The sequence below is a fragment of the Arachis hypogaea genome, chromosome 3 (genome assembly GCF_003086295.3).
Source record: "Arachis hypogaea cultivar Tifrunner chromosome 3, arahy.Tifrunner.gnm2.J5K5, whole genome shotgun sequence".
Taxonomy (NCBI): domain Eukaryota; kingdom Viridiplantae; phylum Streptophyta; class Magnoliopsida; order Fabales; family Fabaceae; genus Arachis; species Arachis hypogaea.
Window position 1 is genome coordinate 132,435,636 of NC_092038.1, and position 71,030 is coordinate 132,506,665.

The 71,030-nt window shown below is 33.3% G+C and overlaps 8 protein-coding genes across 16 annotated transcripts in view; 4 read left to right on the forward strand and 4 right to left on the reverse strand.

Annotated features, from left to right (window-relative positions):
* The first annotated feature begins 7,717 nt into the window (after positions 1–7,717).
* LOC112771484 (uncharacterized) lies at positions 7,718–9,297 on the forward strand. The gene has a single exon (XM_025816252.3). It carries the CDS (start codon positions 7,747–7,749, stop codon positions 8,893–8,895), a length of 1,149 nt encoding a protein of 382 aa, XP_025672037.1. The 5' UTR covers positions 7,718–7,746; the 3' UTR covers positions 8,896–9,297.
* A 4,341-nt stretch (positions 9,298–13,638) lies between these two features.
* Positions 13,639–15,621, reverse strand: LOC112791745 (RAF-like serine/threonine-protein kinase PRAF). 2 transcript variants are annotated; one of them, XM_072227500.1, is made up of 4 exons: positions 15,296–15,621; positions 14,581–15,178; positions 14,215–14,257; positions 13,639–14,099 (listed from the first exon to the last, which is right to left on the reverse strand). In XM_072227500.1, exons 1-2 carry the CDS (start codon positions 15,426–15,428, stop codon positions 14,796–14,798), a joined length of 516 nt encoding a protein of 171 aa, XP_072083601.1. In that variant the 5' UTR covers positions 15,429–15,621; the 3' UTR covers positions 13,639–14,099; positions 14,215–14,257; positions 14,581–14,795. The 2 variants fall into 2 exon arrangements, with proteins under 2 accessions (XP_072083601.1, XP_025690482.1); XM_025834697.3 differs by having other exon boundaries at positions 13,639–14,257; positions 15,296–15,603.
* Positions 15,622–31,646: 16,025 nt separating this feature from the next.
* On the forward strand, positions 31,647–35,276 carry LOC112791746 (inorganic phosphate transporter 2-1, chloroplastic). Its single transcript, XM_025834698.3, has 3 exons — positions 31,647–32,682; positions 33,426–33,617; positions 33,992–35,276. The coding sequence occupies exons 1-3, from the start codon at positions 31,993–31,995 to the stop codon at positions 34,832–34,834; spliced, it is 1,725 nt and encodes a 574-aa protein (XP_025690483.1). The 5' UTR covers positions 31,647–31,992; the 3' UTR covers positions 34,835–35,276.
* A 220-nt stretch (positions 35,277–35,496) lies between these two features.
* Positions 35,497–39,693, reverse strand: LOC114927432 (beta-arabinofuranosyltransferase RAY1-like). Of its 2 annotated transcripts, XM_029297228.2 has the most exons (6): positions 39,503–39,693; positions 39,044–39,396; positions 38,660–38,912; positions 37,847–38,584; positions 37,497–37,743; positions 35,497–37,380 (listed from the first exon to the last, which is right to left on the reverse strand). In XM_029297228.2, exons 1-6 carry the CDS (start codon positions 39,506–39,508, stop codon positions 36,947–36,949), a joined length of 2,031 nt encoding a protein of 676 aa, XP_029153061.1. In that variant the 5' UTR covers positions 39,509–39,693; the 3' UTR covers positions 35,497–36,946. The 2 variants fall into 2 exon arrangements, with proteins under 2 accessions (XP_029153061.1, XP_072083603.1); XM_072227502.1 differs by lacking the exon at positions 39,503–39,693 and having other exon boundaries at positions 39,044–39,496.
* Positions 39,694–40,406: 713 nt separating this feature from the next.
* On the reverse strand, positions 40,407–47,272 carry LOC112782954 (uncharacterized). 6 transcript variants are annotated; one of them, XM_029297230.2, is made up of 12 exons: positions 46,596–47,272; positions 46,380–46,422; positions 45,443–45,868; positions 44,551–44,867; positions 44,275–44,457; positions 44,019–44,201; positions 43,824–43,898; positions 43,667–43,733; positions 42,441–43,548; positions 42,309–42,365; positions 41,063–41,137; positions 40,407–40,901 (listed from the first exon to the last, which is right to left on the reverse strand). In XM_029297230.2, exons 1-12 carry the CDS (start codon positions 47,001–47,003, stop codon positions 40,856–40,858), a joined length of 2,988 nt encoding a protein of 995 aa, XP_029153063.1. In that variant the 5' UTR covers positions 47,004–47,272; the 3' UTR covers positions 40,407–40,855. The 6 variants fall into 6 exon arrangements, 4 of the variants coding, with proteins under 4 accessions (XP_029153063.1, XP_072083627.1, XP_029153064.1 ...); XM_072227526.1 differs by having other exon boundaries at positions 46,389–46,422; positions 46,596–47,270; XR_011877515.1 differs by having other exon boundaries at positions 41,063–42,365.
* Positions 47,273–57,467: 10,195 nt separating this feature from the next.
* On the forward strand, positions 57,468–59,574 carry LOC112791747 (uncharacterized). Of its 2 annotated transcripts, none has more exons than XM_025834699.3 (4): positions 57,468–58,188; positions 58,280–58,432; positions 58,517–58,722; positions 59,176–59,574. In XM_025834699.3, exons 1-4 carry the CDS (start codon positions 57,736–57,738, stop codon positions 59,378–59,380), a joined length of 1,017 nt encoding a protein of 338 aa, XP_025690484.1. In that variant the 5' UTR covers positions 57,468–57,735; the 3' UTR covers positions 59,381–59,574. The 2 variants fall into 2 exon arrangements, with proteins under 2 accessions (XP_025690484.1, XP_072083634.1); XM_072227533.1 differs by having other exon boundaries at positions 57,529–58,188; positions 58,517–58,712.
* Positions 59,575–69,052: 9,478 nt separating this feature from the next.
* LOC112791748 (protein DETOXIFICATION 29) overlaps positions 69,053–71,030 on the reverse strand; it is a 10,476-nt gene continuing 8,498 nt past the window's right edge. The window contains exon 7 of the mRNA XM_025834701.3: positions 69,053–71,030. This exon is cut by the window's right edge and continues 780 nt beyond it. The gene's annotated coding sequence lies outside the window, so the exon portion shown is untranslated.
* LOC112791750 (large ribosomal subunit protein uL15x) lies at positions 69,098–69,721 on the forward strand. Its single transcript, XM_025834702.2, has one exon. It carries the CDS (start codon positions 69,098–69,100, stop codon positions 69,539–69,541), a length of 444 nt encoding a protein of 147 aa, XP_025690487.1. The 3' UTR covers positions 69,542–69,721.

Consider the following 71,030-nt stretch of genomic DNA (forward strand, 5'->3'; position numbering starts at 1 on the left):
ATCTATAAAGTCAAGAAAAAGTCGATGTGATTTCAACAGATTTAACTATAATATTATTACATGCAAAAGCACTAGTAACACTAAAAATAATAATATTTATAAATTGAATTTAATATATTAAAAGTGATGACAAATATAAAAACATAAACTTAAAAAATACTAGAGAAATATCAGAATTTATTGTTTTTGTCATGAGTTAGCCATCAATTTTAAAAGTATAGAATAAACTATGTTGTTGGACTATTAAACCAAATAAACTAAAGGTTTAATTACTCTGTTGGTCCCTATAGTTTCACTAAATTTTTAATTAGGTCCCTGTACTTTTTTTCTTTCAATTGAGTCGTCCATATACCAATTTTTTTTAATTTGGTCCCTATTTGAAGTAAACGTTAAATAAAACGTTTACATGTGTTTAATTGACCAAAATATCCATGTCTATAATTCTACATAATCGTTATAATCTCTTGAACCTTATTCTATTCACCCTTCTTTTTTTCTCCTTTTCTTGTTATTTATTTTTTAAATTATCTCATCTTGTATGAATTCCACCCAACTCTCTACAAAAATTGAGCTAAAAAAGCCTCAACAAGAGAAGATTTCTGTGTTATTGTGAGAAGACAGTTATTATTATGTCTTTTTCAAAAGTGTCAATACCTAGAAAGAGATATGTAGCTTATGAAAGAGTGCTAAAATATAATTTTTTTGAGTGGATTGATGATGAAGATAATATAAAAAGTGAGTGGTTGAAGCAAAAGAAGAGGATTCATTACTTCTGTAGAGACACTCTAATTCTCAGAAGTTCTGGTATACCCAAGAATCCAAATAGAAGATTTATTTTTTGCCCAAAAAGGAGATGCAAATTTTTTTAGTAGGTTGATAAAGAAAAGAAGATTGACAATGTTTGCTTGTTAGATTCACAGCATCATTTTGGTCGAGTGAAGGGTGAAATCAGGGATGCTAATGCATAAGAAAGAATGATAGATAGATCAGACTGAGTGTTGACACAGAAAAATTAAATGTGGAGATTATAGAAGTGGATACTTATTTAGGAAGAATCTGTGTTGAGTTGAAGTCGGTCCAAAAGTAACTTCAAAGATTGGGAGAAAATATGAAAAAGCGGACCAAGATGCAAATGATAATTTTCCTTTTCTTTGTAATCCTAATGTTTCAATACTTTGAGAAAAAGGTTTATTGATGAAGTGGTCACTATTAATTTTAAACGGAGTGCAATTATAAAAAGTATATTTTATGGTGTTTAAATTGAATGTAATAAAGTGTATTTTTTGCTTTTTACTATCAATATAATATTGTAATCTTTAATAACAATGTCTATAATGAAAAACAATTAATATAATGAAAAACAATTAATATAAGAGATTCATGCTTAAAATAATATAATGCATTAAAGTGGTCTTTAATATATTTCACACCTTACAAAAGATAAGTGGTCCAACTTATATAATCATAAAATAAATATTCCACCTAAAATGTACCACTAAAAGTGATCCACCACAAAGCAACATAAACAAAAAAAAAATTATCTTTTCAACACTAAAATATTTTCACAGTAGAATAAAATACACAAAAAATTTTACATAAATCTACAATATATAAACCTACATAATCCTACATATTTCAATCATTTGTAAGGTCTATGTGTTCAATAGATTTGGTTGTTGCCTTCTTTATCCCATCTTTAGTATTTTCTCTTCTCTCCTAAAAAATCTTAATCTTAGACAAAAATTATATTACTGATGTAATTGGTAAAGTTGATTGAGTAAGTGGTCCAATGGAGGAAGTTAGTTGAGTTGCTGGTGTATGAGGGTGAGCATGAGAAGTTGCTGGTTGTGCAGGACGAAAATTTAGTATAGTTAGAGTAGCAATGTTAATTCCAACAGCAATTGAGTCATTTGTAGTACTAGATCTAGCAACAGTAGTAGTTGGTTCAGGAGCTGATGCAATATCAACCAAAACTAAACAATATTTTATAAAACACAGTTGCAATCATCTATTATGAAACAACAAAAATTAAAAGTAACTGTCATAATAGGATTTGGGTGAGTTGGTTGGTGTGGTGGTATTGCTCTTCCTTTGTCCCTTTCTCTGTCTAGTCCCACACCTTTTTTTCTGTCTTTCTCCCTTGTAGTAACTCCAGTAGCAGGTGCACCAAATCTAGCACCAGATGATTCCTTTGTAGCACTAGATCCAGTAGCAGGTGAGCCATTTGTAGCATCAGATGCAGCAGCAGTAATAGTTGGTTCAAAAGCTAATGTAATATCAACTAAAACCAAAAAATATTTTATAAAACAATAGTGGCAATCATCTATTATGAAACAACAAAAATTAAAAGTATCTGTCATAATAGGATTTGGACAGTGTCTTCTTTTATGTCCATATTGGTCACAATTGTTGCAAGTCACAGAGATACTCGTCCTTCTATATTTGGTTTGATATCTATTTTTATCAGGTTTTCTAATCCTTACCATTCTTGGTCGACCAGGTTTAACCCTGTATATTGGAGGTGTAATGATATCACAGTTGATTTTAGACTACATGTTTTTTTCATTAATTGGAGCAATTGGCTTTCTATTTGTTGCATGGTATGCTGCTGGGCTATAGTAGTTGTTGCAATACTCTTTAGGGTTATCTCCTTTTTTAAAAATGGCACTGCATGCATGTGGTATGACATACCATTCAAGAGTCAAGCTCCAAAATCTACAGCTACAAGTTTCAGCTAGCATATCCACCATAAACCTCTCCATAATCACCTGTCCATCTAGTTTGCCATTCTATAGCTTTTGTTGTAATAATATCCAACTTTTTCTTTGATTTGGACAGAATTGATCCTTTATACTTCTCAGCCTTTTCCTTTTTTTCTGCAAATATTGACATTCAGTAGCATTTGATTTATTCAAATATAGTTAAAATGGGTTTGTCTCTTGTCTCAAGAATTCTGCCATTGAAAATCTCTAATATGTTTATTAACATATCACTCTTTGCCATAAAAGGGGAATGACTTTTTATCCACAACTCTGGGTCCAATTCCATCAGTTTATCATAGCAATTTCTATTTTTATCCTTCAGTAGATTCATTATTCTCTCCTATTCTTTCACATTGGTAGCTTTAACAATAGAGAGAATTAGATATCTCAAAATTGTCCCTCTTCCATTTGCCTTCTTACAGTTGGCATACAAATGCCTTAAATATAATCTATACTCAATAAAAGATACCATCTCTGCAAAAACTTGCATCAATTTCTATAGCAACGAAAATAACAGTTTTATGACTATCATCCAATCAACAAAAAGTATGCAACTACAATGAAATAGTTAAAATTATATGTCATGTAACTCTTACTTTTTGTTAATTCGACATAAAAATTGGTCTTTTTGATTTACCAATAATATCCATCAATGAATTAAGGAACCATCCCTAACTGTCCTTTGTTTCTGCCTCCACTGCTGCAACAACAATTGGACAATAGTTGTTATTAGGATCCCTCCCTACAACAATTAGCAACTGATAGCCATAGTCCCCTTTCAAGTGACATCCATCCACTATTATAATCAGCCTACAAACAGCTAATAAGCCTTGCTTAACCGAATCGAAATACGTGTACATCCTCTTAAATCTCAATTGGTGTGTTAAAAATGATCTATCCATAATAATATTCAACTTGAATCTCAGATTTGTCTTTAAAATCTCTGCATAATAATCTCTTAGCTTGGCATATTGTAGTATGGCCCTTCCATGTACTTCTTCTCTCGTTTTTCTCCTTGTCCAATAAACATTTTCTATACTAATGTTTGCCATGTACTTATCCTAAATGGTTTGAATAACAGTTGTCAACCGCATATCTTTTCCACAACTAATGTTGTTGGCAATCTTTTTTGATATCCAGTCGCTTGATGCAAGTCTACCATTGTAATTTCTCCCACATGTATGCTTGCCATTCAAGGTCTTTATCTGAAAATAGTTAGATCCTCCTACCTTACTTGCAAAGCACATTCACTTACACTTTTTTTTGTCCATTACAAATCACTCTGCACCTTAACTTGTCATTCTTCTTGTACCTGATGTCTTTCCCATTCAATAAGAAAAGCTCCTTAATTGCATCTTTAAATTGAAAAAGTGATTTGAACTCCAAACCCACCTTAAACTCATATTCTCTACACATTTCTACTCCATTATACTTAGAAAAATTCTTTTCTTAATCATGTCATCAGAATATCCCTTATAATTATCAATATCTTCATTTTGTAACCATCAGAAATGTCTGTAACTTGTTCATCCGTCTCTCCAAAAGCGTGATTATCCTCGGCAACCTTCTCTGTAGTCCTTTCTTGATAAAGCGGGCATTGAAACCATCAAACACATTTGATTCTCCCCCATCAACACCATCCTCTACATCAAATCCAAAATAATTTTCATGTTCACCATCATCAGTATTATCCTCAAATCTATCCTCCTCGGTAGAGGGTTCTGACTCAACATCCACTTTTTCTTTTATCAACCCACTATCTTTACCTTCATATGGGACGTAATCTAGATCAATTGATGTGATTTTAACCCCATTACATTCTTTGTAACCATCAACAGCAAATACTACACCATGTTTCACATAATCCATTACTAAAGCCCTAGCCATTTTAGTGGCATTTCCGTCTGACTTTAACTCTTTGAGACCTAACTTCAAGTCAACTCCAGGTTCGTTTCACCATAACTTTGCACATCCCTTGTAGCCTAAACCCTTCAACAAACTCACTATCTCTTGCCGAGACCATTATTCTATTTCATAATGCAAGTCTTTTACAACCACCTCAATTAAATATTCTAACTCGTGTCCCGTGTCAAAGAATTTTTTACCGTGATAGACTTCCATTGTGAACTCTGATTCTTCCATTATTACACCGCAAGAAACAAAAAATGCAAAATAATAAACACCTAATCAAACATCACTAACAAAGCCAATCATGTAAAAGACACAACGTTCAACAAATAATGAAAGAGTGAAGAGTAAAAAAAAGTTTAACTCGTACCTAAACAAGATATTCACAACAGCTTCTAAACATGACGGCAACAATAGCTCCTCCAATATTGAAGGCCACAATAGAGAATAACCAGCTTCAATCACACAATATCGGGTGAAAACACATTACTGGATCCACACAATCTGAAATGGAAAAAGAATGAAGAGCAATGGTTTTTTTAGCTTAAGTGAAAAAGGAAGAAGAGGAGTAAGCGTTATTTTGTCAACATAGAATAACTAGAGTCACTGAAGATTACACTAAATATTTTTTCCTTGATATATCCTATTTGGAAATGAAATATTCCGTTAGTTCAAATGTTTTTTGTCATTGTAGGAACCAAATTTAAAAAAAAAATTGGTATATGAATTCAATTGAAAAAAAATATAAGAATTTAATTAAAAATTTAGTGAAATTATAGAGACCAACAAAATAATTAAATTAAAACTAAATTAAAAAAAATTAAATTAATGACTAAATAATAATAACCAAAAAATAATAAATTCCGATACCTTTAATATTTCTCCACTTCAAATATACAAAGACTTTACCAAAATAACTTTCACATCAACCATGGAAACACACTCTACAAGCAAACTACTTGTACAAAATTATACTACTACTACTACAACATTGATCGGATACCTGTGGTAACTTAATAGTGATGTGCTAGTATAATTATTACAAGAAACGTATACTTTACTTGTTTAACATACATAGCAGTAGTATAGTAGTAGTTTTTAACATACATAGTAGTATAGCAGTAGTTTTTGATTGTCTGGTTAATTTTGGCATATATTTAATTAACAGTATAGGTGTTAATTATTAGACCTCAGAGGAAAACTGTATTAAGAGAGAAGCATAGGTGTAGTATAGTGTAGTAGTACTAGTATGGGAACACTCTATCTAAAATTATAAAAGAAGCATAAAGGTTCATGGTCATCATCATGGACTCATGGGGCATAAAGGCGAGTAATGTTGTAAAGGTAGAAAAAAGAAATAAAAGAAAAAGATCAAAACAGTGGATTTTGTAATGTTGACATCTTTAAAAGGTACGTCTAAGAAAAAATAAACTGAAAATATTATATATACCGGCAATGTCCATGCATGCCAGCTCCATAGGAACACTGAAGAAGAAAATATAAACAGAAAGAAGAGGAGGAAGAGGAAGGAATTATGATCATGCCATGCATGCACAGTGATGCGTGCAGCAAGTTAAACATAACATAACATAGTGATATATATAGCATTGCCCTAGCTACTACTACATAGTAATTACCCCCAAAAAAAATATCAAATCAAAGTAGTATTAATAATGAGACATAACCACGTGACTTAATTTTCCAGATCAGAAGCTGGTATTACTAGAAAATAAATGAAAGGAAAAAAGTAGTAATAGGAATGAGTAAGATGAGGAGTGAGTGAGTAATCACTAGTGACTAGTAACAAACCAATAGAGTGGCAAAACAAAAAGTGAAAAAAAACCTGCTTGCTTAATCAGTTTTGTCCGTTTCCCATTGTTTGTGTATGACATGCACTTTAAATCAATCACTTTCCCAAAATCCCCTTCTCAGAAGGAAGAAAGAAGAAAACATCTCACTCACATCATAAGGTGTATTTGGCAACCATGTTTAAAGAGAAGAAATACATTTCGATATCTTAAAAATTACAATTTTTGGTTTGGCAAAATTTTGATTTATAAACGCAGAAGTGATTTTGCATTCAAAACCATGTTTTCAAGAAGCAACAATTTTAAGTTTCTGCGTTTCACCAACGGACTTTTAGCCATCAATACTCAATCTTTATTTATCTTTTACCAAATTTATCCTTTATCCATACTATTGTATTATTTATATTATTTTTATTTATATGAATTATCTTTTTCTATTATTTACTATTTTTATTTAATTATTTATTTGATATTATAACTTTTATAATTATAATTTTTTTGTATTATTTTTATTTTTTATAATATAATATATTGATCCTATTAAAAAAATAAATTAAACAAAAAATTAATTGTAAATAATAATAATAAAAAATTATAACATACTAAAAAAAAGTACTAAGAGTACTAAAAATATATTATATAAAAAATATCATAAATTTTTTTTGATTCATTTCAATTACTACCAAGATAAATATTTAATTTTTTTTATTATTCTTAGTACTCTCTAAAATTTATATTTTGTTAGTTTTAATTAAAAGTATATTTTGTCAATTTTTATATATTATTTTTATTTTAGTGTATAAATATTAATTTTATTATAGAATTAATTAATAAGATCTATTCAAATATCTAAATTAAAATAATATACAAAAATTATTAAAGTTGATGTCTATTTTAGTAATTTTGTTTTTAAGAGTGATTTTGAATAGTGTAATCCAAACAACATTTATTTTACTATAATCCATTTTGATATAAATATTGCCAAACATAAATCACTTAACACAAACTTACTTTTCATCAAAATTAAGTTTGTAAAATCAATTTTATTCAAACTCTCGTTTACAAACTGTAATCCAAACACACACATAGTATCATATCTTCATGCATGAATTCTACATGTACCTCTGCAACTATTAATTATTAAATTATTAATTATTTAATTAATAATAAACTCCAGCCAGCCTCCTTAAATATAAAGAAACCAAGGCAGTGGCGGTGAGTGCACACCTCTAAAACAATTCATTTCTCTCTCTCTTTCTCTCTCAACAATGGAAGAAGCGTTTAGGCGTCTCAACGGCATGCCTCTGATCCAAGAACCCGACCCGATACAAGACTCAACCATCGCCGACCACCAGAAGAAAGCCAACAACAAGAGGATGGCCAAGGACGGCGGCGGCGGCTCTGCCGCGGGGCCAATGAGGTACCGCGGCGTCAGGCGGAGGCCGTGGGGGCGTTACGCGGCGGAGATAAGGGACCCGCAGTCGAAGGAGCGGCGGTGGCTGGGGACGTTCGACACGGCGGAGGAAGCTGCCTGCGCCTACGACTGTGCCGCCAGAGCGATGCGAGGCGCGAAGGCGAGGACGAACTTCGTGTACCCTGATTCTCCTCCTCATCCTCATCCACACCATCACCATCACAATTTTCGTCACTCTGAACTGTTCCAAGCGTTCAACTTCCCGAAGCAGCAGTGCCACGTCAGCAAGTTAGTTCAGAGCGGCCGCCATGGCTTAACTGCTCCATTATCGACTCAGCAGCAGCACCGAAACGTCGCTAACAATTCTCATCATTCCCTGAACATGCTTCTGTTCCGCGAGTTTCTGAATTCGAATCCGTGTTTGGTTTCTTCTTCTTCTGCTGCTGCTGCTGGTGGTGTTGGTTCTAGTGGTGCTAATAATAGTCCTTATCAGTATTGCATGAAGGAGGGTGGTTCCGCTTGCTGCTTCAATGGTAACTGTTGCGGTGGTGGTTCCAACAACGGCACGACGGAGGTTATTGCTGAAGGTGTCGAGGAAGAAGATCAGTCGTTATTGGAGTTGTTCCCTAGAGAGTCTTCAGACTCTGGTCTGTTGGAAGAGATAGTTCAACGCTTCTTGCCGAAATCCAAAACCGTTCCAAACAAGAATTGCGACAGCACTTTGAAGCTGAAACCCGAGGCGGCGGCAGTTTCGTTTCCTCATCATCAACAACAACAACAACAGGGGTATGATGATGACAGCAGGATGATGAGGGGTTTTGATCATCAAAATTTTCCTGTTCAGCAATTTGATTATGGCTTTAACCCTATTCATGAGGCCTCATCGATGACCATGCCTGTGGGGAACGAACAGTTGATGATGAACCCTACTGCTATGCTGGAAGATGCTGTTCAGTATCAACAATTTCTCAATGCCTTCGCGGCCAGAATGCAGAATGCTTAACTAATTAATACTAGTTTAGTTAACCTCTTTCGTATATCATATATTTACAGCGGTTACTTATACGAGGATACCTTCGTATAAAGATGATAGGCGTTTGCAATACCATCTTCACACGAAGTCGTCTTTGTACAAGTAACCACCATATTTATATGTATGTAGTTCTTGCTAGCTACCTTAATCATATATATGTGTGTTTAATCTGGTGTATTAGGGTTTGTTATTTTTCCGTAGTTAGTTAAGCGTGTTATGTTTGAGAATTGTGATAGTTTTGAATGAAAGCAATGAAGAATATGATGTGTAGTTTCCGTAGGAGCACAAATGGCATGCGTTGACCTTGGGAATAGTTGTAATGTGAGCGTGTCTGTTATTGTTCGTTTTGTTCGGAGTGGAGAAGATGGAGTAATGGCCGGATGTGCTGTCATTTTCTTCTTGCATTGGTGTTTGTTCTTCTCATTATTTAATTTAAAGTGGAAATAGAAAAGGGAAAAAGGAAACCCTAGCTAGGTCCAAAGTTTTTCATTCACCTCATTCATCCTAAAACGAAAACCCAACAAGGTTCCAGGGTGAAGATTTATCAAGGTAACCACGTTTGAACAAGAAAAATATGTTAAAACTTCTTGAAACTTCACTTTTTTTTGTTTAGCTAATTTTCTTCTTTACAAACGCATAAATAATTTTGTTTATAAAATTATGTTTACAAGAAACAATAATTTTTAGTTTTCCATTGCACTACCATGTTTTTAGCCAATACTTTTTATATTTATTTTTCTTTTATCAACTTTATTTTTTATACATGTTATTGTATTATTTATATAATTCTTATTGTTCCTTTCTATACGAACTATTTTTTTATTATTTATTATTTATATTTTATTAATTTTTTTATTTGATATTATATATTTTTATAGTTATAATTTTTGTGTATTATATTTATTATTATCTTTTTATAATAGAATTTATTGATCCCATTAAGTAAAATAAATTAATCATAAATAATAATAATAGTTAAAAATTATAATGTACTAAAAAAGAGTACTAAGAGTATTAAAAATATATTAATATTATATAAAAAACATATAAGAAAAAAGTATAAAAAAATAAATATCTATAAAAAATAATATTATAATTTAATGTAATGTCTTTTAAAGTAATTATGTATTTAAAAGTGATTTTAACTAATATTATCCAAATAATATTTATTTTATCAAAATTAATTTTGATAAAAAGTTATCAAACATAAATCTGACACAAACTTACTTATATCCAAAATTAATTCTATAAAATAACTTTATTTAAATTTCAGTTTGACCAACCACAATCCAAACACACACCATATCAAATCAGTAACAAAACAAAATCCAAATAAAGAGAATATATATATGTCATAGTAGATTGTAGAAGCTAATATACTCACCTTTCAATTGGATGCACGTTCATGAATCATATGCCGCTAATATATTCATGATTTTGTTATTGTAAGCACCATTTTATTCTAGTTGTTTACAAGTTGTGTATGTGTCATTTGAGATGTATTTAAAGTTAGGATTTTAGTTCATTTTGATACACTAAAGATTTTTATCCAAGTACGAATCGCTGCATAAACAAATCAAATATAATAGTTGTCTTTCATTCTTACCGTTGGATAGTTATGAGAATAGATTGAATAAAAATATTGTATCAAAATTAAAACTCAAAGTTATATTAGCATGATATTAAAACAAAATTATATATAATTTAACACGATATATAATACATTTAGTTGATTGGCGGAAAATTGGCTATTACTACGTATTTGGGAATTAACTCTCTATATATGACTTAATTAACGTATACACGAGGTTTGCATAGATGGAGACCAAATTTGGCTTAGAGACAAAAAAAGGTACAGTTGTGAAGTTAAAGGCATGGACTTTGATTCATTAGAAAAATTGAAAAACACTACAGCATAATTTATTATTTTTAAGCAACAATTAATCATCAATATTTAAAAGTAAAAACTGTGGATTAAAAATATTTATTAAATTATTAGAATAAAAGAATTAGATTAATAATTAAAAACTGAGAAAAAATAATAAATTTTTTTAACGGGCGAGCTTTTCTCAAATTATTTATAGGTGGTCATAAATCCATAATTACTGCTAGTTATTAGTAGTAGTACTTATTATTGTCTATACTAATAAGTACTATTAAATAGAAAATAAATACGACAAAATTAATTAATTAATAACTATCATACACTTACAGAAAAATGCAACATTTTTTCAAAGGCCTAATACGGTCCACAGTGAGTGGAGGCACGTTGTTGTTCTTTGTCGTTCATATATTAGCCTGGTAGGGTTACTTAGCCTGTACTGTGTATTTATATATATTTGACCGATTTTAGTGATGAAAACCATAAATCATTTGAACTTGAAGAAGTTGGTCCCCATCATGGGGTGGTTACAAGAAATTTGGACGGTAATAAAAAGTAAGGGATTAACAATAATTACATTTGGCTAATGAGCAATCTTTAAAAGGTAAAAATAGGAAAATAGATTGGAAAGTTTCAAAATTTTCCACATGTAGCTTCTTCAAGAAAGTCTTTAGAATATTAATTGGTACTGCCCTTTTTTTGGGGGGCAAAGTGGGTGATTAAAGATTTTGTAACATCATAGATAGTACGAATAAAGACAAGTATATGAACCAACTCAAAATCAGATAAAAATAAAATTATTTAGTTAATTATAAATATAGTAATTAGTTTATCTATTTATGATTTAAAATATTAGTTATTAAATATTTTATCACATTTAAATTAGGAAGAGATACGTTCAGTATCATTGCAATGTGAATCACGAAAACTGATTCGATTAGCTTCCGTCTCTTCACCCTCTTTTCTTCTCTAAATGTCTAAAACATGATAAATAAAAAAACAGATTCAAAACTATCCAATTTACAAAGAAAAGAAACATCCTAATACCTAGTATAAACACCATCTACGTAAAAATTTTAAATTTATCCAGAGATATTTAGCTGGTTTTTTGCTGGAACCACCTTAGTTTCTTAGCATTATTGAGCGAATAAACAACATAACCACTCAAAAAAGTGATAATTAAAGTGGTTAGTGATAAATTCCATTTGGAGCAAAGATATAGGATTAGATCTCGTCGGGACTAATTAATTTGTAGACGCGGGTGGAGCTTTGTTTGGTGTAGTGAAGACAAAGCATTCAGATATGAGCGTTGTGGGTTGTTTTGGATATATTTTGTGGGATTATTGTATAATTAGAGTTATTTTTTAGGAATTTCAGTAATTTTCAAATTTTAGGGTCTTTTTGCAAAAAATAAAATTTCAGGAATCAGTTTAAAATTAGACCAAAATTTATTATGTCAGTGTGAATGTCTCATTTTTGGTTTTGTTAATGCATTGACGTACAATAGTGTTTGGGCCTATCAAACATGGAAAGCCCAATCACAAAGTTCACAATAAATTCGTAACAAAGTTATTAATGAATGGAACCGATAAAAAACACGTAACTAGTACCTCGTCTATATGGGCCTCTAGCACCCATAAGTACCAAAATCAAAGAAAAATGCTTTGCTTCCCAAAATCAAGAGTTTTAAAAACATTAAAAGTCTTCATTCCAAGTATCAATTTACGTGTTTTCTTCCTTTGTTTTTCACTTTTATGATATATTACGTGGTTGACTATTTACCTGCTTAAAAGTTGGATTTTCTTTTCTAAATTATATTTCCCTAGAACGTAATAAAAAGATATCAAGAAATGAAGATAAAATATTTGGACTAGTTGGTACCTCATCTAGTAATGTACATACAGATAAACAATATCACACCAAAATCGAAATAATTAAAAGACAAGAAGAAATTAGTAATGACAGGCGGCGAAATCTTGCATGTTGTGTAACATTGCTAAACTTCCGTTGACTTCTATACACAAATATAGCCATCAAAAACAAGGAGATAGTAGTAGAATACTTGTTTCACATTATTTATGGGAATTAGTTCAATTGAAAGTGCCCTATATCGAATAAAAAGGCAACCCATAAACTCTCCATCAAACAATATCATTTGTTCATAACAAATGTGTGAATTCCATAAATAAGCCTTACAATAAAATTTCTACCTTTACCGTCATCAGAATGAATAAACAATGGTCACTATAGCGTTGTCATATATGTATTCATAAAAATATCAAATAATGTTATATACTTCAGAAGAAAATTTTGGTATCCCTTTCAATTATATTATTTAACAACCGTATTACGTGTTTATCAAAATTCAGTGACAAAAATCAATATTAGTATAAAAATATATATTTAAAAATAAATTAAATTATATATATTTATTCACGAATATATAATAATTACTTTTAATAATTAATTTTATTGTATAAATAATATTTTTGGTTATTTAATTAATATATATGGCATATCTCTCCTAACTAAGGCACACAAAAGGAATCTCCCTTTCGATATTTCGCCAAGTGAGGTCGTTTTTCTTACAACCAGAATCCATGATCTTTTGACGCGTTTTTGAGAAGAGAGTATATATATGAGCATATATTTTTAAATGATGTTTGTAGTATTTATTTTTTTGTATATTCTTTTAAATACGTATAAAAAAAATTTTTAGTTAATTAATTTTAGTTAGTTTTTATTATAAAATTAATTTTTTTTATTATTCTTAGAATTTAAAATATAAAATTTATGATAAAAATATAATTCAAAAATAAAAATAACAAATATTGATGAAAAATAATTAATTTCCTTATTAAATTCAGCTTATATATATATATATATATATGTAAAAGACAAAATTTTATTTTGTCTAAATTTTTATCAATTATTTCTAATATTAAAAGTAAAAAAATGAGATATACAAGTGATATATTCTCAACCTTTTTTTTTTGGACTTTTGGTTCTTTTTATGTTGCTTTTCTAGTGCCCTTTTTCCCTCTTTTTGTTTGTAGTTGAATGAGTGGGTATTAAATGTGTTCAAGTTATTCCGGTGAACATTCATTCATGTTCCAGCTGTCGTCCTTAGATAGTTTCCATTTGAGCCACTTGATGAGTCATCTCTTTGCATTGCATAGCCTATGAATGGGTTTTCAACTTGCATTGCCATCCCTGTTTTTGTTGCTATTCATAGTATAGCACGAACCCAACATGTCCAGTGTTCATAGTTCACTTGAGCAGAGGAAGACGCCTATGCTCATATATACCGGAGAAATTGAACCATAGAAAAGTTAGACTGGCAAGTGATTAGGCAAAAAGTAATGGAAAAACTCAGTGGAAGGGCTCCCCTAGAATGCATCTTATACCAGTATGTAAGAATGTTTCTTGTATCCTTCAGATCTCGCAAACCTGAAACCCAAATGTCAAAATGTTAATCAATTATACAACTAGAACGCAATAAAATAAATAAATAAAAGCCAAATAATTTCAAGTTGTGAAAATTAGAGAAATTAAAAAGGGTCCCTCAAGGAAAGATAGGATAAGGCCATACCGGCCGAAAGAAAGGAAAAAGGCAACGCATTAAAGAAAAATGCGAAACAGGACAACTCATACAGCCAGAACAAGATTAAAATAAATAAATAAAACAAAATTAAACGTCAATGAAGCATCTTCTCATCTTCGATATGATATTCTCAAGAAAAAAAAAATCCAAAAAGGACGAACTCACTCACCATCACTAATTTGGATCGAAACGAAATCTGACTGGAATTCATTAATGGTCAAAGCAAGGATCACAATCTAAAACTCCAATCCTTCCCAGCGATTTATATCACATATGTACACATTTATATAATTATCTTTAAATTCACATCCTTTTCTTAATTAGTAAAATAGTTTCTTAATTGTTGTTCTGTTCCATCATCCGTGGATCGAAGCTAAGCTGGCACTAGTGCCAGTGGTTGCAGTTGTTTACGAGGTAAACAACACCACCGGCGTTTCCCGGGACACGGTAACCATAGCAGGGGAAAGCGGAATTTCTCGCAGTGACAGCGGATTTCTTGGTTCCGGTACACATTTGGGCGCGAAACGACGACGTCGAGGAGGAGGAAGAAGAAGAGGAAGAGGAGGATGGCGTAGTTTTGGCAGTGGATGAATAGGAAAGGAAGAGCCTGATCTTGGAAGATGAAACGCGGTCGTATTCCTCGAGAAGGTTAGCGAGATCCTCATCGGAAGTGATGGAGACCAAGGCGTCGAGGTCCTCGGTAGGTAGTTGGCAGCGGAGGTGGGTGACGGGGGAACCGCACAGGTCTCCCAGCTTCACAAGCAGCTCTGTAACGGAATTCAGTTATTATGCCTCGAAACTTGTAAGTTGTAAGTTGTAACTGACAAAGCAAACTAAAAAAGGACAGTAGTGGTAGTTGGTTGGTAAATAACGAACTAACTAACCGGAGAAGGCAGTGGAGCGAGGGAGGGAGAGGAGGCGGGTGTGGCCGCCCAGGTAGCGGAGCTTGCCGTCGGGATAGCGGGGGAGGATTTTACCGTCGTAGCTGCAGAGGAACTTGAGGTTGTCGCCGCCCATCTTGGTGGTGTGGCCGCGCTTTCTCTTCAAGCCTAACAATAGAACCACTCCTCCCTTATTTATATAGGGATTTAATAATTATAGTTGCGTCACTTGTGTAAATTGGATTCCCCTCTCTCTTTTTTCTTTTTTTTTTAAAAATAAATTATTCCAATGGCGTATAAGTGCAAGAAAATGATAGATGAAAATCCAGAAGAACCTTCAAATATTATCTGAATTTCTTATTTTTAATTATTAATTAATCGTTAATATTTAAAATATAAAATAAAATATATTATTAAATTATTAAACTAAATAAATTAAAATAATTAAATTAATAGTTAAATAATAATTAAAAATAATAATTTTTGATAGTTTTTAATATTTTAAAAAAATTAAATTGCAAATATAGGCGGAAATAAAAAGCGCAGCTTTGGTTAAAAAATAATACGCTATTAAAAATAATAAGCTATAAATTTAACTTGTTTAAAAAAATATATGTAGTTCGTTTGAAAATTAAAAAAGAATGATTAATCTAATTTGTAGATTGTCTTTTAAATTTCAACTCCTTATATAACATAACAAAAGTGAGACATAAGATATGTTTAGTTAATAACAAGTGAAATACTCAGTTATTTAACAAGGGAATTTAGGGTACTTATTAGCAAAAATTTTATATTCTTTGGGTGATATTTTGAACAAGTAGAACTTTGGCATGTGTGAAATGTGGAATTTATGCCGTCAATAAACAATTTTATTCTTTATTAATATCCAAATATATTTAGTCAACACTTTATTAGATTTTGACAAATCGTTAATAAATTAAGAAATAAATTAATTTAAAATTAAAATTTATATTAAAATTAATTGATAAAAATATATATTATTTTAATAAAAAACTAATAAAATTTTATTGTTCATATAATTATGTTGATGAAATAATTAAAAATAATATAAAATTTTAATTAAACTAAGATTAAGAATTAGAAAGACAAATTTTATTTTTAATTTCAAATCATTATTTATAACATATGATCCCATAAATATTTATGTATCATTTTTGTAGGATTCAAAATAAAATTGAAATTAAATCTAGCATTAAAGATACTCTAACAAAATGAAAAAAAATATAGAATAAAAAAATTAATGAGATTAAAGAAAAATAGAAAAAGAATTAATTAAATCAAAAGAGAATTAGGAAGGATATAATTTTATGAGAATAGAATTCAAAACAAAATATCAATTACTAATTTTTACTTGATTAATTACATTTTTATTATTTATATTTATAATAAATTATATTAACTAATAAAATTATCCTCATTGGATTTTAGATTTATTTTCACTCGTTACATTTCATGTGCAAATTTGAGTTAGAGAATAATAATTTGTGCTAAAAAAAATTGTATGTAATATGTAGATTCATTTATCTAATAAAGTAAACTGTTGTAAATTTAATTAATAATTAAAGTTTGTCCGAAACTTTCAAAATTGATTTACGGCACCATCTTTTTCTTTCCTTTTATTTCAAGAAAAGATATAGGGACGTTTACTCAAGTGTAAATAAATCACATGAAACTATGAAAGGGCATCGCAGGAGTTAGTTATATATATATATGGCTAAAAGGTGCCCCAAGATTTGTGGTGAATCATATTGAAATGCAGTGTTATTCACATTGGCAACTTGGATGCTACTTCATACAAGCTAGCATCCACATCTACATTTATATATGATTTTAGTTGGTATCATCAAGACTTGGACTATACATGGACACCAATCTTCTACATTCTCTAATAATGATGAAAAAGGGCTACTTTTCCTTGATACAAATAATGAGAATTTTGCCTTAACCAAAGAATTATTCTCTAAACTAAACTCTCTTCTCATTGGTGGACTAACCATGTTGTCCTAATATGACTCGTCTATGGCTTCCACGATCAATCCCCCTCTCATAATTGCATTTAATTTGGGATTGCCATATCCTCTTATCCTATGTATCTCACCAATGGCCACCAAATTAATCATATAAGAATAATATCCCATTCTATCTATGACGTCACCAAGCTAATTGAGTACCGTATTTCATGCTTTTATCCATCATATGTCATGTCATCTTAATCTCTATCATTAATCTAAGGTTATCCTATTAATTAATATAATCTGAATTAAGCATGTGTATGTCATCCAAATGTTAGAGAGGAGCAAGAGTAAATATTATTGGCAGTTAACAATAAGTAAAGCGTAATATTTTAAATAAATTAGTCCTAAAATAGTTCAATAATAGTTTAATTCTCAATAAATTTTAATTATTAAATCGATTTTTAATTTTTAATTTTGTTAAATCTATTAATTGTCAAATTAAATTTTGACTAAAAAAATTAGATAAATTAATCTCTTTTTTTATTTAATAAAAAATAAAATATTTTTAAACAAACCAGTTTCTGTTATTATTTAATAAAAAATAGAATAATTTTTAGATTAGTTTCTATATATATGAATGATTTGATATAGGGATTGATTTGTTTAACGAAATAAAAGTTTAAAAACTAATTTGATGATTAAAATTTGTTAACTATTAAAATATTTGACTAACAAATTTTTAAATATTAATTTGAAGTATTACTTATAAATAAATTATCTAGATTATGAAAAATGTGATAATAACGAACATAGACAAAGAATAGCTAGAATTAGAATGATTCTCATGTAGATGTAGACAGATATATCCCTATCTATGAAATTAAGCAGGGGTGATGATACAGGTAACCCTAATTAATTTGGTATAGATGTGACAATGATTGAACTGGTCATATACTGAACCTGACATACGTGAATAACAAATTAACAATAACCATAATAATAACATTATAATGAAACAGCAGCTATAACTATTCAAGTCATCGATGCAATTCTGTCTGAATCAAATACATCCAAATAATAATGTATGGAAATCATTTAATTGAATTTTTTTTTTTAAGAGATAGAAGAAAGGCATTTTAATATCATTGGTGCATATATATAGCGGATAGGGTTGCAGGCCTCAACACGTCATGCAAAATCTCTTCATTCAGAAAGAAATAGAATGAAAATAAATAGAAAAAAAAAGGAGTTGAGTGGATTTTTATTTTTTTTAGATGTGTTTAGATGAAAAGAAAATAAGAAAGAAAAAATATTATAAAAGGATAATTTTATTTTTATATTATAAAATATATTAAAAAAAGCGAAAGGGTAACATTAAAAGTGGTGAGACAAAATAATTTTTTTTTCTAATATTAAAAAGAAAAAAATTGATGAATTCAACCAGTTTTTTTATCTCTTTTCTTTTTTTTCCTATTTTTCTCGCAATTAAACAATAAAAAATAATTATTTTTCTTTTTTTTTTCATTTTTTTCAAACAAACATAGCTTCAGAAGTGTTTAATTATTAAAAAATACGCCTTACCACTTGACAGGTTCGAGTTTTCAATTCTAATTATTTCAATTCTAATTAATAAGCAATCCCATCTTGTATTATAAAAAAAATAATGATATTAGGTGTAGAACAAAATTAGTCACTGTATAAAATATATATTAAAAATAAAATAAGTTATATTATTATTTTTAATATTTTTATATCGACTTGTCTTAGAATTAGATCTTTTATTTAAAAATTCTTAGACCAGATCTTTACATTATATCTCTTGGCTACTCGTTATTTTAGAACTTGTTCTGCTAATTAGCTATATCCCTAACTTCGTCAATTAAGTCCAAACTTTCGTAAATTGTCGATGCTTTCAAAAGTATTTTTGGGTTTGGCTCTCTAAATTCTACTGGAATTACTACATCTTCACTATGAGTAAGTTCGAATTGAGTCTTGTTAGTAGTGAAGTGCACTATAATTCAGTATGACCATAACACTGACCATATCTCGTCAGCCCAGAAGTCTAGGTGTTCATCCAATCTTTTCTTCAACTCATTCAAAATTATCTTTCACAGTTTTAATTTGTCCATTTGTCTGCAGATATTCCACCGAGGCAAATATTTGTCAGATTCCCAATCCAAACAATAATTCTCAAAATTTTCAGTAAATCGGATCCATTATCTATGATAATAGATTCAGAAATCCCAAATCTCGCTATAATTGTTTTCCAAACGTACTTTTGACATTAAGCGGAGCTGATGCTAAACAGTGGCGTATCTTCAGTCCGCTTGGTAAAATAGTCTATAACAACTATAAGATATTTTACTTGGCGGGATCCTTGTGAAAAATATCCCAATAGGTCCAATCCCACTTAGCAAATGGTCTTATTGGGATAACAGACCCAAGCTCATCGGGAGGCGCTTGGTGGAGGTTGCCGTGTTTATGACATTTATCACATTTTTTTCACATACTCCATGGCAGTTTTGATGAGAGTGAGCAAGTAGTATCCAGCTCGGATGACTTCTCTTAAGTGATGTCCACAGCAATCCTCATGAACTTTCTGTAATACATACATCGTTTGTTAGTTATTTAAGCATTTGAACAGTGGTTAGGACACATCCCTTTTGTACAACTGCCCATTTATCATAGTATATTTGACCTCTTTAAACCGTAATTTCTTTGCTTTCTTAGGATCATTGGGCAAAGTCCTGTGTTCTAAGTATTCGCAAATTGGATCCATCCAAGTGTTGATCGTGGATGAACAGAAAGTCAGAACATCAGGTTTTGTCATAGTAGATTATGTAAGCACCTCCTGTATCAAACTACAATTTCTAGTTCTGGGCTTAGTGCTTGCGAGTTTGAACAATACATCAGCTCGTATATTTTATTCTCTAGGTACATGCTTGAGTAAAAAAGGAATCGAAGGACTGTACCTCTTATTGTACTTCTTTCAAATACTATTACAGTAATAGGTCTCGCACCTCGTATTTCCCATTAATGTGAGAGGTCACTAGCTGTGAATCACTAAATACAGTTACCTCTACTGCGTTGACATCCCGAGCTAATGCCAATCCTGCAAGCAAGGTTTCATACTCAACTTAATTATTTGAGATAGAAAAATCAAATTTAACAGAGACCTCGATCACCACGTCTACTTCTTTGGTTAGGATGAGACTCGCTCTCCCATATCAGACATTGAAAGCTCCATCCATATGAAGCTCCCAAAGCGGTATGTTGGAATCTGGGTGTATCATCTCAGTCAGAAAATTAACCATCGCTTGAGTCTTGATGGCTAAGTGTGGTTCATAGTGCACATCAAATTGGAATAATTCAATAGACCAATTCATCATTTGACCTGCTAAGTCGGATTTCTATTAAATCCTTTTGATCGGTTGATCGGTTCGCACAATTATTTAATAGTTTTTTTTTTTTGAAAGAAAGAAGCTCAACACATCAAGTGGAGCGAACAATAACAAAAAGAACCAGAGTAAACCATAAAGCAAGCTATCAAACTCTAAGTAACACTAATGTTTATCCCATTGTCATTTCTGGCATTGCCATCAACAACAAAAAGAATCCACACCTAACCACTCCTTATAGTTCATGAAAGACATATGGATAACCTCAACAACCCCTTTTTCTTTATTCTGAAAAATTCTTTTATTCCTTTCTAGTCAGATGTTCCAGATAATCGCACAAAAACCCATCAACCACCTTTTGCGCTCCTCCTTACTAGCTGATATCTCAATTCAACTTATAAAATGTTCCTTCAACGTTCCCAAGTATGATCATTGCTTTCCAACAAATGATAACCAAGCACACTAAACCTGCCAAGAAAAATCACAGCCAAAAAACAAGTGGTGAACATATTCAATACTCTTGTTACAAAACATACATACAACATCTTCCTGGTGGATAACTCTTAACCGACTCAGCTTCTCCTTCGTATTGATTCTATCAGTCAATACAAATCAAACAAACAGTTTAACTCTTGATAGAACTAAACCTTTTTAAATTATCTTTGTAAAATTGTTACTTGTTATATCCTCCAGAATGATGTCTTTCTATAGTATCTGCATAAAAAAATTAATAAAAAAGACCCATTATTTATTAAATTTTTATACAACTCTATCCTTTAAATATTAAAGTAACTGACAGATTGACGTAAGTAACGCAAAAGCATATTTTTCAATTTTTAAATATTATAGTTCAGGTCATTAAAAAATTTTGCTAACAAAGTATAATGAACATTGATATTTATCCTGATTCTCTAAAATTAAAGCTAAAACCAAAATTTTTTCGACTACAGATAGATACAGAAATAGAAATTGGTCGTATTTAGATTTTGCCAAAATTAAAAGAAATAAAAGCAAATTTTTAAAATATTAAAAAACAGCCTCACATTTCTCTATCCAAACAAAATTAACGTCTTTTTTCATCAACTATATTTATATATAAATATATCATAATAAATTTGTTAATTAATTTTGTATGTATATAATATTTTAATTAAAAAATAATAATTAATTCTAATAACCACTTAATCAAAACAACAACCTTAATTAATTCTTTTATCAAGATTCGCATACAAGCAGTGCATGTGCTGATCATACATGAAAGTGCGGTTTTCTACATTCTTATCCCCACACATCCAACTTGTATTAATGGCTAGAAATGCTATGCTTACAAACCATGAAATAATTTTTTGTTCTAAGTTTCGTCCATTATTGATTTTTGGACACAAGAAGATAAAGGGAATAGCCAAATTAATGTGAGCGAGCCAATTTTAGGAGCTATTCGAAAACATTCATCAAAGCCGACTTTTATGGCGTTAATAAACAATTACTATAAAATATTAATTTTTTAAAACAAAAACTCATCTGCATAAACTTCACATGAAGTTATTTCTGGATAATTAATACGTATTATCATTTGGTTTAAAAAAAATCGATTTATTTTATACAAATAATTTAATTAAAAAATTAAGTTAAATTGAACGACCAAAAAATTATTTTTATTCACTTCTTTTTTGTTACGCTCTCAAAATTCATTATCTTTTAATTTTTTAGAACTAATAACAAACTTCTAATTAGATATGTTCGTTTTATTTGTATTTTTTAATCAAATTTATTATTTTAAATATATTTTTTAATTTATATTTTTATCACTTCTCTATAAATGATGAAAATCATTTAACAAATACATAACTGTTCATATCTTCATACCATTTAAAGTTTAGAATAAAATTAATTGAATGTTGAATAATATTTTTGAGAATTTTATTGTTCACATCTTTGTTTAGAATTAACACATAAATTGATTAGGTTACCATTACTTTCCATATTCAAATCATTATAGCTAAAGTTAGTAAAAATGAAAAAGAATTACGTATCAAATTTATTGTTTAGAAATTTAGAAATAACAGACAAAAAAATAAAAATTTTTTAGAAATAATTATTTAATTTATTTAAATTATTTTTTTAATTAAACTATTTATATAAAATAAACGAATTTTTCTACTAAATAATAATACACCATCTAAAAACAACTCTGTATAAAATCGACTGCAGTTAAGTTCTAACTAATTTTAATTAGCTCTTGCTTTTCTAATAATGAGTTTCATATTGCAAAGTTTATCTACTAACTCATTAAAAATAAAAAAAGTTAAAGGTTCTGAATTATCTCATATATATAAATAACATCTTTTTTAAATGTGGTTCTAACAAGTTCACTTCAAATTAAAGTCAGAATGAATATTATAATTTTCTTCAATTATTGTCCTTTTCGGTGGAGAATGATGATGACGTCACCAGAATTATCCGATCCTAACAAAAATAAAAAATTAAAGATAGGTTCTGAAATGGGACCTACAGTTACGTTGGAAGGCTCTGTAATTTTCAAAAGATAGCAAGCATATCCACCTCCATATCCTTCGTCCTAGAACACTTGCGGCTTATGACAAATCATGTAACTTACATTGATTACTATATATACTAAATGCTATAAAAAGACAATTCATTACCATGAGCCCGATTATTAATCATTTGCCAAATGAATGAAATGCTTATTGTTACCAAGAAAGAAAGATAAATACAAGCCTCACGATCAAGTCTGGAAATAATAATTTATAAATATGAAATATTTTTTATTTTATAAATTCATTTTTAAAATTAAGTTAGACGACCCATTAAATTTCAATTTTAATGTAATAAACAATTTTTTTTTGTCGTAAATTAATTTCACGATAGTAATACTAGATAAATAATGACTCAACCAAGTTGGGTTGATTTAGTGGTTAGCTCACTAGTCCGCTTAAGCAAGTGTCGGGGGTTCGAATTCTGCCTTGTGCATGCAGCAACCCATTGGCCAGCGGCAAACCCTTAAATGGAGCTCAGTACCGCGGCGGATTAGTCCTTGGCCTGCCGGGCTGGGGGATACCGTGGGAAACCAAAAAAAAAAGATAAATAATGACTCAAAGTTACGTTATTTAATTTAATATTTATAATTTTATATATGTAATATTTATTATATTAAAATTATTTATTTATTTTAGTAATAATTACAAAATATGAAATAAAAAATTACTTTAAACTATTTTAGATTAATTTTTTTATTGTTTTTAAAATATTTTATGATTCACATCTATTAAGTATAAAATCTAATTGAGTTAGATCCATTCAATGTTGATTCTAATAAAAAAAATAGAAAAATACTTTAACCAATTAGTTTCATTTTCAAAACGCTCATAGTAGTAATATTTAGCTCCAAGAGGTTGAAATATCTCCCCTTTTCATTCAATTAAATATTTGGCTTTTTGTGGAACAAACTACTTTTAGTATAGCTAAAGATCATATAGATACTTATATTTCACTTGGGTGTCTATTTGTCACACTTATTGAGTATAAAGATATAGACAAAAATTAAGAAAGCAAAAATATATAAAAATCATAATATACTCAATAATAGCTATAAATTAAAACTGTAAAATTTGTATAAGAATATAATTTGAGTGTTTTGCATGCTTTTATGTGTGATTTAAAATATGGTTTGATTCTGTGGGAATTTTAGTGAATGTGCTGACCATGCATACACACTACTTTTACACGCAAGACATTAATAAATGAACTCTGCATGCACGTGACATACAGTATGTGTATATATATAGTTGAAGAGGAAGGTTTTAACTTTGGTAAAACAACTATTAAAATTAAGATTTTAAACTATAAACAATAATTACAAGATATTATTAGTTTGTGCAACCAACCTTACTCTAGTATGTGAAATAATGCAATTCATATTTATTAAAAGAATGTATCAGTCTAAATGGTGGAGAGTGGAGACACGATAATACAAACGTGTGGTGGTGGGAAATGATAGCTAGGATATGTGTCCTGTTTAGAAAAACTCCTCTAAAATGAGAATGATAATAAAATAATATTTTAATTATTTATTGTAATATTTATTATTTATAATTTTTAATTAAAAAATAATTAAAAGAAGTTTGGATGAAGATGGGCCCTTGAGCCCATGAATAGAGTACGCTGTAAGCAAAGTGTATTTATGTATCTCAAATTCTCTAACACGCCCCCCTGACCCCCTCCCCTCCCCTCCCACATATAATAGATTTAACATAGAAATTATCTGGTGAGGACGTCGAAAATAAGTATGTGGTGTTAATGCTACTTGTCAAATTGAGACCGTAACACGTAAATTTTATTGATTGTGAAACAATTTTGATTTTTTATTTTCTATTCCTGACAAGTGATATTAATGATATTGATTTGTGATTAAGTGTTTATATATGGAGTATATATGGACCAGTTAAAAATATTTAAATAATAAACTAAAGTGAAAGGAATATTTTTTTTTTAAATGTGAACTTTAGTAATAATATTGTTTAGAATAAAAGAGAGGGGAGATAGTCAAAAGATAAAATTTGTTTTTGTTGGACAACATAACTTTTTATCGTACAAGATATAATAGGCATAAAAATATAGATAAAAAAAATAAAGATCAGAATTTTAAGTTTAAAAAAAATTAAAAAGAATAAATCATAAACATAACTATCTTTTTTAATGTTATTTTTTGTAATATCACGTACATATAAGTTGATATAAGTTGATGCAGTTTATGTTAAGTAAAATAAGAATATTTTGCTTTTTTAACTTATTATAAATGTATTTAAGAAAATGCACAAAACATGTATTTTATCATATATATATATATATATATGTTATAATATTATATTTATATTGTCTATTATATACAATTATTGAGGTGAGAATTGTTCACACCTTATGGTCAATAAACAATATTTAATATAACCATAAAAAAAGGTTAATATTAATATTCATATACTTTGTACATAAATTTATGACACAAATAATTTTTATAACGATATAATTTAATTTTAATTTATCTAAATATCTCAAAATTTGATATTTTTTTCTAAGTATATATTTTTTGTGATTAAAAAATATATACTCAACGAAAAATTATCAAATTTTAAGGATACTAATATCTCATTTTTTAATCATTCTTGTAAAAAATCACATCAAAATTCAATCTCTAATATATTTTTTGAAAAATACATATTTAATGTTAGATAATCTTGTAAAAAAACTAACATTAAATATGTATTTCTCAAAAAATATATTAGAAATTGAATTTTGATACAATTTTTTGCAAGCATAATTAAAAAAATGAGATATTATTATTCTTAAAATTTGGTGATTTTTTGTTAAGTATATATTATTTTGTGATTTTTTTAAAATTATTATTGGTTGTTAACAAAAACAATTATAAAAAAATTATATACTTAACAAAAAGTCACCAATTTTTATGTATAATAATATATTATTTTTATAATCATTCTTGCAAAAATTTACATCAAAATTCAATCTCTAAGATATTTTTTAAAAATATATATTTACTGGTGAATATTGTTGTTGTGTTTTTAAATTATTTGAAAATATTTTTGTTCGATAGTAAAATTCGGTGTATTTTTTTTAGCGTTTAAATATTCCGAAGCGTTTTTTGTGGTTAACCCTTAAAATGATTATTATTATTTTGTAATATTTTATAATGATGGTTGGTTTAACCTATTATATATTATTAAAATTAAATTTTTATACTTAATAATGAAGCTATCATGTCATATTTGTGAGAGTGTTTTTAAATTTATTCTTTTAATTATTAAATCAAATCAATTATAATGAATAAATTATAAAACTAATTGATTTAATAAATTCATATGATTGAATAATTTTTTGATAATATTCATTTTTGTAACTTTAGTTAAAATAATAGAAAAGTTTTTTTTGATTAGAAGTCAAATCTAACAATACTAATTGCCTTATAATCATAGTTAATTAATTTATCATATTGAGTTAGATTTTAGTAACATTAATTTTTTAATAATTATAAATAGTCAATAACAACAATAAGTATTATGAGATATTTCGAAGTACTCCAAAATACTCCGTTGTTAGTTTTCTATTTTAAATTTTATATTTATTAGTATAACAAATCTATTTTCTCTAAGTCTTCTTCCATATCAATCTTATTTTTTTCACTAAAATCAGACAACAATTTTATGAGAAAGCTGCAAAATAACTTTATTCAAAACTAGGCAGGCAGCTGAAATTGTAATTCAAGATGACAGAAATCTACAAAAGAAAATTATCTTCTACCGCAGTCCAAACATATATATTAGGCATTTTGGAGTGGTTCCAATGACATTAAAAAAAATCATTTTTAACGATTATTTATTTTTTTAGTGGCAATAAAAATAACTGCTAATACATTTATCGACAATTAGATATTAATCGTCTTATATTTTGTTATTAAAAAGTTATTTAGTTTTAGTAGCTATTACTATTATCGCAAAAATCCATTTTACTGGCAATTTACATGACAACTCAAAATAATTCTAAAATAATGTTGTTCACTTTTAATTATACTCACTTTTTTAAAAATAACAATCTATAAATTTTCTAAAATTTCAAATTATTTTTACCAATAATTATTATTATTATACGTAACATAAATATACTAAAATTAATTACTATAAAATAAAATATTCTATTCAATTTAAAATATTTTATTCACTCTCATACTTGCGTTGTTGGATCCGCATGACAATGACTTTTAATTTCAGATATTTTTTCTTGTTAATTTCTACTGTCTTGCATCTTGAACTACACATTCGTCTGGCTGGTGTTGTACGTTTGGATTCGAGATACAGCTGTAGTGAAAATAAGATTAAGGTGAAAAAAATTCAGACAGAATAAATTTGTAATATTAACGAATACAAAATCTAAAATTAAAAATCAACAGCAGAATACCTCGAAGTACCTACTACTATTATTATTATTATTATTATTATTATTATTATTATTATTATTATTATAACTAAAGTTAAAAAAATGAATAATATCCAAAAATTATTTAACAATATGAATGGATTAAATCAATTAATTTTATAATTTATTATAATTAATTTAGTTTAATGATCGAAAAAAATAAATTTAAAAATACTTTAACAAACAGGACGTGCTAACTTTATTATTAAGTACAAACAATTGAATTTAATAATATATAATAAATTAAAGCAATCACGATTATAAAATATTACAAAATAATAATAATAGTAATATTAATCATTTTAATATAATTAGGTTTAAAATATTCACTAATTAAAAGGCTAAATTTTCAACTTCTTAAATTTAAATTTATCAATATACAAAATATATGAATATTAATATTAATATTTTTTTATGGTCGTATTAAATATTGTTTGTTGACAGTAAGGTGTGAATAATTCTCACGTCAACGATTATATATAATAGATAATATAAATATAATATTATAACATGTTTATATATAATAAAATACAAATTTTACACATTTTTTTTAAATACATTTATAATAAATTAAAAAAGTAAAATATTTTCATTTTAGTTAACATAAATTGCATCAGTTTGTATGCGCGTGATATTAGAAAAAAATAACATTAAAAAAAGTAGTTAAGTTTATGGTTTACTCTTTTTAATTATTTTTTAAATTTAAAATTCTGAACTTCGTTATTTTTTTTTTTATTCATCATCTATATTTTTATGGCTATTATATCTTGTATAATAAAAATTATGTTGTCTAATCAAAACAAATTTTATTTTTTTATTATCTCCCTTTCCTTTTATTCTAAATAATGACTGCTACTAAAATCCACACTATAAAAAAACATTTTTTTATGGGTTCAAATATGCTCCAGACATAAACACTTAATAATAAATCAATATCATTAATCTTGTTTGTCAAAAACAGAAAATAAAAATTTAAAATTACTCCACAATGGCACAATCAATAAAATTTACATACGTAATACATTACTGTCTAAACTTAACAATTAAAGCATCTAATACTTATTTTCGACATTCTTACAAAAAAATTTTCCTTCAATATAACCATTTCTTAATTATAATTTAAAAAGATTTTTAAGTGTACTGTTATATTGGTGTATCAGTGACTTTTAACCTTTAATCTTAATTATATATATTATATATTTTTTTATAATTAAGATTAACGATTAAAAATTACTGATACAATATTATGACGGCACATTTAAAAATTTTTCTATAATTTATCGGTAGCATATGGAATTTTCAACAAGACATACATAGATTGGAGTGCGAGTCTTGGGATTTGATTTTGGTCTTCATGAAACGACTCACCGTAGTTGTTCTTCCAACCATATAAGGGGACACGGGGAGGGATGATGCTACTTTTCATTAACGTACCACAATATACATGGCCACTGCTTTGCTGCTCGTATACATAACTTATGTACGTAATCTTAAGAGTTAACACCTATTAAATGTGAGATAAATCACCTATAATTACTCAATATTTTTAAGTTATAATAAAATCAAAAGGACGCTTTTATGGTGTTGAATGCCTAAAATTTCAGCAGCTGCTAAAATGAGTTGTCATGATGGAGAGAAGGACGCATGTAGTGTTAGGTGTAATACGCGCAGACAAGAATTGATTTCTGTGCAGGAGTGACAGAATACTGCTGAAATTAGATGAATGATTGTGTTAATTATAAGTTATGATTAATTATGATTAGATGTTTGGGCTGGACTTTTTTGTGAATATGGCCATTTAGTGGGATTATGGCTGGACTTTGAGTTCATTGTAAAGGAAAAAAAAAAATAAAACAACTTTTAGAGGAGGTTGGGCTGTTTAGTGATTGTAATGGGTTAGGCTGAAAAGATAGAACAACACGCTTTTGAATGATATTTCATCAATATTAATTCAAATTCAAATAGTAATGCAATAGCATGAGTCTCAAAAAAAAAAAAATGCATAAACATTAAGAGTAATAATATCATGGGCTCAAACAGTATTCTCTATAATAATATATTATTTTTGATAATATTAAATAATAATAAATCTAATATAATACAACTGAAATAAATTCTTTATAATTATCTAACAATTAAGACAGTCAAAACGATACTAACCCTAAAAAATATAATAATACAAATATGTCATATTTTATTTGTTATTTGGGCTTATTATAGTAGTTTTATTATTATTTATTACCAACATAAAGTACTATAATATTAAATATAAAAAATTAAATATTTTATTTACTATTGATACAGTAGCATAACAAATTCTTTATTATTTATTATTAAGATAAAAAATATATCATATGCTATTTATCTTTTGTACAGTGTCATATTAGTTTTATTATTTATTATTTTTAATATTAATAAAAAATATAACATTTTTTTATGATATTATTGATATGTAAACCGTATTACAGTAGATTTATTATTATTTAATATTATACAAAACAATATACTACTAGAGAGGATGTCGTTTGGACCCATGATATTATTACTCTTAATGTTTATGTATTTTCATTTTCTTTCAAGATCCATACTATTGCATTATTTTTTGAATTTGAATTAATGTTGATGAAATATCATTCAAAAGCATGTTGTTCTATTTTTTCGGTCTAATTCATTACAATGACTAAACATTACGGTCCAACTTCCTCCAAAAGTTGTTCTATTTTTTTTTTCATTTACAATGAACCCGAAGTTCATCAGTAACCCCACAAATAGCCATATTCACAAAAGTGTCCAACCCAAACATCTAATCATAATTAATCATAGCTTATAGTTAATACAATCATCCATCTAATTTCAGCAGCATCCTATCACTCCTGCACAGAAATCAGTTCTTGTCTATGCGTGTTACACCCAACACCACACACGTCCTTCTCTCCATCATGACAATTCATTTTAACAGCTGCTGAAATTTTAGACATTCAACACCATAGAAACGTACAAATCAAAATAGTTATTATTGTTTGTGGGACTTGATTCATGCGAATTGGGGATTCTTGCTCACCAAATATAGCCACAAGTTCACAACTCAGCACATTCTCTCTATTTCTTTTTTGTGAAAAAAATTTCTTTTTTTTTTTCAAATTTTTTTTTTGGTCTACAAATTCTTAGGTGTGACGTTGGAGCTTCCTTTAATTTTTGGTCCTCAGTGTATAAGCTTGCTCAATGTAAGCATATTGGATCTACAGAGGGCTAAGCCCATTTACAATGGGGCAAAAGTGAAGAAGAGGCCCATTTATTAGAAAAATCATGTCTAATTTTTTTACCAAGTAATAAATATCATTAATTAACAAAAAAAAAAACCTTAAAACCAACTTAAATGGACGAACTCACTCGTCCGCTTAAACAAGTGTCGAGAGTTTATACATGTAATAGCTCATTGGCCAACAACAAACCTAAATTAATAAGAAAAAAAGGTATATATGTAAAAAGTTTTAACATTTTGAATGGTAAAAAAAACTAATTGGAGAATAAGCTCATGTAAATTTAATACACCTATATGTTGATATGTATGTAATAAGAATTAATTATGTTGCGTGTATATTAAAATTAACTATTAAAATTAGTCAATAATATAAAATGTATATTTAAATACAAAATATACATTAAAAATAAGTTAAACAATACATATATTTAACATAAATATATAGCCAGTGATTTTAATAACTGATGTGAATGTACAAACAATATTTTTAAATAGAAACCAAAATAGATTGTTACTATAAGAAAAATAGCAGCATTAATATGAACAAACTGAACGCATTAATAAGGAATGTTAGACAATGATTACTAGACATATATGTATTTAACAAAAATGGCGATTCTTGATTGTATAGTGACAGTGATTTGTCACATGATCTGTGAACGTACGTAACCCATGGATAAACATATAGCTTATCTCCCCTTATACTAACTTACAAATTTGATTTATTTAGAACTTGAAAGAATTGTCAATGCAAGTTCATGCGTAGACGTGTAACTCACTCGGACACACTTGCACTATTTGAGAGAGGATAATGGTTCCTTTTTCTAATTTCAAGTTTCAACCATAAACATTGATTTTTTTGTTGCTATATGGTCTAAGGATATATGGTTGCTGAGGAACAATCAACAATCACCACTCATTTCTTCCATTAACCAAACCAACATTATTCCCATCTTTCTTTCTTTCTTTCTTTCTTTTTTTCCTTCTCTCTTTCTTCAATCATGGCCAAGCTTCCTGAATAATCCAATTCAGATTATACTAGTTACTTACAAAGAAGACATGAATCTCTCAGCTTATCGCCTCTCTTCAACAAAATCTCCTTCTTTTCTTCCAAGAACTTGTTATCATACCAAAATAATCAACCCAACCAGTACCAACACTCTCCAACAAAAGCCTTCTTTCGCCATTCTCAGGTTCAAAGGAGCTTCAAATAATAGTAAACTGTGGGTGAACCCTTTCGCTACCTTATCATCTTTCGCAGAAGGGGAAGAAGAAGAAGAACTGAATGGTCAGCATTCAACAGCAACAGAGAACAAGGAAGAAAAAGTAACAGGTTTTGCACAAGCCTTCAACATTACTTCACGTACAGCTTCAGCTATCACAATATGCATGGCAATGGCTGCACTCACACTCCCACTCTTCATGGGATCTTTGGGACAAGCTTTGACCTTCAAGACCAAGCTTCTCTCTTACGCCTCTCTCCTCTTCGGATTCTACATGGCTTGGAACATTGGCGCCAATGATGTTGCCAATGCCATGGGCACTTCCGTCGGCTCTGGTGCCTTGACTCTCCGCCAGGCCGTGCTCACGGCCGCCGTCTTGGAATTCTCCGGGGCCCTCTTTATGGGGGCTCATGTCACAAGCACAATGCAGAAGGGAATTCTTGTCGCTAATGTATTCCATGGAAAGGATACTCTTCTCTTTGCTGGCTTGCTTTCTTCTCTTGCTGCTGCTGGTACTTGGTTACAGGTAAAAACTATAAATTTCATGCGCTTTCTTATCTCAATTCCAGTAATTAATTAAATATACTATTATTTTCCTACTTGCAATTTGCAATACACAATGTAAATTGCAAACAAGTCCTTTTTTCTTTATTCAGTGTGATTGATAATGTGAATTTTTCCTAACATAGTACACTGTTTCTCCAGTTGTTTTACTTCAGCAACTAGAGTATTAAAGAATTATAAGTAGACAAAAGGGAAAGCTAATAACAAGATGCCTAGTGAAATTGTAGTTATCGAAACATCTGTTATTTGAATAACTCAGCTGGATTCAAACACCAAAGTCAATGAATCACTTTTAATAATCTTTTTGCTATTGGAAAGACATTGGTATAATGTCCCTTGAGTATAATTTGGTACCAACATATAAAATGTGCGGCTACTTGATTATTTGTCTAGATTTTTTAGTGTAACATGTATGATATGTTCAATGCATGTTCAATGCAGTTTGTCTCCTTTTTCTTTCCCCCCCCGCCCCCCTCAAGATTCACAATAGTGTTGCTGTAATCAGAAAGTTAACAAAGGATGAACAAAAAAAAAATCAACATTAAAATTGATGATGATGTACTTTTAAACATAGTTTTGTTTATATTTACAACTATAAAATGACCCTTTTTGACAGTTACTAAGGAAAAGAACAGAACAGAATGATGTATGCAAAGAAGCAATGCATTTGAATAGGTATTTATGTTATGGTTTTGTGCAATGCAGATTGCATCATACTATGGTTGGCCAGTATCTACTACACATTGCATAGTGGGAGCAATGGTGGGGTTTGGTCTAGCCTATGGAGGTGCTGGAGCGGTTTTTTGGGGTTCGCTGGCGAGGGTGATTTCTTCTTGGGTTATCTCACCACTAGTGGGAGCAGCTGCGTCATTTCTTGTCTACAAATGCATCCGGAGGGTATGCTCTTTAATGCAACTTGCAAAACATTCAAGGTTTTAACTTCTGCTGATTTGGTTTCTATGATAGATGATACTTCAGTAAAATTAATAATCAAAGTGTTAAGAAAAAAAAGCAGTAAAACATAAGGCTTTTATAGAGTAAGACAGATAATTTACAACTAAGTTTAGACTACTCTATCTGTTTTACAATTATGACATGGGAAATAGATTTGATAGTCACTAGTCAGCACAGATTTATAAAACAATCTTAATATTTGTGATTTGTGATCTCATGCTTCTACCAATTACAGAAACTTTTTAATTACAAAAAGGAGATCATGAAAACTGCTATTTAAGGTTTCCAGAATCTTATGAAGTTATTTTGGCCTACAGTTTGTGTACAGTGCACCAAACCCAGGACAAGCAGCAGCAGCTGCAGCACCAATTGCTGTATTTCTTGGAGTAACTGCCATTTCCTTTATGGCATTCCCTCTTAGCCAGAGCATTCCTTTGGCTCTGGCACAGGCCTTAGCTTCCGGAGCGGCCGGTGCTTTTCTTGTCTACAGAATCATCAGAAGACAACTTGGACATCTTCTTGCCAAGTCAAACACTCAAGAAGAACATCCTGAGACCACAGAAGACACTACTGTCCACCAAAACATAGGAGGATTACTATCTGATGTTGCAGGTCCAAAGGGTACTCAACTGGAAATAGTTTATGGTGTATTCGGCTATATGCAGGTCCTCTCAGCATGCTTCATGTCGTTTGCTCATGGTGGCAATGATGTCTCCAATGCCATAGGTCCATTGGCAGGTGCACTAGCTATCCTTCAAGGTGCTGCCAAAGGAGGCACTGCTACTGAGATTGTTATTCCAATCGATGTTCTTGCTTGGGGAGGATTTGGAATCGTCGCGGGGCTAATGATGTGGGGTTATAGAGTTATAGCAACAATTGGGAAGAAGATAACAGAACTCACACCAACAAGAGGTTTTGCTGCTGAGTTTGCTGCAGCTTCTGTTGTTCTGTTTGCTTCAAGGTTGGGGCTACCAATCTCAGCAACACACACTCTTGTAGGTGCAGTTATGGGGGTTGGGTTCGCCAGGGGTCTCAACAATGTGAGAGCAGAAACTGTGAAGGAGATTGTGGCTTCTTGGGCAGTTACTATTCCGGTTGGTGCTGCGCTATCTGTGTTATACACATGGATCTTGACTAAGATTTTGGCCTATATTTTATGAGTTGAGTTCAAAGATGTGAAGAGTAGCTTGTGTTTTTGAGATCAATAAATTCATCTTAGTTGTGCCGACTTTCACATGATTTTTTTTGTGGTATGGATTGGAGATGAGGATTGATGTGGCAGCACAGGCACATTGGGATAGGTTCTTAACTAAGTTGGTGAGGGATGAATCTTTTATGTTTGGATCCTAAGCCAAGCCTGTGATTAGTTATGCTGATTTCCCATCAGAGATGAACTTACCAAGATAATGTGTGACAAGTTGTCTTAGTAGGTTCATGTTACAACTACAGGTTAAAATCCAAGCTTCAGCACAAGTATTGGAAAATACATTATATCTGTACTTAATAGATTCACATTAACATTTTTTTCTTCAGTCTATTTCTGTTTATTCGATTGTGTTTCTAGACTTCTTGATGTTATGAAAATTTTGCAAGAGTAGTAAATCAGGCAAGTAGAGCTGAAGTATGAGATGAGCTTTTTTAAGAAGAAAGAAAATTTGTTGAAGATAAACAATGCAGCTAATACCAAAGTAGTAACCAGTAACATCTAAAGTGGTGTAAAAAATTGTCCGGTTCAAATTTGGCATTATAATCCATATTCCATGCAGGAAAATAAAGAAGATAAATTTGAATATTAACATTGAGTGTGATAGAGATATCTGAATTCAAAAAGTAGCAGCTGAGGCATTGTTATTCCAAAATTGATTCTACATTTTTACCAGTATTTTCATGTAAATTGCACTACACATCTCCCTCATTTCTAATAAAGTTTCTATCTTATGCATAAGTAAACAGTTTTATCAAATACAAGGGTGGAGATGAGTTTTAATTTTATTAAGAAGATGTAGCAGGACCTATTAGAAATCAGATCCGTGAGATGAAATCAGTAATGAGTGGCAGGCAAGGCATAATACCATACCAGAATAGGGAGTTACACAAAAGAAAAAGTAAAACCTTAGCAAAATATCATGGTGATAGCTCTTTCACACTTGGGAGGCTTGGTTGCCATCCCATACTTCTATATGATCTTCCCCTTGGGAGAGGTGGCACAAAAGGACTCCTCCCCTTTAGCCCTTTTCGTCTCGAACAAGGTCTCGCAGATCTCTTCTCCTTAGGGACATAGAAGTCCCTTGCAGAGGAAAAAAGAGACTGTTCTTCCTCATCTCCACCTTGAGAACCATCCTCCATTGTGTCCACTATCTCTTCCTCGTCATCAACTAGTCCATTTGCCACTTTGGCTTGCCCTTTGTTGCATTTTCCACTTGGAGACAAAATTGTCTTTGTTTCCAACTTCTTTTGGCCTGCAAATCCATTTGGCATTTTCATGTTGCCATTCTCCTTGGTGAATGTGATCTCATCATGTGTCTTTCGGCCGGCTACTCCATTCTGAGCTTTGAGTTTGTGTCCACTTGGAGACCCGGCCTTTTTGTCCATCTTTTCAACCGCCACCACCCCATTCGCCCTACTGGTTTTGCCTTGCGCCGGAAACTTGCGTTTGAGCTTGTCCACATCCTTGAAGGAGATTAAGATGTACTTGTGACCAGGCTGCAAAACCTCTCCTTCATTGAGCACTGCATTGTGAGGATCTTTGAAGACTTGTGGCAGTGCAATACACATCCCATGATGCTTTCTCATCAACTTTGACACCGGAACTGCATGTTTGTACAGATCCTTTTGTCCACCTACATGCTTTATCTTCACAAATAACTCACTTGATCTTGAGGTTAGCTCTGAGGAAGCCTTGCTTCCTTTGGCCTTGTTTTTTTTCTTGTAATCTTTCTTAGTCTCCTCTACCAGGCCTAACTTGTGAACAACACGCTTCAGCATAGCCTGCAACCGAAAGTTTTGCAGCCTATCTGATCCAACATGGTAATTTGGGAGATGATGTTAGGTAGCGGAAGAGCGAAAGCAAAGAAAATGACATTTATAGTATGATTTACCACCAAATATCATCTTGTTTTCAACGGCCGGCTATGAAGCAGTGATGAAACCAAGACATTCAAAATTCACAAAAAAAATTGAGGCATGGCTTTTAGCTCTGTCTTCTTGGATGAGAACAAAAATTGTCTCTAGATTAGATAAGAAGGAATTGAATTGGTTCATCAAAATTAACTTCATGGTTTTATAGTGTGCCAGCTCTGCAGGCACATCCTTGTGCCAGAGTCATACTCCCACAAACCTGACATGACTTGGCGCTCAAGCTTCTTCAACCTCCCACTGATCCAGTTGTTGTGGATAATGAAGCATCCTTTCTTCAAACATGCTGCACTCACATTCTTCTTCTGCCACAGATCTTGGTATGCACCATTTGGAAAAAGGTCTCTATCTAAGAAATATACTGTCATGTTTGTTTCGGATTCAACACATCGATTATCATCGACACGGTTGGATCCTCCTGTTCCACACAGCATGTCATAGAAGCTTGGCTGCTCAGATAAGCTTGAAGTTTGTGCATGCCTCACCACTTTCTCCATTGCAGCAATGGTTTGACCATCAGAGTGAGCATAATAGAAGCCAGAGTTCAAGCGTCTCGGAAGGTTTATTGGTCCTGCATAAGCAAAAACAGAATATCATTTTTAAATCATATTAGAAAAATTGAAAAAATCTTTATGCATTCTTGTTACTTGACTCTTTTATTTTCGAGTGAGATTGAAGAATAAGCACCTTTTTTATTGAATTCATCAGACTGTGCAGCAAGAACAGCAGGACCAAAAGATTGAAGCAAGGGAAGTGGGTTTTTGAACCAATATGTATCCACATCACTAAGAAGAACATTGTAACCTAGCTTGAGTATCTTTAAGACCATTCTTGACTTCACTTTTGTCACCCTCTGGAAGCACTTTGTTCCAAAGTGACAGTCATCAAAACTAATATTACTTGGTGCTAATGGATCTTTGAAAACTGGAATTCCCTATGGTAACCAAAAGCATGGCAAGGGAAAGAGAAAATTTGCATTCAGATACAAAGGTACTACTTTGAAATATAAATTTTTCAGGCAGAAAATCAACACACACCTGCAAGATGGAGAATTGATAAGTTTCCTGATCTAGAGCACAAACAATGAAGTTTTTAATGGACAGTTTTCGCAATCTGCAAACCCAACTCATCAGCATATCCTTATAGCTAAATCCAGCAGTTGTGAGAACAATGGTTTTGGTTTCGTCCGCCGAGATAGAAAGGAGTGATTCTAAAGAGAAAGGAATCTCCAGAGGCTCTGAAGTTTTCATTTGACCCTTTAGAGAGCAATCCAATATTCTGATGATCTGTGATTTCAGACAAGCAATGCAATGCATGGTGTTTTTCTCTAACCAAGAAGAGAAAATATTTTCCTTCCACAAGTTCAGTTTTCTATTGTGTCCAATCGGATAAACAATGTTCTTATCAGTGTCAAGAATAATGTATTGTTTATAAGACTTGAAAAGTTTGGGAATGCTAGAATAATTGGCTTCACTGAAGAAGAATGAGCCATAATGTGCACCTAAATGAGAATTTCCAATGTACTCCCATTCCCTATTTTCAATATCCTGGTCACCATTCAGATGGAAACTTGTGATGGTCAAAGTAGCATCAAACACAAATCTGAACTCAGATGACATTGCTTCATGAATAAGCCAATTGTTGTGTATACCCTTATTGTACAAGAAAGGAGGAAGAACTCCATTATGTAGAGGCGCATCATTGTTGTTCCATGCAATGATCATGCTTGTGTAGCATTGATTCCCCTGCCAATTCTGCTGAAGCATTTTCTGAATCTGAAAGACCAAGCAAAATTCAATATAGTATGTTCAACGAGTTTGTTGATCAATCATTGAGTTAACTTTTGTTACCTCATGGATCTTCACATGTTCCCCATTGTCTAGTAGCCAATGTTTCCCAGAATTGTCCAAATGAAATGGGAAGTGAGACACATTTTGTGATGAAGCAACTAGAAGCCAATCATGGTCAAGTTCATAAGCATGGTTTAAGGTGGAGATGAATCCGGAAAGGATAACAGTTTCAGGATCAACAATGACATATATGTCTGATGTGAATGAGTGTGATCTTGCAATCATGGAATGAAGAAAAGGTGTACCAAGGAAGCTGGAAACATAAATGAACAAACATGGATTAGAGGCCAAAATGAAGGAATGTGCTCCAAGAGTATGCAAATATTTCGCCTAAGCAATCAATATCAATTCATAAATACTATAGTTCAAAGTTAACAAACATACGTGAAATCAATGTTGGTATCAACCAAAACCCGGGAGCCAAAAGCTCCAGAAAAAGAAGCAACAGAAGGATCCTTGCTGAACAAAACAACACCAACATTTGGAGATAGAGCAAGCCATGATTGAATAGCCAGTGACTGCTTTGTCCCAGTGGAGCCCTTAAAAGGCTTAGGAGCAGTGAATATGGTAATCCTCAAACCTGTTGAATCCGATGCGACGTTGTTGTTGAGGTTGGAGATAGTGATTCTGCTGTGATCCTTATTGTGCAAAGGTAGCCTCTGAGTAGCATAGAGAGAAAGACCAATCAAGACTAACCCAGATAGCCAAATTGACCAGAGCTCCACCTTAAAAGATTCCTGCCAAGTCAAAAAAAAATAACACAACATTGACATGTTAGAAAGTAAAATGAAGGACATGCTATGACATAGAAGAATGCAATTCAAGTAACAGAAGAAAAAGAACCTTCATGGTTTGTGTTGTGTTAGGAAGAAACTTTGTGATGGTTGTGTTCTGCCAAGTCTTATTGAAAAAGAGAGAGTGGTGCTTTAACTGAAGGAAACAAAGAAAGAAATTGCAAGCGTAACAAACCCACTAATAACACATGTGAAGTTTGACGTGACAAGCACGTTAATTCGGATGATAACAAATGAATTAATATATTGAATTTGGATACAAGAGTTTAAGCTACTAGCTGGTCAAAGGTCAAAGCCGATATTATTTATATGTGAACAAGTTTCAAGAGTTACGAAATCACGATAGTAGGGGGCATGGCATGTGAATTCTTAAAATTCACTTCAAATTAGCTCATCACCTAGGCAATTTAGGTCTTAAGAAATATATAACCGTACAAGCAACCTTTATTTTAGTGATGGTGACACTTTCATTTCATGCGAAGGAAAATATGAAAAAAACGGTCTGTTTATTTTATTCTTGACTTTTGAAATTAATTTCTGAGGCTACACTTACAAAATAGTTCCATTTTAAATTTGTCAAGCGTCTATTATTTTGTAATTTCCTTTTAATGATTTGTTACTGTTTAGAAAAATGAAAGCTTAAATTTCATTCTGACAAACAAGAAGGCCTTCTAGTTACATTTTTTTTAAACATATGCTAAGCAAAGCTTATTAATTATTATGCTTTTTTTCTTATTAATTCGCAAGAAAAGTATAGTCTAATTTTGATATGGAAATAGTATCTTCCAAATCGTATTTCACTTTTTATATGACAGAACACTAGCAAGAATAAACATTTCAATGACATAATAAAGCATCACTGTCATTTTAAACCGATTAAATGAAATAGAATAAAAATAATTTGACACAAAATAATTAGAATAACAATTTGCAGGAATATAAAGTAAGAAAACTAACATCAAGAGCAAATCAAATTAATGAATAAATTATCTGAAACATTCAGGCTTCAGCCACCACATCGGGCAGCATCGGAACACATTCTAATCTATCGGATATTTATGTAAGAATTAGACATTGAGAGAGGAGGGGGGCTAAATAGTAAATACATACCAGAAATCTAGTTGAGGACACAGCTATGATTTCCTGTTTTTCCTTTTTACATGAAGAAACATTACAACACATATCCATATGTAGCCCAGTCTAACTACTCTTCTCAAAGAACAGTGACAAACCAGGGTTCAAACCTACAAAAATGGGACAACACGTGTCCTCTCCCAAATATCCTCATCAAGAGTCCTTGCAAATAGCAAACATCACAAACTTCGCTCTGAACACTTCAAATTTATGTTTCTCTTGCTTGGAACCTGTAGATGTAATGCCAATCATCTTTTCACCCTGGCATTCATCTTTGCCGCCGAACAGGTGATCTGGATCTTGACCTCCTTCCTCTGCATGAAAAGCGCACACAGTAAATATACAAAGCAGCATTGTAAAGTAAACATGAAGAAGCTTGACAAATTCACCTGAGTTATTTATTCTTATATGATGATGGAAGTTTTTGTCTCAAAAACATAAAATCTTAATCTTGAAAACTTATATGCCAACAAACCTGGAATTATCAAGAGAAGAGTAGGGAGAATGCCTGCGCTGAGAACGCTTGCTATAAGGAGACCGCGAAACTTGTCTAAAAATGAAACCACCGTACTGACTTGGTGAGTTAAAAGTGAATGTGTTTATCATAAAAATGTACTCAACCTGGTAGTGTCACAACCCCATTGGGAGTAGCCTATAACCATTAAATCTTTTTTCTGTAACTTCTGAATAAAATTAGAAGATACAATCAAAAGTTTACCAGATCTTAGAACCTCAATAATAACTAAAAATCTACCAACAACATACTTCTCTATCCTGATTAGATGCAGGGGATAAAGTCCTTAATAACCACATGCAAATAAATGCTACATTGTACATAAAACTAAGGGTTTTCTAGCATTTCTGTCAGTGATCATTGGCGGATAAATAGAAATAACATGCAGACTACACTAATCCATAAATACAAAAAAGATTATATTTACTAAACAATAAACCAACAGAATGTTAAGTATGAGCTTCAGAATCCTAAAACGCAACACAAATGTCAAGCCTAAATTTGATCAAACGAATAAAATAACTAGCCTATGGTACACAACAAATTATAACATCAATTTCAGAACTTCAGTAAATGTAATCTCATAAGTTCCCCAGCAAATGCATACTAATGATAGAAACATTTATCTATGTACATATATACCATAACAAAAATATAGACAACCAGAATATTTTATCACCAATAGAAGTAAATAAATGATTACACATGAAACTTGGCAAATGACCAAAGTTGAAATCCATAAACAGTGCATAAATAAGTAGTACAATCATAAGTAAAGGTAGTATGCTGATTTGTGAATGTATAATGTTCCAATTTTGCTAAACTGATAATTATTAGTGAACGGTGGTAATATACAACTTTCTGGTCTTTATGATGTCAACAGAATCCTTCATCACAAAATTAAGGGATGAAGTTAATCTGCAGGCCGTAAAAAAACTGACCCAGATATAAAACATTAAATGCACAAAAGTGGATAGTTTCATGGCAACTCATACACAGATGCACAGAAAGTATAAGAATGGCAATACAACAAATAGACTACTTTAGACCAAATTTTAGCACAGATCATCAGTTAAGTAAAGCTGTTTGTCGAACCACCACGATTCTATAAGAAACACAGAAGAAAAAAAGAAAACAAAAAAGAAAGAAGGGCGAGAATAAAAGTAAAAGAGCATTCCCCGAGTTAAATGTGAATATAAAATAATACCTTCTCTTAGACCTGACTGGAGATGGTGATAAGTCCCGTCTTCTTGAATGTGGCTTCCTGCAATATAGAAAACGAAATGAGGCAACATGTGATAACAAGCTAAACAAGGTTTCAATGGAATCTGTTCTAAACCTTTTTGAGCCATCTGAACCTTCACCGCTTGAAACACCAGAATGATTAACAGCATGGTCCCTGCTGGTTCTGCCTCTACTGCCTACTGAAGATGAACGTCGTCTTTTGTGCCTATCAGGGTTGCTTGCATCTTTTTGCCTAGATTTATGTTCCCCCTTATCCTTTGTATGTCCCCTTCTCCGGCTAGTATCTTCAAAGCCACTACTTCTATGGGGCTTGTCTGCTTCCTTCTTATCATCCTTGACATCATGAGAGGACTTTTTCCTCGACTCTGATTCCTTTGCCTTCTCTCCATGCCGTAAATTGAGCTCCTTTCTTTCTTTTGCCTCACTGTTGTAATCTCTTTTTTCCTTTCTCCCGTGTTTCTCATCCTTTCTTCTATGGATCTCATCACTTTTTTCATCTGTCCCAGTCTTGTTAACATGTACCTCCTTAACAGACTCCTTTTCAGAACTCCTATCATGTCGGTCATTTTTCTCTGATCTTCTTTTGCCTTCCCTAACTGGATTATCATCTACTGCTTTCTCCACGGCAGCATTCTTTCCAGGCAATTCAGATTTTGGTAACCCTGAAGAATCTTTAGAACTAAGACCATTAAATCCATTGTGGCTTCTTTCCAAGGCTTCAGTCCTCCTATTATCTTTAGAATTCGAATTATCCAATTCTCTGGGCACCTTATTACCCTGCAACTGATCAGTAGCAGCCCCGTTGCTAATTCTGGGTTGTAATGAGCCGGTTTTGACCGGCTTATCCTCTAATTTTGTTTGACTTCTTTCATGCTCTTCAAGTTGAGAGCTGCTATTAACAGGGAAATTATTTGTATCTTCCAAACTTTTCTTGAGCCTTGACCGATTAGTAGCATCTTTTGAAGGAGTTGGCACACTGGAACTCTCAATTTCATCATCTCCATCATCAGCATCAGAACCATAATTTCCAAGACCTAAAACATCTCCAGGAGAACTGGAATTAGATTTTTCAATGGCAACATCATTCTCGAACTCCTTTGCTTTGACTGGAACTAGAACCTTTGCAGATGCCTTAGGAACTTGAACTGATGATGGTGGAGATGCTGATGGCTTATGGTTTGAAGTGGCACCATTATGACCCACTGCATACAAAAAATTTAAAACTTACATATTAAATTTACTAGACCATGAAGTTGGCACATAATCATTTGTATAGATATATATTTAAAAGGAGAAAAATAGAGCGCATCACACTATCACCTTCAGCAGTCAGACCATCTTCATCAAGAACTTTTGTTGCAATTTCATCAAATAATTCATCAGTAACCTAACAAGAAGATTCAATTAGAACTACCATAAACTACTATCTGCTACCTAGATAGATTTTAAATGACAGTAATTTACTTATTAAACTAACCTTTAAAAGAACTTCCGTAAGAACTCTCTTTATTTCTAGGTTGATTGCTGCAGTTCTAGCTGCTTCAGCAAGATCCTACATATTGAACACATTAGATCAAATTTGATGAGAATAATGTTCATGTAAATAACAAAACAGAAAGAATATGAAGGGAATCATTCTGTAGAAGCAAACTGCAATGGCAGAGAATGGAACCTCTTCATCCTCCTCCTCATCTGATCTAGAGGAATCAATGCTCTTGCTATCTGTCTCATCACCCTTTGCATACGTTTTACCAATGCCATCGTCCACAGATGTTTCCGCTTTTGGGTGCTCTGCAGAAGGAGCAGCAATGACTGTTTTCTTTATTTCCTCTCTAAGCCAGTTAGGGACTGAAGCCTGAAAAATAACAACAAAATGAGGTTTGATGATGCATATATTGTCCAAGAAGTAACCTATGCAATATAATTACCTTCTTTGGACGTTCTGGAACACCATATGGATCAGCAGAGAAAGCTGCTGTAGGGTGAACTGCAGCTCCTGTGCTAAGAGCAAAGGGTGCACTAGTTGGGGGAATTGCTGGAGGTAGTCCAGGTCCTGGAAACCTTCCAAATGGTGGTGCCACATGACCAGGACCAGAAATAGAAGGATCATGCTGTTAAAATTACCCGAGTGTCAGGCTATGTACATTCAAATGAATACATATATGTATCTATGTAAGTAGCAAAAATGGTGACAAAATTAAGACCTGTGGCCCAGAGGCAAGAATTGCAGGTATTGGTGCATAACCACCGGCAGGGGCCACTGGAGCAGCCCAGTTGTTCATAGAAGTACCCGAATCATGATGACTATAAGTCGACTGCATTTGCAGGTCACTATCATGACTAAACCTAGGTGCAAAGTCTAAAGGTTGATCAGCAAGACTGATAGCAGGGTCCACTGAATTGCTGCCAGGTGCAAAGGTTGCTTGGAGAGGAGGTTGCACATGCTGTTGTTCTTGTGATGAGGAAACCGGTGGTGGGAACATTGTGTATGATTGTTGAATATGCTCAGCAGCCTCCTTACCTGTATATTAATATCCAGGTTACAACAATGGCAACAACAGCACTTTTCACACTATGTGAGTTCAGCTATATGAGTCAAGCAAATATAGTTTACAAATAGGATTCAAGTTGTTTCACGATGGAGACGGTTTCCAAGGAGAGTCTTGAAGCAGTTTTGATAGTTTTCTTTTTGGTCATCTCTTCGGATTCTGATGGTTTTGAATTTTGCTGCAGGCATTTTTACCCTTTTCTAAACTTTCGGTATCAGTGGTTTTTGGAATTGGGTTTCTACATGTACCTTACCCTCTCTTGTATTTATTCTTATAATTATTGATATTTCTTTTTCTATTTAAAAGGAACTTATAAACCCATATTAGTTGTCTATAACAAAATAATTGCAATAGGCTGATCACATATCTCGCTTTAAAAGTTAGGAAGGATGGGGTTGAAAAGGATCTTTCTTTGAAGCAAAATGTAACAGGTTCACATCACATGTACTTCAGTATAGGGAAATGTTAGAGAATCATCTACAAGCCATTTCCACAGTATGTGAACAAAGCTTCACTGGCAATTTCAACATGCTAAATAAATAATTACCTGTAACAGAACTATAACTAGAAGGTACCTCCTGCTGATGAACTGATGGATTTGTAGGCAAGTTTCCCTGTTCAAATGAAACTGTTGGATCTCCAGTGTTGGTTCCATCTCTAGCACCATATGAATGTCCATCTGAAGTATATGAGGTCTCCAAACTGATAGATGCAGCATCCTGGGAATGTCCTGAGAGCCGTTGTGCAGATGCATCCAAGTAGGAAAATTGCTGATAGGTTGATGATGGATGGGACTGGTTTTGAACATCGGTATAGCGTGAGTCAGCAGATTGCTGATACTGGTCATGATAATGGTTTTGCTCTTGCACTCTTCCAGCAGGTGAAAAGTGTGACTGTGGATGCTGACTTTCCATAGTAGACTTAGCAGCCCATGCTCTGGCCTTAGCAGCCCAATCTTCTTCATTATTTTGGGCTATTATTGCATAATTATTATTATTATTTAAGCAAAGATATACAAATTGGAAATTCAAAATAGGAGGGGGAGAGAGAGAAAGAAAGAAAAGGAAAGCAAGTTTCCAAAAGGCAAAATGGTGGCATGCAATGGCACACATGAGTCGAGGGAAAATAAAAGAGAGATGCTACATTGTTATCATTTAAATGACTAAATGCAAGCCAGTTATTGTTGGTTACAAACTATAGACGAAATTTTGATCAAGACATCTGTTCTCTTCTAGAGCAAAATTCAGTGCCAACTCAAAACTCGCCGTAGTCTTATGGTTACAAACAAAATTAAGGCCACAAGATGCTGAAATATCTAGTAACAACACACAAAAACCGGCACAACATTGCATGCAAATGCTTGCCTCTCAATTCAAAAACGTTTCAGATCCCTACTTTTCCACTGAAGATTTAAACAAACAATATATAAACTCTTTTTAAAAAAAAAATTGATCCTCGAATAAAAAGTACAACAACTAACTAACCAGGATAACCTTGGTTGGCAGGCCAGCTTGGGTTGCTCCATTCCTACAAAAAGTAAGAAATTAAAAAATGAATGAATTAAAACAAAAGAAAGTGTAGAACCAGCTATCAACTAATCAAACTTCAGAATAATCAAAGTAGAAATAAGCCCTAGCCAACAACCAAGAAGAAACAAAACACCAATACTAAGAGAGGGAAAAATAAGGTAGAATTTTCACCTGATGATAGGGCTGCTGAGAAACGTGGGAGTGAGGGGTGAACTGAGGAGGAGGAGGAGGAGGAGCGTGAGAACGAGCGTGGGGAAGGGGAGGAGGTGGAGGCGGAGGAGCATGGAACTGGCTGGGATGGTAAGGGTAAGGGTTCGACGAAGGAGGAGGTGGAGGATACGATGCCGCCGGCGGATAATGCTCGGCGTGTTGCGGCTGCGGAGGCTGAGGCCACTGCGGAGGAGGGGAGGGGGTCTGAGAAGGGTGGTGGTACTGGAATTGAGAGGAGTACCATGGTGCTTGGGGAGGTGCAGGCTGACGCGGCGGGAGCGGCGGCGGAGGCATCTGGTGGAAGTGGTGGTGGGGATCAGGCGGGTGGGGAGGCCTGATGTAGCCGTGGGACTGCTGGAAGGAATCCATGAGGAGAGCGGGGATTTGGGAGAAATGGCGCGCGTATAAGGTTCCAGAAAATTAGAGAAGCTCCGATTTGGATTGTGATAGGGTTTTGGTTTCGATCGCAAGAGAGGAGAAGACGAAGAAGAATAAAGTCTTGGATGAAATTGGAAGAGGGTTCAGCCACTCCCCGTGAGGACCAGCGCTTCCGAACATAAACCTTTCGCTTACTCTCTCTCCTTCTAGTAGCAAAATAAAAATAAAAATAAAAAGAGGGAAAAAAAAACAAACAAACCCCTTCCTTTTTATCTTAAACATAAATAAATTTGTTGACAATTAAAAATATAAAAATATAAAAATATTTTTTATTTTTAAATTTTTTATATCTCATTTTATTCAATTGATTGATATTGTTTAAAAAATTGTAATCTTTTTTATTTCATTTAAAACTAATTGAGTTTTAATTAATTACATTTTAACTTAAAACCTTATATTTTTAGAATTTTTAATATTAAAATTTTAATATTTAAATCTGTATATAAAATTAGGAATATAATATAACTTCTTACAAATGTATAAACTCTTAAAATATATCAAAAAATAGTTCTTAAATTTATAAGAATTATAAAGACTTATATCGTTATAAATACTATCTAAGTCATAATCATGGCTCTAAAAAATTGGGTTAAATCAACTTGTCAGATCGGTCCAATCACGAATCGAACATCTTTATAATTCGGCTTAAAGGAAAATAAAATCACAAATCTAAAATTTATGCGTAGATGACTGAACCATTCAGTTAGATCGAACTAGGATCCAACCGATTTTACTTAAATTGTGCCATTTTTAAGTTTAATGAAAAAAAAACACTTGAAACCTACCCAGCTACCCTATCTTTTCCTTTTTTTTTTTAGTTAAGCCCCACTTTGGTCTTTGAGATTAGCGAGTTACATTGATTTAGTCATCGAGATCCCAATTGCACTAAATTAGTCCTTCAGATAGAAAAAAATACACCACGTTTGTCCTATCCCCTTTTTCCATCACCGGAGCACTGACGCTGTTAGTGATGTGACCAATTCTTGCCACACTAGACACAAAGAAACGGCGTCGTTTGTAATTTGGCGTTAAACACCCCTTTGAACGACGTCGTTTGTGTGTGCTAAGAAATAAAACGTCGCCACCCCTCTTTTGTCTCTTCTCTTCGTCTTCAACTTTTCCATGAGTGATGCAGAAAAAAAATTCTCTCTTCCATGAATGACATAAGTTAGTAACTGGTAGCTGTAATAGGGTTTCTGGAGGCCATTGGAACACGACGTACACTGTACACTTTGTCTGGAGAGTTCGTTTGTCACTGCAAGGATCTTCTGTTTCGTCATCAAAGTTAGTGAGAAGGAGTAAAATTTTATTTTTTCAAATTTTATGGAATGCTTTGATGTTTGTTGATCATGGTTGATTGTTTTGTATATTGTCAGTCCACAATTTTTGAAGTGGATCATATGCTAGATTTTATTTTGATGTTTTGGGTGACTCTATTTAGGAATTTTTTTATGCTCTTTTTCAATGGTAGAACAATGAGTATCTTCTCATGATTGATAATAGTGTTTTATTTTGATATTTTTTTGCCATTTATGAATGTTGTTGATGAAAACTATCTTAAAGTGATCAGCATGTGTAACTGGTGTTGAAAATAAATTCTTTTGAACCATGCAAATGGATGTGCAATTAGATATTATGTTTCACCATGAGAAAAAATTTTAGAAAGATAAAAAAGGATAACTATTTATTTGCTTGATAAGAAGGCATATGTTGGTGACATTGATGTAGGTACTTTAGATGTATTTTGGGTGATAAATTATTATAAATAACTAGTATATGATAAGATGGAAGAATGTTGGTTGCATGTTCCTAGGAGGAGTTTAGACAGTAGTTTGAGAGTTCTTAATTCTGATGATGAATTAAGAGAGATGTGTTTCATGGCTGAAAAGAATGATGGACTGGTTGATGTTTACTTTGAGCATGCAGTATCATCACTAGAAATTCTTGAAGGGAAGGAGATTATTATTTATGTTGATGATGACCATGATGAGCTCAGAATGGTTGGTGATGAACTCGGCAATGAACCCCTATCAAACAAGATCCTAAACCAAGCTAATAAACCCACTGCCTCTGCTGATAAGACTCCATTATCCAACAACTATGAATTAACAAATCTTAGTGCTAATAAGCCCACTGCCTTTGTTGATAATACCTCACCACCCGACAACACAAAACCAGCAAATCCTGGTACTAATAACCCAATATCTCACAACAATGAACCCATTATCACATCCAACTCTAATCCTAACCAAGCTACTACTGTAAAGCCTATTAGCAAGACTCTTCCAATTATCCCAAAAACTAAACCCAAGTCAACGGCCAACTCAATGCCAAAACCTAATACTATATCTTCTTCCAAGCCCAAGCCAACTCAAAGTGTGTGTCCAAACCTAAAATAAACTCAAAGCCCAAATCCAACACTAAAGCCTATTGCACAAGGTCTATATCAAAAGTGAGGCAAGTCCAGCAACCACACAAGAAAAAATAAGTTCTAATATTGCCTTCTTCTAAAAATGAACACACCACAAAGAACAGTTCATATGAATTTGGGAGAGATGATAGCTCAAGTGGTGGTGACATAGTTGGAAAAAGTATAAAGCCAAGAGAAGATACTTTAAGTTTAGGCATGCACCTGGAGAAACTTATGCAAAGTCTAAAAGGAAGTTAATTAATGATGATGATGCATTGGTGGTGGATGATAAGGAGTGTGAGGTGGACTTAAGTTTTTTACAAGTTCCTGTCATAAGAGATGAAGATCTGGACAATGCTTTGGACCCAGGAACAGAATCTGATGAGGCCAACTCTTGGTACTCCGAAGAGATGAAGATTCCCCCCTTTAGAAGAAGAATTTTTAGAAGAAGAGCCTGATGACGTTTTCTTAGTATTTAGAGATGGTATTTGGTTTAGTGATTTAAAGTTTAATACAAAGTATGAGTTCAGAGAGATAGTGAAGGAGTTTACAATTCAAGAAGATAGATGGATTCAGTTTATTAAGAATAATACTGTGAGATGTAGGGCTGTGTGCAAGATTGAGGAGTGCAATTGAGTGGTTTATGCCTCACGGGATCATGAGAAAACATGTTGGCAAACTAAAATATTCAATGACGACCACACGTGTCCTAGAGAAGCCACCAACCGAGTTGCAAATAGGAATTGGTTGACTAGCAAGTTAGTGAAGAAGGTTAGGAAGTATCCTAACTTTAGACAATGTGAGGCAGTTGTGTACTTCAAGTCTAAGTGTGACCTGGTGTTAAATAGAAGTTTTATTTCTAGAGCTTTGGCATATGCTAGAGCTATAGTATATCGAGGTGAAAAAGTCCAATATATAATGGTGAGGGACTACGGTGAAACACACTTAAAGTGTAATCCGGGATCAACAGTGAGAATTGACACCATCCCACAACCAGATGGAGAGGTGATTTTTCAGAAGATGTATGTTTGTCTTAGTGGCTGCAAGAATGAGTTTAAGGCAGGGTGTAGACGACTGATTGGATTAGGCACGACATTCTTTAAAACACAAATTAGAGACCAGATTTTATCAACAGTGTGTCAGGACGTAAATCATCACATATATGTTATAGCTTGGGCAATTATAGATGTGGAGAACATAGAAAATTGAAAATAGTTTTTGGAGCTACTCCATGAGGATTTTGGAAACTACAAAAAAAAAAAACAAATAATGCTTTATGAGGGACATGCAAAAGGTATATTCGTTAATCATCTTTTTTTCCTTTCATAATACATTTTATTATTCTAAAATGGTTTCATAATTCATATTTTTTAATGTTTTCAGAATTCTTTGAATGTAGAATTTTTTTACGAGAGATAAAAATACATGACACTAATTAAAATGAATTAAAGTTATATCAATTTGGTTACTTGTTATTGCTGTTTATTTTTCAATTAGAAGCTGGATTATAAGTAGTGTATTTGAGCTTGCTGTTCAGTTGTAAGATTTCAGGTTAATAATTGCTAGTTAGTAATGCTATTCAATTATTTGTTACATGTTAGTCTGAAAAGGATTTACTTTCTGAATAAAATATTGTGCATGGGGATAGTTATTATTCCATGTGAGTAGTCTAACATAGAGACAAAAATAGGAAACAATTTAAAGGTAGGGGACCATTTCAGATTCATTAAACAAATGCTATGGACTATTATGGGCTCATTTATTGTTTCTCAAGGACTATTTTGTATCATAACAAAAGTTACTTAATTGTTGTGTTCGCATGCAGGGCCTGATTTCTGCTGTTCAGGAGGTCATGCCTCATGTCCACCATAGATTCTGTGTGTGGCACTTATGAAAAAACTTTAACAAGCAGTGAAAAGATTTAGAATTAAAGGAGGTACTCTAGGAATGCACAATATCAACCACATATCAAGAGTTCTCTGATAACATGAAGAAGATTAAGAAAATTAATGAAGATGCTTGGAATTACTTTAACAAGTGGCCTAGAGAATCATGGACAAAGTCAGCATTTAGTCATAGCCGGAAGCTTGACAACATCTGCAATAATGCATGCGAGGTCTTTAATGCAATAATTAAAGAAGTAGGGGCCAAGCCAATCATCACTTTATTTGAGGAGGTCAGAATGTTTGTGATGAGAACGATAGCTAAAAATAAGATTAAGCTTGCCAACCATGTAAGGTTAAGCTTCCCAAGATCAGAAAGGAGTCTAAAAATTGGATGCCAATATGGATTGGAGATGATGAGTATGAAAAGTTTGAAGTGCATGGATATCCAACAAACATGGTAGTGAATTTGGACAAGCGGCTGTGCACATGTCAGTTTTGGATATTAACAGGTAATTAACCAGCATTTATATCCTCTTTTTTGCGAATAATTAATACTTTAATGATACATTTGTTTGTTATTTTCTTTAGGAACGTCTTGTGTGCATGCTTGTGCGGCTCTTGCAATGGTGAATAAGAGACCTGAAGATTTTTGTCATAAGTAGTTCACCATGGACTCGTATAGAGACATTTACCCATTACATAAATTTTTTACCTGGACAAATTTTTTGGGGGAAATTTGAGCACAATAGGCCACAAACACCAAAGACAAAGAAAAAGATTGGATCACTCACAAAAGAAAAGGAGAAAGGATACAGATGAGGACAATGGAGGAAGTAAAAAATATAAGTTTATTGGGGTCTTAAAGAGACAACTTAAACCCTTCACTTGCAGATACTACCTATAGAAGGGACACACAAAGAGGGATTGTCCAAAGAAGAGAGCAGCTGATGGTGCAGCTGCAGCTGTCGCTGTTGCTAAGACAAAACCCAATGCACAAGGAAATACAACACCAGGATCAACTGTTGATTCAAATTCTGTTGCACCAGAAGCTGTTGATGTTCCTGCTCAAGCTCCTCCAGATGTTGCATCGATTAATATCCAGGAAGTTGATATCGAGCTTTCTCAACCAAACTACTCAAATGCACAACAGTCTCAAGAGATAGTTACATTTAGTTTAACAAATCATATGTAAAATTATTGTGCACAATCAGCCTAAATTTATGTACTATTTAAATGAAATAGGCTCCACCTATAAGGCCATCCAAGTTGCAACCAGAAGGAGGTTCTTACTACCATCAGGATTGGTCACTATGGATCCACTATAAGAAACAAGCTCAGGCACAGCTTTCAGACTGACCAGCTTCTTGAAATTTGTCCCAATGCCCGACTTCAAGCCACCGAGAAAGAAGAAATGAAGATGTAGTTGATGGCAGTAGACCATTTTGAATGATATTAGGAATCTTTTTGTGAATGATACTTTTATTTTGTGGCTTAAGTTTATGGAAGTAGACTATTTATCTATTTGAATACATTATATGATCTGATGGCAGTCTCTATCTTTACTATTGGTGTATTTTAAATTTAGAACTAGTCTTTACTTTTGTGGGAAAGTTGTCACTGATATGACAAGGGTTTGACTTGTTAAAACTCATTGTTACTTTTCTTGAAACCTATTGATATGGTAATATATTATTACTATTATTATGACAAATTGTTCTACATTTAATTATGCTATTGTAGATTTTTTTTGCAATATTTTTCAATAATTTTGTTGGATGACAAAAAAAAACTTGTTTTATGTTTATAACAGGACTAACAACTTGAACATTTGACAATGACACTTTTTCTTTCTTCTACTACACATTAACCCTAAACACATTAAACAAAATCATGCTCAAAATTTAAATACCAACATGAAACCAGCAACAAACATTATAAACAGAGCCAACAATAACATATACAATTTTTGGGTTCTAACTTCAGTTTCTAACTTCTTGATTCTCCAAGCCAAATTCATCCTCACTTGGTCAACATCCTCGGTAGAAGTTACCCTTCTACCGACATCTTCTTCTCTAATGTCAGCTCAGACAAATAAACCACACCACCTCTTTTCCTTGACATTGTAGTTAGGACACCCAAAGAATAGTTTGTTAGGGTTAGTCTTTGTTGTGGACCACCAAAGAACAGGACGGTAGCGACACCCACATCACTGTAGAACACTCAATGCTCTGCTTTAACTAAGAATCTTTGTGTTAGACCGCATAGAACTCTGACTCCTACTTGCAATCATGATCCTAAAATCAGAAGGGTGCACAACGAGTAAAGAGATGAAGAACCAGCAAAAAAATGGGAAGAAGATGAATAAGTAAATGAAGCAATTTAGGTTATAAAGGGGACGAATACCAAATTGGAGCTAATCAGTGCTCCAGTGATGGAAAAAGGGGGAAGGACTAACGTGGTGCATTTTTCCAATCAGGAGGACTAATTTAGTGCAATTGGGATCTCGAGGACTAAATCATTGCAACACGCCAATGTCAAGGACCAAAGTGGGACTTAACTCCCTTTTCTTTAGTTCAGACTTCAAAGTGTCACGCTCAGACACCACCGTCTTCGTCTGGTTGTAGTATTCGAAGTTTCCAATCCACCAATTGCAGCTTTTTCTTCGAACTCGGTGTGTTAGATTCTGTTCTTCGTTTGTCAGCAACAACTTCCTCCAATCCACCATCGTCATGCTCGTCGCCTGACTTCCGTCTCCGTTGCACTTCTGTCTCTCTGCTCAGAAGTTAAAATGAAGGTTTACAATTCTGCTAGTGCAACTCAAATTGATTTTTTTCGTTTATATTTTATTTTTTATTATTGGCTTTTTATTATTTAATTTAAGATTCTATTGCTTGTAGTGCTATTTAGATTAAATTGTTTAATGATTAGCTCTGTCCATTATTACTATTTTGTGCTATGTTGTACTTTATTTTGTTAATTTTTTGTGCTGTGCTAAAAATAATTTAGCTGAAATTATGCTCGTTACTACTACTTATTGTTAATTTTTGAAAAATTTTATTAATTTTTGTTAAAATTATGCTGAAATGATGTCATTACTAATGCTTATGGTTAATTTTTGAAAAAATTTATTAATCTTTGTTAAAAATATGCTAAAATAATGCTCATTGTTAATCTTTAAAAAATATTATTAATTTTTGTTAAAATTATGCTGATTATTATTGCTCATTGTTAATCTTTAGAAAAGTTTATTAATCTTTATTAAAACTACGCTGAAACCTTATTAATACTTGTTAATCTTTGGACTTTTTTTTATTTGACTTTTGAATTTGTATTTTGCTAAGATTATAAGACTTTAGTTGATATAATATTTTAAATATGGATGATATTTTAATATTTATATTAGACTATAATTATGTTTTAATATATTTGTTTATATTTTATTTATAATTTTATTATAAAACAATTTTTTTCGATTAAATTGGTTGAACTAATAAACTAGTAACTAAAACGGTTCAATGATTGGTCCAATTTTTAAAACCTTGATCATAATATAATCATCTCTTTCTAAGATTAGTTTTGATATTATTATTAAATTTAGGAGTGTTCATGGATCGGATCCCAATCCGCAAACCCGAAATGTTTATCCGAATCTAATATGAAAATTTCGGATATTGATCCGATCTACAAGGCTATCGGATCCACATATCCATAGATCTGTAAAAAAATAAAAAAAAATAAATATTCTTTATATTTTATTTCAATTAATCATTATCATATATGTTGTATTATTTTATTATTTAAAAAAATATATGTTTAATAATATTTTTGGAATAAACTTATTTAAAAGAGTGAAAAAAGTGAATTTTATTGACAATTTTGTAATAAAAATAAGCTTTTCAAAATATTGTTATATTTTGCAAATATATCCGATATCTAATTCGATCCGCATGAAAAAAATACGCGAATACTAGATCTGATTTGATAATTTCAGTACAGATCATATCAAAATTTTGGTCATATCCAATCTCCGTTCACCCAAACTTAAATTTGTTCTTTAAAAAAACCGGTCAACAATGAAAAAAACCCGGTCAACAAATAAAAAGAAAGAGAGAGCGCCCCATTCGAGTAAGGACAATGTGGGTTGGTTTGAGTCGTTCCAAATTGTCATTGCTATGTTAAAAATTGAAACCATGGCCCGAGTTCAATTTTGCCTATGGATAAGATCTAGTAATAAAATTGGGTTCATCTTTATTTAGACCATGTGTGTTTATCCACTCAACTTAATAACTACAAAATTTAACCAAATTTATTACAATAAAGTGACATTTTTCTTTGTTAATTTTTCTTTTAAAATAACACACCTTAATTATAGAATAACTAAAGAAATAATTGTAATTCATTGTTATTAATTATTTGATCCTTACTAAAACTTTTTTCCATTTTTTAGCTATCTATTTAACTTTATATGTGATCAAATAAAATTTATTTTATTTAAACTAATATATTTTGTATATATAAATGCCAACAAAACTAATCAAACAACGAAATAAAACATATCTACAATCTAAAACACTTTATATTTTTTTATTTATTGATTAGGCCATTAATTAATAAATTTTTATTAAACTATCTCATCATTGGTATATATATATCAATTTATTTTCTATTATTTAGATATCGGGTATTTTCCGTCTATGTAAAAGGAATTCCAAGTTTTAAGTTTTTGATATTTTTATTTTATTTAAAAAAAGTTTAAATTGTGTATTCTATCTTTTTTTCACGACTAAATTATCAAGATAATACTCAAAAATTTATGTCACTCACAAAAGTAACTTTAAGGATATTAACCATGAATAAGTTTTTGAAAAATTAAAAAAATATAACAAAAAATTAAATACTAAATATATATTCTAAAAATTAACTTTAGAGATAAAATTTTGATATAATTTTTTATAAATATTATTAAAAAAAATTTTATTCTTTAAATTTGATAGTTTTATGTCTAAGTAAATTTTTAAATTTTTTTAATTGTAAATGACTAAAATTTTTTAAAAAATAAAAAAATCTAAAAATTAAATTTCTTTCTAAATTTTTTATATAATTTTTAAATATTTATTCAAATATTATCACAAAATTTTAGATGAAATAAAAAATATAAATATTATTTTATTATTTATAAAAAATATAATATTTATTTATTATTTTTATCATATTTTTAAATAATTTAGAGACGAGAAAGTTTAGGAACCAAAATTTTTATTAAAATTTGATCAACATTTAACTAACAAAAAAATTGTATAATCTTACGTTATTAAAAATATTAATAATGACTAATTGATGATTACAAATTATAAAACCTGATCTCCTAACATTCTACTTTAGACTATATTTGGTTAAAAAAAAAATTGAATAAATTTTTATTTTTTTAGATATATTTAGATAAAAAAATAAAAAAATATTATAAAAAAATAATTTTATCTTTATATTATAAAATATATTAAAAAAATAAAAAAATAATATTAAAATAAAAAATTTTAATTTTTCTAAATATTAAAAAATTAATAAATTTCATCAATTTTTTTTTAATTTTTTTATTCTTTAATTTCTCTCTTCAACCAAACAAATTTTTTTTTCTTCTTCTATTTTTCCTTCACACAAATATTAGGTAGCGTTTGTTTTGCAGTACTGGGATAGAGACTGAGAGACTGAGACACAGTATCATGTTTGTTAGTTCAGAGACTGGTATTAAAATTTCTGTTTCTGCCCTCAAAATTTCAGTATTTCGGTGCCTCCAAAATGTAGAGACATAGGGGATTGATATTTTTAGAAACAGAGACTGAAACTTTAATAATATTTTATACCTAAAATACTCTCATTTTAATTAATTAATTTCAATTTTATCCTTTGTGTAAATTAAATTAGAGTTTTATTCTTGTTTCAATTTTTGTCTCTCACTTGACACCAAACAGAATACTTAAATTTATTTCAATCTCCGTCTCTTAATGTCTGTCTCTCAGTCTCAATCTTTCAATATCTGTCTCTTCATCAAACGCTACGTTAGAGATGATATAGTCGATAACATGTAACAGAGTAACAGACTGCTGGGTAACTTTTTTCTCATCTTATAAGAGCCTTGAAAACGACATCGTTTTGCACGGGAAAGGTGGCACACGGCACTGGCCAACACATAGCCACGTTCCAATATTGCACCAATAACACGACAACACTGGCGCCCATCTTCATCCTTACAAGTCACAACTTCCCCCACATAAATATCTTCTCCCCTCGCTCTTCTCACTTCTCACTCAAACCCCTCCCCCTCCCGCCGGTCTTTCTTTCTTTTCTTCCTCCTCTTGTTGTTTCTGCCATGGCTGCGAATCTGGGCAACCTGGCACTCTTACTAGACATAGCTTCCCCGCGGAGCATCATTCTCGACAGGAAGCTTATTCGCCCCGCCGGGATCGACGTTGTTTTGAGCTTGTCACCCAAAAGGGACCATGAGGGAGAGTATCGGAGCAGCAACAACAACCTCCGCGCGGTGATGGCCCGGGGGAAATCCAACTCCGAGAAGAACGGGGTCGGGTATGACGCCGAGTCCAGCGACGAGGACAATAATGGCGGAGGCGGCGGGTTCTGGGAGACTGAGGAGTGGGAGAATGAAATACGGAGGAGAGTAAGGGATTTCGAGGACAGGAGAGCGCTTGAGAAGAAGGCCGAGGAGTTGCAGAGCCGCGGCGGCGATGGGACGCAAGGAGGAGAGGAAGGTACGGAGGAGACCGAGGAAGAGAAGAAGATGAGAGTGAGAAGAGAGCTCGAAAAGGTTTTGTTTGTTTCAATTGACCTATTGGTGATAGATACATGATGAGATGGGATCTTAACTTTTATGTTTAATGAATGAATGTGGCGTGCAGGTGGCTAAGGAACAAGAAGAGAGGAGAGCGACGGCGCAATTGATGTTTGATTTGGGTCAGAAAGCTTACGGAAAAGGCATGTACGGACGTGCCATTGAGTTTCTTGAAGGTGCACTCACTATCATCCCCAGGCCTACTTTATTTGGTGGTGAGGTTGGTCGGCTCACTTCTCTCTGTTTATCTCTCTAATTGATGAGTGTAGATGGAGGGTTTTTAGGGTTTTGTTATTTATTTCAGATTCAAATATGGCTTGCTATGGCTTATGAGGCCCACAACCGCCACAAAGACTGCATTGATCTGTACAAGCAACTAGAGAAGACGCACCCCAGTATTAGCATCCGCCGTCAGGCCTCTGAGCTTCGCTACATTTTGCAAGCGCCCAAGCTCAAGATATCACAAGAGGAGATGGTCACCATACCCTTGATTGGTTCTAGTTACGACAGGTTCTTTCATTCTTACCATAATCTTTATACAATCCTAGTTTGTGGCAACAAATTATTTTTCTTGTATGCTGATGCATGATTCACAACTAGACAATGAACACAAGCAATTTGGCTCAATTTCCACAAATATCATTGCTTTTTTATTCCTTATCAATCTTTTTCAGTGGTTATTGACTTGTATAGAGTATAGGTGATACAGAAGGAATTTCATTTCTTGCAACTTGCTCAAGTTGTTGTACTGTTCATGTCAAATCGTCAATGTGTGATAATCTCTATTCATGTCTTATTGTCACTGAGCTGTGTCCCACTACACTGAACTGCCTCGGCATTTGTCACATTGTGGTGGATCATAACTATTAACTGCATATATAGTAATTTAAATTGCACTTTATTACTTTTGTGACTTGGAGCAAATTAGAAAAATAATATTTTATTTGTTACCATGCAATGTAGCTATGCGGGAACATGGAGTGATAAGTACAAGGACAAGGATCGAATAAGTGGATCGGTTACCAACCAGCTTCCATCTTCAAGAGATTACCTTGGGGATTTTCTTGTATGGAAACCTCCAATTGGGTTAGAGAAAAGTAGAGCTTTCTGGATTGGATTGACAGTATGGTTGGGTTTGGTTGGCGCTGCCCTCATTATTCAAAAATGATCATACACTTATACATACACATTTTGCCGTCTCCAATTTCTCATCTATCCGTTCTACTTAATTAGCTCTAAGATTTTCTTTTTGATTTGTATATACATAATTATAATTATATATAGATTCTAATGTGAAGCCCCATGTCACTGTAACATTGTTGTACCGTTTGTACTTGTGGAATATATTTGTAAAATTAATTACATGCTGTCTTATTATTTCCCAGGCATAGTAATTCTGCTAAACCGTTTCCAGTTTTTAATCACACAAAAAATATTTTTTTTTTTTTTGAAGGAAAGAGCTCAACACAACAAGGTGAAGTAATTAAACAAAACAACAAAAAACAAATGCTAATCAAACAAACAAACATCTCTTCATAGTTATATCTAGCAATGTCGTCAACAACTAAAAGATCAAATTCAGTCCATTTGTTAAAAAATTTCGCAACACCTGAAGAAATTCCCTAGCCTTTCAGCATCGTTTCAGAAAACTCTTCAATCTATCCTACGCTAACCAATACCCGATCAAAGCGACTGCACGATTGATCCCGAAACCACGTAAACTTTCAATCATTCAGCTCTAGAACCACCAGCTCCATATCTTGTATCCATGTTTTAAAAATTACTGCTACTGTAAACATACTAGCTCATTTCTTTTCTTCCACTTACACAACTTCTTTAAAGTCACCCATGTAGCAAATAGGGATTTGACACAAACCATAAATAAAATTCAGCTAGCAGAACACAAAATTAAAATTCTTGTTCGTCAACACCCCCTCCACACACAACCATCTTTTCCCTTTATAGTAGTTACGCAAGTCAAATATCAGTACGTCCCACAACAACAAAAAAACCTCTAAAAGCACCGTCCGGAACTCACAAGAACCTAACCCACTGAATCATTTTTCCAAAATTATACTGCATCAATTTTGTATCCACCTGCTTTTTCGTCTCTATTAATTTTAACATGTTCAAACTATATTTTGTCTTAAATTTTTCATCATACCCAAGCTTCCAACACCCCCTAAGTCCCTCACATTCAAAAACTAAAATCATTTAAAAATTGTATTACACATCTTATTCCAATTTTTAGGACGACTCCTTCTTGCTTTCTCTTTTTGTTTTGCTTACTTCTTTTTCTGTGCAATAAGTTCATTCGGAGTTTGAAGAGCAGCCATAATATCATCTTCTTCATCATAAGGAATAGCTCCTGATTCCATCACCAAATCCCAAACTACTCTATTTTCATCCAAGTCTGCAACCCAACAACCACCTTGCTGGTACTGCTCACTGTCAACGTCTTTGTCCAAACATCCCGACTTCTCCAAGTCCCTTATAGCCCCTTCCTCTTGGACACAAATTTTCTCCAACAAAATAGTTTCACCCCCTGAATCTAATTCCTCCGCTTCACCATCCCTCATCGAGCTAGCTCCAGTGTTCCTTTTGTCAGTCATATTCATCCTATTTGCTTTGGCACAGGATCCATTCCACCTCCAACTCATTCCTAACTACTGTTTTCCAACCTCTCTTACGCTTACAGCATCACCCTATGCACCAGTCTCATATCTCTTCTTTGTCAGTTTCTCATCAGAATATGCCATCAACCCAACACCATTTACTTTGTTGGCTAAGCAGTTCTCTGCCAGACTCGCTTTTTGCCCTGCACCACCAATCAACTCCTTCTCGGTGCTGGTCAACTCAATAGTGGCTCGACAAACTCCTCGCAGTTTACTACTATCCACGTCATCTTCCTCTACCCGACGGTCATCACAGTCGCCGCCACCAACAACCAGCCGTCCTGCTTCCTGCCCTCCCGTTCCCCCACCATTCTCCTCGTCGTTGTTGGGTCTCAAAAACTCCACGGCTGCTGCGTGAAGGGCAGAACCTTCCATTCTCTTCTCTCCCAAGATCGCGCAGTCCCCTTCACCGGTGCCTACGACCTCTGCCAAAGCAAACTTAGGAATACGCAAAACAATGTAGCACCACTGCATCCCACCTCAAACTCTCCTATGGCGCAACCCAAGTCATGGCCATCCCCAACAAGAAGCTGTTGGTCTCTTCTATCCTTGTAAAGCGCCGCTGGATTGTTTCTGGTTGTGAGTACCCGACCTATGTTTTTCCTGTTCCATCAGATGAGCCTGTTTGGTTTACTAAAGTAGCCTCCCCAAATCTTACTCCCCCATAGTCATAGGATACCGTTTTTTCAGACGTGGCTTTATTGTTGCTTAATGGGGATCCCAAAGAATAATTATTTCATTATTTGAGTCTAATTCGTATGAATTGTCATCTTTAGAAGGTTTAGGAGGTAAGCATCAAAGTGGTCTCTGAAGTTGTCTTCGAGGATCAAAGTAGTCCCTGAACTTAAAAATTTGTCAAGATCATCCCTGAACTTGATCTCCGGTACTCATAGTGGTCCTTCCGGTGAATTTCGTCCAGTTGGTGCAATCGAAAAGCTGACCTGGCGTCGTTGGTGACACGTTTGCAGCCTAACGGCTAGCTGACGTGGCCAAGTAAATGCTTTGGAGTCAATTTGGTCTCTAATTTTAGTTTAAAAATCCTAACCCCCAATTTGACTCTGTTCTCCTTTCTTCTCCATCGCACACATTGTTCTTGTCTACTATCCGTTCATCTCCACCGCACCAGAGGTGAGTCTTCAGTGTTGTCTTCATCTTCGAACAGCAGACGTTATGGCTAGCGCAAGCAACGCAGCTGGGAGCTCCAACAACCCAAGTTCGTTTGGAAGCATCATGAGGAGAATGAATAGAAACAGAGATGCGCGTCTGCCAAAATGGTGTGCATGCGGGTCGAGACCAGTGCTGCAATGGTCAGCGACGGAATCTAATCCACGGAGAGCGTTCGTGGGTTGCCCAAACTACAATGTAAGTGCTTGATTATGTTCTTTGTTGTAAATCTAGAGGTAAAGTTGGTTGATTCACTTTCCTGGGTTTAGACTGCAGGTAAGAGGTGGTGTGGGTTGTTTCTTTGGATGGACAAAATTCTGGAAGAAGATATGGTGACATGTGATGGTAAAACAAGCCCTTCAAACGACAACGAAGAATGGAAGATGAAGATTGCTTGGAAACTTGGAAGACTGGAGTATGAAGTTAGAGTTCTGAAAATGGGGGGGATTTTCTTGTTTACATGTATTCTGCTGCTTCTGGTTACAGTTGTTGTGCTTGTCTTAAGGTTGGATAGGCAGCAGAGTCAATTGTTCTGTTCATATAATTGCACTTGTATATGTTGTTCTGTTCATATAATTGCACTTGTAATTTTGGTTGAAATTACTGCAGATTAAACTATTTCACATGACTGTCCAAGAGTAATTTGGAATCTGAATAAAGTAGAGGTTATATGTAAATAATTGTTCCTGTAGTACTAATGGAATCCTCTAATTTTTCTAATCGTAATTGCATATCAGAGAACAACAAAAAAAATATGGCACAGCTCAAGTTCAATGAGGTCATAATCCATAATCATATATTAATGCAGAAAACATATACAAAATAGGCAAGGAAGAGCCAGGGCAATATTCTACAAGTATATTAGAAGTTCTCAACATACTGAGAACACAAGTTTTGAACAAAAAAATCCCCAACACTTGAGTTCTAAATGCAGAAAGTACACTGCTTCATCAAAATAGTTAAACAAAATAATGTTCTCCTAAACATAATAAACCTAGTCTTTATTTTTTGTTTCTTGGTGGTCTGAATTCAGGATTTGGAACAAACTTCATGAAGTTAAAAAGTCTTGTTACGGTCCCCTGTGATACACCTTGCATAGGATGAGACGGAGGAAGAGTTGTGGGTTGACTGGTTGCTGGTGGGGTGGCAGCAGGTGCGATGGTTCCTTCTTGAAAGCTGCTTCCTGGAGTTGCCTTTTCTTGTTTGGATGACTTCCTTTTGGGAGGCAGTTTTGGTGGCCTCACAGGAGGAGGCAAGACCTATTAGTGAAGACATGTATAATAGTTACTAAAAGTGGAGAAGAACATGCACATAATAAGATTGAATGTGACATAATTTTGTTAACCTCTTGAGAGTCATCGATTTGTGACAATGGTGGTTGACTGGCTTCAAGTTGAATTTCGGTGGGGGGTTATGGGACAACGGTGGCTTCACCACCATTAGCTACAGCAGCAACCTTAGTAGCAGCAGCCTTCTCTGTAGCAACAGCCTTAGTAGCAGCAGCAACCACCTCATCAGCAGCTCTCTTTCCACAGTTTCTCTTTGTGTGTCTCGATTCACCACAATAACGACAGTGACCTTTTTGATAGATTCTTTTCATCTTCTTCTTTTGCTTTTTACCCCCACTTGGCTCCTCATCTGCATCCTTTCTTCTTTTTTTCGTAAGTGGACCTGGTTTCTTTTTAAATTTAGGTGCTTATGGTCTGTTATGTGGTGACTTTTCCCAAAGAGCTTGACCTGGAATTGGGTTGATATGGAAGGCATATGTGTTATTATATGCTTACATTGTCAACCACTGGTGACAAAACTCATCTGGTCTTCTACCAACCCTTGCTAATGCAGCACAAGCATGCACACACGGCATCCCTAAAGAACATTATCACAAGTCCAAAAATTACCAATATTAAGCCAACAGTCAAGAAAAAAAATTACAAAGCAAGAAACAAGTAACGGTATATCACCACTTAATTGCCAAAAATCACATGTGCAGAGCCTCTTCCCCAGATCAACAACCATGTTAGTCGGCCAACCGTGAACCTCAAATTTCTCGTACTCAGACCACATCGGGACCCAACTCTTTGACTCCTTCCTTATTTTTTCCAATCTGCTTCGCTGTATAGGTGGTAGAATACTAGTGTTGGAATTAAGCTTCACTTTGTTCCTAGCGATTGACCTCATTGCATACAGTCTGACTTCCTCTAACAGTGTAATGATAGGTTTGGCTCTAGCTTCTTTGATCCTTGAGTTGAAGACTTCACAAGCATTGTTGCAAATATTGTCTATTTTAGGTGCGTTGCTAAAGAAAACCCGGCTCTAAGAGTCTCTAGGCCACTTGTTCAAATACTCCCAAGCTTCCTTGTTAACCCTCTCAATCTTTTTTATACTCTCTAGGAACCCATCTTGGCTGGTGCACCTTGCACACTCCCATAGCAACCCTCTCAGCTGGAGATCTTTCCACTGCTTATTGAAGTTCTTCCATAAGTGCCACACACAGAATCTGTGATGGACACCTGGAAAAACCTCATTAACAGCATGGATTAGGCCCTGAGTTTAAAAAAGAAAACAGTGACATACAAGTTATCGAGCATCAAACTGATCCCTTTAGTTATATAAGTGACGTCAATTTAGTCCCTTAAGTTTTATACGTGACATCAACTTAGTCCCTTCAGTTTTATAAGTGACAGAAATTTAGTCCTTGTTCGTTGAATTACATATCAGTTCAATATATATATACCAGTTCATGGAGCAGTAGTCCATCTATTTAGACAAAGCATTGGTTAATTACAAAGACAGCAGTTCAGCAGTTCAGCATATATAAAACGAAATTATACAAGAACAAAACAACATATATCAGAGCAGCCTATACAAATTATACAAACTATGCAATTACTCATGCTAATATTAGAGCAGCCTATACAAATTATATCACAGCAGCCTATACAAATTATACAAATTATGCAATTACTCATGCTAATAAAAGAGCAGCCTATACAAATTATACAACAACAAAACAACAAAAACATGGATAAAACATACCTTCTGCATATCTGAAATGAAACAGAGCTTGTTTTGCTTATAATCTCCCAAGTCTTGATGAAGTAATTCCAAAAACCACCTCCAGTTTTCAGTATTTTCAACAGGGACAATTGCATATGCAATCACATATATGTGATTGTTTGCATCTTGTCCAATTGCAGACAAGATCTGGCCACCATGCTGGGTCTTCAGAAAAGCTCCATCCAAGCCTATGAGCGGTCTACAGCCAACCAAAAATCCCTTCTTACAAGCATCCAAGCAGATGTACATCTTTTCAAATATTGGTTTATCATCAGGGTTGGGCTGAGGGATAACTCCAATTGTGATAGTAGAGCCTGGGTTACTCATAAGCAGTGTCAGCCCATAATCCCTTTTACCATCCCATACTAGGCAGCAACATCACCATACACAACAGTCCTGGCATCTCCTAAGGCCCTAGTCAGTGAACACTTGCTTAGTTCCAAGTCACATTTTGTCTTAAAATACTGAGCAGCCTCACAGTGTCTTAAGTTAGGATATTTTCGTAGCTTCTTCACCAATTTCCCAGCCAGCCACTTCCTAGTAGCCAATCTATTTTTGGTTTCCCTTGCACAACTGTGATCATCATTGAACGTCTTAATCTGCCAGTAATTGTTCTCAGTGTTGTTAGCAGCATAGACAAGCCATCCACAGTTCTCATCCTTACACACTGCTTTCATCCTTACATTATCATTTTTTTAAACCAAATCTTCCGACCCTCCTGTATACAATATTCACGCACAGCCTCTTTGAACTCCATCTTTGTAGTAAATGTCATTCCAACAGCAAGCCTAAGCTCCCCAAACCTACCTCCATCTCTGAACACAGGAAAAACCTCATCCGAATCAATCTCTTCCAATTCATCCTCAGAGTTTGGAGGAGTCTTCAGTTCTTCTGAGTGTCATGAGTCTCCACCATCAGATTCCTCATAACCTTCATCTTGGGCATCATCATATGTTCCCATGGACCCGAACCTAGGAATTGGTCCAAAAAAACGTACATCATCCTCAGAGCCTGAATCAGCACACACGGGACCATCATCCTCAACCATTACAGCCCTCTTTTGTTTAGAATTTTTCTTAGCTATCCTGGTTCTCTCCTTCACATTTGTCTTTTTATTTCCTGCTGATCTCTCCACACCCACATCTTCCTCACTAGACACTACATCACCATCAGATCGATATTGTTCATCCTCCTCACTACCAACACTGGCTTCACTATTCGAGGAATCTTCTGAGCTAGACAATGCCACATGTTCTGTTTGGGGCTGTTTTTCCTTACCAATACTTCTTATACTAATTCCACTAGCAGCTGCTCTTGTTAATGGCCTCCTTCCATATGATGTTGGTACTGCAGATTTTATATTCCTAGTCCCTCTCCTTGGTACAGCAGACTTCTTGGTCTCTTTTGATTTCGACCATGGTTTAGGTATTTCAGTGGGTAGCGACATTTTTTTGGGTGGATTTTTCGACTTGGTTTTACTGGGTTGAGTCACTGTTTTTGGAGGTGGATTGGGGTTGGACATAGGAGTTGCAGTGGGGTGGGATTGTACTTTTTTTGCTGGTTTACTAACAGTAATTGAAATAGGTTGGAGCTTTGTAGTTGAGTCTGATTTTTCGGTGGGAATAGTGGTGTCATTTGGTGCACAGGTTGGAGTAGATGCTGTTGTGGTGGAAATTGGCTCGGCATTGTCATTGGTGGTGGGGTTTAGGGTGGGATTCAAATCCTGTATCACCAAAACCTCCTTCCCTTTAGATGAAACTACCTCTGCTTCCTCAATGTACAGAGGTTCTGAGACTCCATGTTCATAGTAAACATGAACAACCCACTTGTTCTGCTGTCCAAGGTAGCACATCTCCAACAGTTCCTTGTCATTTGTTAAAGTCCTTAGACCATTTTGCAACGGCCTATTAGGAACCAACCACCATGTTTGAGTGACCTTGTCATATCCAAGATCCTTGTGGTAGTCTCGGACAAAGAAGACGTTCAATTTGTCTGTATCAACTCTTGGCAACTCAAAGACATCTCCACCATTGTAAGTCACACCTCCATCAAAATCTGTGATGAATGATCTTCCATGGTGAAATAGTATGGTAATCAAATCATCACCCATCTGCAATTTAAATTTTTTTTATCTTATATCAGCCTCCCTAAACTTCAACCACATTACCAACTTACTAACTCCATAACTAAAACTGTAACAGCAGTAAACCCTTGGACAAAAAAATAAGTTTTCGTCTTAACAAAAACCCCCTTAGTTAGCCTAACCACTAAGAAACCTCCTCCTGATCAAACCCTAGCCAATACCCCAAAACACAAGCATGCATTCTGACATAAAACACTCCAACAAAACGTTTTTTCTCCTTGTGAAGAATAGATTAACAACAAAATTTAAAAAACAGAGTTTCACCACACATTTAAATATTTTTTTTGCGTACCTTTATCAGAGAAACCCGTCTTCACAACTCTCTGTATGCTGCAGATGATGAAGGCGATCCTCTGGAGTTTAGGTTCTCCACCGAAATACGCTCCGGTGACTGCAATAGCACTGGCGCCAGTGAAGAGGATAACGGAGAAGAAGAGAGCTCTGCTTTGTGTTGTGTTTGTGTGTTTGAGTATGGGAGATGAGACGTTAGTGTAACATTGAGGGAGGGGTTTTTTTTCCCATAAAACGATGACGTTTTATGTCTTTTTGGCGCCACACCAAAAACGACGTCGTTTTGGGTTGCAAACGTGTCACTAACGACGCCAGGTCAGCTTTCCGATTGCGCCAGCTGGACGAAATTCATCGGAAGGACCACTATGAGTACCGGAGATCAAGTTCAGGAACGATCTAGACAAATTTTTAAGTTCAGAGACTACTTTGATCCTCGAGGACAACTTAAGGAACCACTTTAATGCTTACCTCGAAGGTTTAGGTTCCTCACATCAAGTGGTCTGTAACCAATTAAAAAAAAAAAAGAAGAAATGATATTACAGCCGCGAGAGTAGATAATGTAGTGAGTTTACTTGGAATTTTTTTCCAGAAGGGTGGGTTGAACAGCTTCTACTTATTATATCGTCACAATATTCACTCACATTATATACTCATTAATATTACGAGTTTTTATTCACCATTGGTCTTAACCAATCTCAAATTTAAATATACTTATTGCAAGACATAGATGATAACTAATAAACTAAAGCATTGCGTGTATTTACTTGGCACTTAAGAATATGATCTCTGTAGTTGGTTAGTTGTGGACTGTCCAGTGTCGCGTATTGGCTGCTTTTGATTAACTTGATAATTGAAGCTCAGTTTTTTCGTATTGTCAAGAGATTAACTTAACTATAGTTATACAGTTATAAAATTGGTGAAACATCAGTCTGAATGCTCATGGAGCAAATCAAATCAAAATCAATTAAACTTGTCGTAATTGATCATCTAAAGAACAAAAATTTTTGTGATGTTTTCTGGGCCAACAACATAACAGGTTCTTCTTTATTTCTGGCTCGACATTATCAAATAAAGGCTCAGAGCCCAAATACAGTATGGTTCTTGGCGGCGAAGTCCGAAGTGAAGGCGCCGCGCTTCCGTCTTGGCAACTCAAGCAAGGCGAGAACGACGGGGAGAGCAGCAGGTCCGCCGGCGAAGATCCGGGCTAAAGCGCCGATGCAGGAGACGGCGGGAAGAACAGCGACGACGAGGAATGAGTCTTCAGAAACGGGATAAGGTACCGATAAAGAGCTACAGCTGCAGATTGGGGAAGGAGAGCTCTTCCAACTCCGGGTCGGGTCATAGGTTTGGGGATCCGGTTTTGTGTGATTTGGGCTTGTCTGTTGTCCTGGACTCTAACAAAAAAAAGGCCCATAACACCAAAACCCTAGTTGTAAAACCATAAACCAAAAAATCTAAATCCATCCTCACGCAACTATAAAATACCCCAAACCCTAATTCCTCTATCTCTGTCCGCCGAACCCCTACCTTCAGAGTGCTCGCTTGAGATCCGAAGATGACAACTCGCTTCAAGAAGAACCGCAAGAAGCGCGGTCACGTGAGCGCTGGGCACGGTCGTATCGGAAAGCACCGTAAGCACCCAGGAGGTCGTGGTAACGCCGGTGGCATGCACCACCACAGAATCCTGTTTGACAAGTACCATCCCGGTTACTTCGGTAAGGTAGGTATGCGGTATTTTCACAAGCTCCGCAACAAGTTCCATTGCCCAATCGTTAACATCGACAAGCTGTGGTCATTGGTCCCGCAAGAGGTGAAGGATAAGGCCTCTAAGGAGAAGAAGGCTCCATTGATCGATGTAACTCAGCATGGTTACTTCAAGGTCTTGGGAAAAGGTGTGCTCCCTCAGAACCAGCCTGTTGTCGTCAAGGCTAAGCTTATTTCCAAGGTCGCCGAGAAGAAGATCAAGGAGAACGGTGGCGCCGTCCTTCTCACCGCTTAGGTTTCCTTTTAAACTTCATTTTCTTTTTCTTCATTCAGGAGTTTTAAGTTTTGTGATCTGTTGAGACTCTGGTTTCTGATCGTTTTAATTTTAATTAAATGCTGTTATGGATATTTTCCGAATCGTAATGCTGTCTTATATTGCTAAGGATATATATATTTTTTAGAGAAGTTTATTTCATATGCGCTGAACCGTTGTTTCAATTAGATTAGTTAATCTATTAATCCAGTTTGCGCAATGGAAATGGTTCTTCAGGAGTGCTTGGAGAAATCTATTCTAGGTTTGTCTTTTGATCTGTTTAATTCATATCCGCAACCAAATCTATTCTGCAATCTGTTAAGCTGCGGTGGTATGTGCAGAGAAACTATGAAGTTGCCTAATTTTTATTAGGCTACGGATTAATAGATTGTGAAGAAGCTTTAATACTCGGGGGTAATTCACGGTTTTCTTAAAAGAAAAAATTATGGAAGCGATTAAATTCATCAGTCCACTGATCAGTATGCTTGCGGCCTAAAATCAAACTTCCAATGTAATTGTTAAGGATAATCTTGTTCCGCCATTTCCAATAAATAATGCATAGATATTGAAAATACAGTAGTAGTAATAGTATTGGGATTTTACACCATAACAAGTTATCTTCTCACGGAAATGGGGAAATGTTTTAAGTTTTACCTCCTTTCTCCTGCTGGACTTCGCTTGGGCTAGAGTGTGAAATTCAAACTTTTGTTCACTTTTTTTTTTATAATTTGTGCAAAACATATTTGTGTAATATTTTATCATTAGAAGGTTAATTTTTTTTGTTGGTAGAATCGTATGGATCTACCTTATAAAGTTATATATGACATTTTAATACTACAGTCCCAACACAATAGACAATACATGTATTACAACAAAACCCAAGAGCTTCTTTGAAAGCCTGATAGCCCATAGAACATATAGAATTTACAAATCAATTCCATCCCTAATCCTACCCTCCAGCCACCTCAATCAACGATATTTGTTCCAGTTACAGCTCCGTATGTTTAGTGTATAGCATGAGACATGGACACACAGACATAGTTCATCTCCATTCATAACAAAAAATTACGCAGGTAACAAAAATTTTAGTAATTTTAACAACAAATTTAATACATATCTTCTTAATCAAATAACAAGTAATTAATTGGCATGATTTCTATTTTGAATCCTTGTGTCAATTTTAACTTGTTAAAAAAATTAATTGGAGGGTGAAATATTTCAACGCGTAGAAGCCAATGGAAATAAATTATCCATAGTATCCATACTATAATTTTTTTCCTAATACATAATATTAAAAAACAAATAAAAAATAGAATTTCATTTTAGGAAAAAAATCCAGAAAAGGGCAAATAAAAGGATGAACAAAGATGAAGATGGAGACACAATTGGTCGATGATAAAGGTTTGATTGCAATATGGCAGAGATACAAATCGCAGATCTGGAGATTTAGAAGAAGGAAGAAGACAGAGAC

What these genes read in the sequence shown, in the direction of transcription:
- LOC114927432 (XM_072227502.1), bottom strand. Translation starts at nt 39,456, where the DNA reads ATGTCCTTCATTTTACTTTCTAACATGTCAATGTTGTGTTATTTTTTT. An exon ending in AACATGTGAAGATCCATGAG is followed by an intron (nt 38,585 to 38,659) that starts GTAACAAAAGTT and finishes TTGGTCTTTCAG; the next exon opens with ATTCAGAAAATGCTTCAGCA. An exon ending in ATCAATTCTCCATCTTGCAG is followed by an intron (nt 37,744 to 37,846) that starts GTGTGTGTTGAT and finishes TGGTTACCATAG; the next exon opens with GGAATTCCAGTTTTCAAAGA.
- LOC112791750 (XM_025834702.2), top strand. Translation starts at nt 69,098, where the DNA reads ATGACAACTCGCTTCAAGAAGAACCGCAAGAAGCGCGGTCACGTGAGC.
- LOC112791747 (XM_025834699.3), top strand. Translation starts at nt 57,736, where the DNA reads ATGGCTGCGAATCTGGGCAACCTGGCACTCTTACTAGACATAGCTTCC. An exon ending in TGAGAAGAGAGCTCGAAAAG is followed by an intron (nt 58,189 to 58,279) that starts GTTTTGTTTGTT and finishes TGTGGCGTGCAG; the next exon opens with GTGGCTAAGGAACAAGAAGA. An exon ending in CTACTTTATTTGGTGGTGAG is followed by an intron (nt 58,433 to 58,516) that starts GTTGGTCGGCTC and finishes TATTTATTTCAG; the next exon opens with ATTCAAATATGGCTTGCTAT.
- LOC112791745 (XM_072227500.1), bottom strand. Translation starts at nt 15,428, where the DNA reads ATGGGCGGCGACAACCTCAAGTTCCTCTGCAGCTACGACGGTAAAATC. An exon ending in TCGCTCCACTGCCTTCTCCG is followed by an intron (nt 15,179 to 15,295) that starts GTTAGTTAGTTC and finishes ATTCCGTTACAG; the next exon opens with AGCTGCTTGTGAAGCTGGGA.
- LOC112791746 (XM_025834698.3), top strand. Translation starts at nt 31,993, where the DNA reads ATGAATCTCTCAGCTTATCGCCTCTCTTCAACAAAATCTCCTTCTTTT. An exon ending in CTGCTGGTACTTGGTTACAG is followed by an intron (nt 32,683 to 33,425) that starts GTAAAAACTATA and finishes TGTGCAATGCAG; the next exon opens with ATTGCATCATACTATGGTTG. An exon ending in TCTACAAATGCATCCGGAGG is followed by an intron (nt 33,618 to 33,991) that starts GTATGCTCTTTA and finishes TTTGGCCTACAG; the next exon opens with TTTGTGTACAGTGCACCAAA.
- LOC112771484 (XM_025816252.3), top strand. Translation starts at nt 7,747, where the DNA reads ATGGAAGAAGCGTTTAGGCGTCTCAACGGCATGCCTCTGATCCAAGAA.
- LOC112782954 (XM_029297230.2), bottom strand. Translation starts at nt 47,003, where the DNA reads ATGGATTCCTTCCAGCAGTCCCACGGCTACATCAGGCCTCCCCACCCG. An exon ending in TAGTTATAGTTCTGTTACAG is followed by an intron (nt 44,868 to 45,442) that starts GTAATTATTTAT and finishes ATTAATATACAG; the next exon opens with GTAAGGAGGCTGCTGAGCAT. An exon ending in CCAGTCAGGTCTAAGAGAAG is followed by an intron (nt 41,138 to 42,308) that starts GTATTATTTTAT and finishes TTTCATTTTTAG; the next exon opens with ACAAGTTTCGCGGTCTCCTT.